The 53,262-nt window shown below is 33.4% G+C and overlaps 1 protein-coding gene across 1 annotated transcript; it reads left to right on the top strand.

Moving 5' to 3' along the window:
* The first annotated feature begins 16,647 nt into the window (after positions 1-16,647).
* Positions 16,648-53,027, top strand: LOC129218607 (uncharacterized). The gene is made up of 10 exons (XM_054852931.1): positions 16,648-16,835; positions 32,081-32,187; positions 36,645-36,731; positions 40,374-40,654; positions 41,826-41,892; positions 41,980-41,997; positions 43,629-43,667; positions 49,585-49,683; positions 50,097-50,132; positions 52,894-53,027. Exons 1-10 carry the CDS (start codon positions 16,813-16,815, stop codon positions 53,025-53,027), a joined length of 891 nt encoding a protein of 296 aa, XP_054708906.1. The 5' UTR covers positions 16,648-16,812.
* Positions 53,028-53,262: the final 235 nt, after the last annotated feature.

Here is a 53,262-nt window from a genome sequence, read left to right as displayed (position 1 = left end):
CCATTTAATACTTTTTTGAAAGAAATAAGGAAAACTAACATTATTTTGAGAAGCTCGAGAATACTACTAAGGGACGAATTAATTTCTGTTGTTGAAGGCGTTCTTAGACATGTTGAATGCGTTACTCAGAACAAACTGACCGCGTTTACGTTAACAGATACACGTGGAGCGCAACGTGGCAATGTTTTAGCTGCATTCGCAGTTTTATAAATCACCGCAAGGTAGAGTATTCGAACGCTGGAGTTCCGAATGTCATCGCTACTCCGGTGAACGACAGAAAACTGATCATTGAACCAAGTATCGATAGATTTTTAATTATAATGACTACATGTTTAGCTATGTGGCAAGCTGTGCGACTTTAATGAGCGGAGGTATTAATTAAACACGGTTAAAACCTAACTTTTTCTCCTAAGATTCTTTTTTCGGAATAATTTTTCTTCGTAATTTTCCCCATCATTCTGGCAAGTGTCCTGGGTTCGAACCTCGATGGTCGAAGACCCACCGTCGTCATTAAAGGGGACTGGGCCACTGGGCGACGTTAAATATGCTCGTGGTCTCAATGTCCTACAAGTGAAACGATACCTCTGGGAGTGCTAGCACCAGGTAGCTATTAGCTCCTGGACTAGTTCTAAATTCTCATTAACTGTTCGATCCGGTGATGGTGCTGCCATCTATCGGTATATAAAATAATGGAGGCAAGACACTTAGTATGCAGTCCTCGATATAAATACAGTTGTAGTCAGTTGTGACCAAGGAGGATAGAAGAAAGTGGAGACACTCAACGCAACAAAACCTGAAGCTAAAACCGTAACCGATTTTAACTGGCTACCCAAAACATTCGGCTTTGAAGGGCTTTATCAGTGCTATTTTACCTAGAATGCTGTGTTATAGTGCCTAGAAAGAGTAGTGCGCCGATCGACGGGGAAAAAGTGAGGTCAGATCTGAGGAAAATCCAGATGGCGCTGCGCTCGAGGAGTACGTTATGCTCCTCAACCAGACTTGTTTTAAATCAGCGATTGCATGCTGATTTCGCAGTTTAAAAGCCCCGTTTTTCGGATTGAACTTATTTCTGCACAAAAGACAAATTCTGTAATAAGTGCTAATTGTTACATGGGTGTTCATTTATTTTATGAAGCATATAAAATTACCTTATGATAATTTATCTTCAATGAAAGTAGTAGACTATAAGGGGCCATTCATTAAATACGTAAGGGTCCCGAGGGGGAGGGGGGTTGGAAAAGCCTCTACGTACCTTGGGGGGGGGGGTGTCAAACTCATTCTTACGTAATATTTTCCAAGTCGGTATTTCACATTAGAAATTGCGCGGTCAACAAGTGATTTGGCAGAGATTATGTTCCGTTTGCGTCTAGAAGGCAAAAAACGTATTAGGATAAGATGTTTTTTTATTTGTTTTACAAAGAATGAATAGTGTAAAATATAATAAAAGAGTCGCATTATGTATGGCATGTTTTATTTTTAATTAATGTTATATCAAAAAAAAAAAAAAAATGTCGAAAAAACATTCAGTTTAGATTCAAACTTTTCAGTAACCATTTCTTTACGCAAAAGGTTTAATTTAATAATGTGAATTTAATAAAGATTCCAGTGATGTAACGATTCCAAGATTTATTATTTTATCATTTTGAAAAACGAAATGGAATCTTACGTAAGAATAAGGGGGAAGGGGGTGAAAAATCTTAATATAAGTATCAAATTTTCTGTCAATTGTGTAAAATTTTGTTTTGAAAACATCCTTGTCTTTGTGTCTACTTCAATAATGATCTTTTTATCGTCAGTATTATTTTCCACATAATTTTCATTATATACAAAAACTACAATATTTGAAGATTTTTTAAATTTCATACAAACCCAATATTCGTTAGGCAAATTAATATGAAGAATTTAATTTATAATAGATTTATACGTGGTTATTTCAGTTTCATCTGCGGAAAGATCAAGTTTTATTTTTTTTTTCAAACAGGGAACATTTTTCTTAACTGCATAATTCCTGATGGACCTTTTCTTTGGTAATTTTTTAGTAAAGTATGTTGGCAGATGTGGGAAAATTGTCGGAATTGCCTCATCTTTTAAAAAAGTTTTTCCCCGAGGAATCAAAACTTCCTCACCATTTATAATATGCTTAGAATTCGTTTCAATAAAATGTTTTTCGAAATGCAGAGCACAAATTGAGCAATATTTATCAAAATCTTTTATCTAACCTGGGAATTAACGAGTTCCACTTTAGTTTTTCTTCATCTGCAGGAGCTTTAAAAAGCGTAACTTTTTCCTTGCATGTTTTGTACCCACTTTTGCACCCAGTACGAAGCAAGATGAAGCTTTATTTCTTCCAATGTTCAACTTTGATGCTTCCATTAAAAACCTTAAGCGCTGTTTCATGAAATATTCACGAAATAAAGGTAAAAGAGAGAAACGCGGAACTAAATTGTAACAAAATCCCGCGTATACTAATGTAAACACCGCGAAATTGAACGTACACCTCGACCGCACTGCCATCTAGCGGTTTTCATACAATTTGTCTTCAAGAATCGCGTCGAAAAAAGCGCCGGTCGGCACACTACTCTTTCTAGGCACTATAGCTGTGTTTAATAGTGAATATTTTCTGTTGATTTAACTAAAATGCCCGCTTGTGTTGCGTACGGGTGTACAAACAGACGGGGAAACAAGATTCCAGGGATATCTTTCGTGCCGTTGTAAAAGAATATTTAAATGTAAGGTTTAGGTATTGGGGAAAAAATATTGAAAAAAAGAAAGCAGTTCGCTCATACAATTATATTCAAAATTATTGCACTTGAAAGGGCATTAGTGGGTAACACAAAGGGTTAGACATTTTGCAGGCAAGAAGTCATTTATGCCAGGACAGTGGAAAAATGGCAAAAACAGAATTCGAGAAAGTTGAATTGAGTTCTGTTGACAAAGATATAGGAATAAAATTTTTTAGCTATCAATTTTATTATTTATTATATTTATTCATAATTTACAAAATTTGCGTTTAGTAACAAAAGTAATACTTTTAAACCTCCACACAACATGTTGCAATATAATGCAGTAAAATTTTTCCATGAGCCTATTTCTTTTAAACATAAAATTTCAGATAAGTAAATTTTTTTTAAAATTAGGTTTGGCACATTTCTGCCAAAGATACGGAAAAAAATTCTAAAAGTGTCCTGGCAAAACTCTTTTTTGCCTATATTTGCCAAAGTGGCAAAAATAAATTTGCTTCATTTATGGGGATTGGATATAACGTGTTTAATATCATAGTAATTTTAACTGCATTCTAATAATTTTCATGTTTTTGTGCCTAAAATATTAAATTGCATCAGTGGAACAGTAATCCATTGTTTTAGTGAAATGCTTTTCTTTTTTATTTTATGAATGCAGAAAGAAAGTGGAGAGTAAAAAGCAATAAAAATCAACTCACTGACTTTGGTATAAAATATTGAACTTTCCTAAATATTAAATAAGAAATTCTCATCTTTTAATTTTTAGCAGGGAAGTAGTGCAAATTTTGCAATGCCAACAGAGTAATAAAAATTATAAGAGGTCAACTATGATTATATAGTGTAAAATATAAATGTGATAAAAATGTATAATTCATACTATATGAAATTTTATTATTGATAGTTACTCCTAAAAATAGTCAAAGCTCATTCAAATTCAGTTGGATCCGATATATCAGGACATTTTTTTTTAAACATTGCATCGCAATATGCAAGTTTTAAATCATTATCTATTTCCCCTAGTTTACTTTACATTGTTTTAACTATACAAATTATATTAATGAAGAACCTAGTCTTGGTCTGCTTTAATTTAAGTTTCAATTGGATTATTCAAATTGTACACTTGTTGTACTTGTTTTCCCAGTTTTTGCCACTATCCTGGCAAAAATAACCCTTTGCGGGCAGGACGACCAACCTCATCAAAAATTTAAACTGTTATTCTTTTTCCAGACTTCATTTAGATTTTCAAGCTATTTAATTTTGACAGAAAATAGTCAAATAATATAGAAATTTTTTTTTTCTCTAAAGAAATAATACGTTTTTTTCTCCTGACTGGGGAAATTGATACCCAAGGAAAAGTAGTTGAGAACTGGTAATGTCTAGTCCTTTTAGACAATCATCCTTTGCATTTATTTTCTTGTCTCAAATACAAATTCAATTTTTATTTTAAAAAAAAAACAATCTTTGGAAGCATTCGTTTAAGCAAGTTTAATATTACATTTATTTTAAGCTAGATGTCAAAGAAAACTAAAACTAAAATTTAATTAATGCATGTTTAATATCTTTTATTAATTTTCTGAGGGCAAAATTAAAAAAAAAAACTACATAAGTTGTCTGTAAAAATTCCATTTTTTGTTCCCTTTTGAGTATTGGCAAAAAATCTATTTTTGCTGGAAAGGGAAAACCGAGGTTTTTTTTTCACCCGTGGCGAAATACTTGCCAACCCTGGCAACACAACTTGAATAACTCATTTCTTGTTCGAAATATCTCTACTAGAACCATAGAAAAAAGAGGATAGGACACATGTTTTTTTAAATGCAAGAAAACTATGAATTTGCTACATCATATTATGATATATAATGATGATTCATCCTATTTTAACTGTCACAATTAAAAAAAGGTTAATATTCCAGAAATACAGTGCGTAAAAATGTCTCATTTGTGCGAATGGCTTAAGCAATACATAAATTTTGAACTACAAGGCAGATTTTTTTTTTTTAAACTAAACTTTTTGAAGAGAGCTCTTGACAAAGAAAATGTAATAGAAAAATTATTTAAATTTTTGTCATACATTTGTGTTTTACTTTCAATGTGTCAATATTTGTTGCGTATAATAAAGACATTTTCTGTACTCGGTACATTTTGCAGTTCTTTCAAACAATGTACATTCTGTAGTTCTTTCAAACAATGTTCAAAATTTAATATTAAAGGCATCCATTTTTTAGTATAATTTATTTCTTATGTGTTTATACTCTAATTCTAACTAAGCACAGTTTTAGACATACGTTTTCATTAATTAAGTGCCTTTAAGCTTCTGAAATTGTGTGGTAATCGGGGGAAATAAGTAACTACTCTACATTCCAAAAATGCATTCACTAACAACAAAAATGAATAAAAATAAAAAAATAAAAAAAAATCTCAAAGAAATAGCTTTTTTCATTGTTGTATGTGATAAATAAAGCATTTTTTTTTTTTTTTTGCTCCGACAATAAAAATTATAAAAGTGCCGCACATTTATTTCTCTTTCTGAACGTTTTCCCTATTACTCTACATTGAATACCATTGCTTTCTTGGGTAGAGTTTCCCCTCCCCCTCTCCCTTACCCACTCTGTCCACGGCTTCAACTGCGCGCAGCAAGTTTACGGGCTGCGTCTTCCCTTTCTTCTATCCTCCTTGGTTGTGACTCTGAATAGGAATAGGAATTCTGGCAAGTGCCAAGAAGCCAAAGTGGAAGTGACTCGCAGAGCGAAGGTTTTTTCTTCTTCTTAAGGATACGTTAATCCTGCGTTCGTAATTTCTCTCCTTTTTCTGCTTAAAGCGTAAGTTATTGAATAGTTCGAGTTAATGGTTTGCGCGGAACGGAATCGTATGATTCTAGAGCTGCATCGCGCAAAAAATTAATACGTACGTACCGAGAACGTCAGTTAAATTCTTTCGCTAATCGAAGATAAAGGAAGTACAGCGATGAAGTTTACCAACCCACCGAACCGCCGTTGGTGGCGAGGCGGAAACCGGTGCCGTAGGTGGCTTATCTAGCCCCTTGGCTAGTATTCTATTAATTTTTAAGATGTGATTCATTGGACATGGGCTTAGCCAGGATTCCCATTAATGAGGGGGAGGGGGTTTAGAATTAAAGCCCCCCTCCCCTCTCAAAAAAACAAGGAAAAACATTAATGCTATTTATGTTTGGGGCGGGGGGGGGGGAGGGTTACAGGAAAAAACGCTGTTTTGAGCCTTCCCACCAGAAATTTTTTGAAATTTATGTCCTAAAAGTGTGTAATTGTAGAATTTTAGATTTTTTTTTTTTTTTTTTTGACATTGAGGATGAGCGTGGGGTTGAAAGGCTCTCTTCTAGGGATGGGTAACTGCCATTCTTTGCTCCCCTCAGGCTACGCCCTTGATTGGACATGCGAAGTTTGATTTAATTTATAGTAGTCGGAAGTAGCACGCTACAAGCTACAATTAAGAGACATCTGTATTTTTATTCGATTTCATCGGAGTAGTTAGCCGACATTTTAAAGCTCAATGAGACTGATTTAATGTATCGACAAATATTGTCTCACAAAGCATTTCTTCAGCACTTTTATTTCAATGTTTTTCTCCCTTTTATTCCTCCGGAGTTTCTCAGTAATCTGGAAAGCTGTTTTCAAACTACCTAAGACGGAAGTGTTGAGTAAGATTTATGTTCGATGTGAGTGGCATTACGATTTTTTGAAGCATCATTTTAAAACAATTTGTAAAAGATTCATCAATAGTAAATGCAATTATGGAATAACATCTTTTTTAAAGAGGAATGTCTTCCAAAGTAATAATTAAATGTTTTATATTTGTAACAGAAAATATTGCTTTGTTTACCAAAGCTAAAATACTGTCTGAAATACTTTAAAGGAAATTTAAGTATTTTTTTTATTTTTGACTAAAATGTTGTGAGCTTTTATTATTTTCTTGTAAATCTAATACAGTGAAATCCCGTTGTAACGAACTTCAAGGGACCAAAAATTGTGTTCGCTGTATCGGTATAATTTTGCTCTAACGGAATATGGAATTCAAGCAAATGTAAGCGAAATTAAATCGCTATACTGAACATTTATTTCATTGAAACGGATTCTTCGCTGTATTAGTATTTGTTGTCACGGGATTTTTCTGTAAAAAGAAGAAAAAATTGGTTTCGTGAAATTTTTTGAATTTCGACGGATTAGCACACTTTGTGGCGTACTGAGTGAGCATTTTGACAATTTTTAGAGAATGTCTGTCTGCCCGTCTGTGGGTGAACGGTTTTTTGTGATCTAACGAGCCAATCAAATGCTTCTCTATACATCAGGTCTTGATCCTCATATGAAGAGTTTACTTTCAAAACGGATTATATCCACTTTATTTGGAGAATTTTTTTTTCTTTTTCATTTTTAGAATCTCTAATATAAGCCCTGTCGACCCATGAATTTCTTTCTTCTCGAAGTGGTTTATATCTACTGCTAAAAAAATGCGTAAACATTGGTTTTACCACCTAAACGGTGTATATACATCCCCTATTTCTCGCCAGGTCTTTTACAGCAAATTGAAACCTATCCCTTATTTGCCGGTACCCACTCATTCACTTTCATATCAAAAGGGCTCATACCCGAATTTGAACTTGCCACTTCTAACTCAAAATTAGTTCACAAATAAAATAGCGGAGTGAAGCACTGGCTGGGCATTTCCAATTAAGCGTGATACCCGTCCGTATTAAGAGATCGCCGCACCTTGCGCCTTGTGCTAGGCTGGTTATCCGTTAGGCAAGCGCGACCTCAAATTGGAATTACTAAATTAATATTAAATAATTAATATTACTAAATAAATATTACTATTAAATTGTGATTAATTAATGATTAAATTGTTATTAATTGAAAAATTGTGATTAATTATGACAAAAACTGTGACCTATTAGTACCTACAATGTTATTTAAAGCGGCTTGGGTGGTATTATTGTTCATACTTAATCGGATCGAAAGCCCTTTTTTTTGAAATGTTCAATGAAAAAATAAAATAAGTAAATAAGTGGTAGTGATAAAGTAGAGTGATATATATATATATATATATATATATATATATATATATATATATATATATATATATATATATATATATATATATATATATATATATATATATATATATATATATATATATATATATATATATATATATAAATGTTGAATATTTTATTTTAATCTAATGATTTATTTCTGAAGAAAGGCGTGTTTTTTTGCAAAAGTTATGATATCCACTGTTGTACACCGAAAAGGAACACATCCAAAACAAAATTGGAAATTTAGGTCTGATAAAAGTGAGGAAAAATTACTAGACTTGTGCCAATAGTCACTTGTTATTCTACCAAAACAGCGTGAGAAATTTCAAATTCTAACAGTTAGTGTTAGTCAGTAAAGCGTTATTTTCGTTTTGCCAAAAAAGTATAAAACTGGATGCAATGCGTTTTGAAAGTAAACTCCTCATATATATAATAGAGCCGCAATATAAATATATAGGGGCTTTAATATATAATATCTAGTTCACTGATCAAATAACGCTGACGTCACCAACAATAAAACTCGCACCCATAGACTAATAATAAGAGTAGACCGAGCTATGGCAACCCTTTTGCTGCTCATAAACCAAACCATGTGACTGGTGGATATCCTAGCAACAGCAGGCGTTGATAGTAGCAGACGATCAACGCCAGCGCGAAATAAAATAAATAGAATTGATGGAACACGGAAGAATGATCTTTTATGGAGTCCGATTTGTAAATTTGTTATTCTAAGTTGTAAATATTTTGTTAATATAGTGAGTTTTTCGTTTAGATAGTATTGTGCATTTTCTTTAGTCAATTTCAATAACTCTCTAAGCAATAAAAGACGCAAGCGACCAAGAAGAATCAGCAAACGGTAAGATTTTTACCTACAGTTTCAATTTAAGATACCGATTAGTACATTTTTGCGTTAACGCAAAACGTTTACGCCATTTCGTTCACGCCAACGCTGACAGCTCCAAATGAAATAAAAGTTACCGAAAACTGATCAAAAACTATTACTAATGTCAAAATAATGCATAACTAAAAGAAAAACAGTTCAATCTCTGCACCTGGAAGTTTTTTTTAATGAAAACACATTGTCTTAAAATACATGTCGAGTGCCAAACTATAGATAATGCTGCCATCTAGCAACCATGCTGCCAAAGTCTTTGCCAAGCCCTTCCACTAGTCACATGATACATCTATGAACCAATTTTCTTTATCAGCAAGAATGAGAAAGCTCGGTCTACTCTTATTATTAGTCTATGCTCGCACCATAGCATGATAATTTGATAATATTTTCTGGCAAAGTTTGGCATTCAGGGAAGTGCTGTATTTTGACAAGGCTAAACTGGATCCGGTAACTTAACTGTTTTACTGGTAAAACTAATTTTAGGAGAATGAAAAAGTGAAAAAAAAAAAAGTCAAATTAACTCTATCTACTGGAGTTTACGGTTAGTCCACTGGAGTTAGGGTGAAAATTTCAACTATCAAAATATCACCAAACAGGCAAATTAATTGCTTCGTTCAAATGTAAAAGCAATTTTCACTCATCATACCTTGACGGGCGATTTTCTAGTTACTAAATAATGAAAATTGATATCTAAATAAAAATTTTAGTCTAATAGCAAATTTTGAGAAGCATCTTTTGTTACAAAAAATAAAAATAAAAGCATATTTTCAACATGAAATTTTTTTTAGTTTTATTTTTATTGCCTCATTTTTGTTTTCAGTCAATACAGTGTAGTTTTGATAAGTTTGACAGTGTTTACCTCTGCTTCGGGTAATAAAGATGGGTAATGGGCGTTGAGTCGAAATGAGTTACTTTCGTAGTGAAATTTCAAAAATATTCTAGCTCAAACATCTGCCAGTAACCTGTTTCCTTTAATCAACGAACTGGCTACAGATAGCAATATCATATCTGATCTTTGTCAAGCTGGACCTTTCCTGCAGTATCCTTAGACTAGGCCTTTCAAAAGACACTTATACATTGAAATTCCGTTACAACGAATACCAATACAACGAAATTTCCGTTTTAACGAAATACATTTTCAGTCCCTATATAATTGCCGTTACATTATTTGAATTCCATTACAACGAAATTCTCGTTACAACGAACAAAATTTGCGGTCACTTGAAGTTCGTTGTAACGGGATTTCACTGTATATGAGAAAGACAAGGATGAACCGAAATAAATACGACTCACGAAGAAACAAATGATATCAATCTTCTAAAGACAGTTGCGTCAAATATATTTTAGAAAGAACTAGAAAAAAAGGAAGATTAGAAAAGAGGAACGTGCTACCGTGATGCAAAGAAAATGAGATGAAAACGAAAAAGGCAAAACAAGAAAAAGTTCAGCAACGCAAGGAAAATACTGTGACGCAGAAACTTCAGACAGTTCTGAGTCAAATATGAATGAGATTCCATTCCGCAGTAAAGGTGATCTGAAGATGAGAGCCGCGAACAAAACATACACTACAAAAACCTTAAAAAAACATTTGAGAGAAAAGTAGTCCTTTATTACGAAGAAGAGTTTTTTTTCCTGACCTGATGTTTCTGAAACTAGATTGGGTATAAGAGCTCCAGTAGTAGGCCATTTAAGACATCGATTATTGTTTTCTGTTAACCTATAAATTTCAGCAATCAATTCAACAACAAAACCAATGTAGCGCTTTAGGTTATACCTTTCTGATAATAATTCACTAAATTGTTTCAGAAATAAAGACATTTTTATTTAAAAAACTAAACTTTTGTTAACACGAGAAAATGCTCCAGTAGTCGGCCACAGAAATCCAGTGCTCGGCCATGTATGAGCAGTAGTCGGCCGTTTCATTTTCATTACTCTTATGGGGTATGAGTGAATAAATGCAAACAAAATTTAATGCGAAACTTACAGAATAGCATTGTACTTACAAAATTAATTATTCCAATAACTACGAAAGAATTCGGCATTCTTGATGCCTTCGTAACATCTATGTTTATATTATTTTTCAATATGCAACCAGTTTGGATATGCATCACATGCAATAATTTCTTTATTATTTATCTTCTACATCACTTACTATGAAACCAATATCTTATACTGCGAAAACAGAAATTGAAGAATGGAAAAGACCCGGATTTCTTGTGAAAGGAATTTTGAAAACATGAGAACGTAACCCCCACCTCTCCGCCCCCTTCACAAAAAGTTTTAACCATGTATGCTAAGATAAAGACTGAATAAAAGAGTTGATAAAATTCATGATCGATAAAGAGTAAATTAATGATCAATACGATTGACACTTGACTGGCTCATGTTCATTAGAACGAAGCTTCAACATATGGAACATAAAATTAAAATTGTAGTTTTGGAAATAATTTCACCTCAAAACAAAGCAAGTAAAAATCCGTTCAAATCACTCAAAAGATTGGCAATCGTAGGCACATCTAAAACAAAATTTATCATAAAAAAAGGTATTTTTATTGTGAAAGAACTGGAGTAAGACGAATTATGTTGGCAGGTCAGTAATTTCAAAGTTTTTCTCGATGGGGGGGGGGGGGGGGAATGTATGAATTCAGTGCATTTGTTTTGGAAAAAAGCATCAAAATACAAGCAAAAATGCATATTTAAATTATGATTTGAAAATACGGAGGGTCAATTGCCCCCCCCCCCACACACACACATATTCTGCCCTGATGACTGCCCTGTATGTGGTTAAATTGAAATTGAGAAATGCTGGACGTCATGAAGATAATCTTACAGCTTTCAACAAGAATATTAATAAACAATAAATAAACTAAAATGGAGTGGGTAGCAACGTAATGCAACTCAGAAACCATGTTATTTTAAAACAATTTCGACATAATTTTAAACGACAGGTAAATTTTGATTTCCTTGTGAAAAAAACTCAATGAATTAAATATTTGGTTAGAAGCAGTAATAAGAAGTAAAACCAACATGTGGAATAATTAGTCTGAATAGAATACAGGTTTCTTGAACTTTCGGTGAAGCAAATAGTTTAGCAAAATGAGAAACAGAAAGAATAATCACATGTTTAACGCTCATTAAAACAATTTGAGCTAAGGTAACTATTGAAATATTACCTCTTAATTCCTTACAGTGGGAATGTTTATTTATTGCTGATTAAATAGTAATTGCATTCTGATCATTTGTTTTATCACTTTCATCAACGCATCGTGATTTGATTTTTTTTAAAAAAACGATAAATTACCATTTGGTAATGACAACGACGGACTGAATTTACAACTTGTTTTCAATCCTGTTTTTGAGAATTCTTCACTAAAACCAACATTAGAAGCAGTAAAATAATGAAATGACTCTATTTGTCAGAAAAAGTTAAGCCACAAAATTTAAACATTTTCTTTTGAAGAAATAAAGTTAGAAAAGAAATTTTTACTCAAAACACCTAAATTGCCGCTGTGTCAATACTTCATTTTGATTACTATTTTATGAGCTTTAGAAAATCCTTATTAAGTACGTAGTCGACTATTGGGTATATCAACCAAACAGTATAGAACCAGTGATCAATCTCCCATGGCCGACTATTGGAAATGCATAAGAATTCAGTACCCAGTAGTCGGCTACACCTGTAAAAATAACTACGTTCATTTTATTAATTGAAACGTTGTGTTATACAATCCATTAAAACATAAGTAAAAGAAAATTTACAGTAGAACGAAAAAAGGATGGTACTTAACATTTAAAGATGAGGTGTCTTCTTAACAAAAAATAAGCAGAATAGCAAACTAACGACCAAACGGCACGACCTTGAGGGTCACGGATTTGGACAAGATTCTATATATATGTTCATTCCCACTAGATATGAGTCCAGGTAAAGCGGTTTGACTGCATAGACCCTAGTTTGGTTGACACGAGGGTCCAAAGTTGCTAGTTTGGCTCCAGAAATGCAATGGCATTTCCATTGAAATTTCAGACTTCGGCACTATGTTCGATGTCCCTCTACATTTGTCATCTTTTGTTAGTACAACGAGTGGAAGGGAGAACACCTATTTATTTATGCGCATTATTTAAGTTAGTACTTGAAAAGTCGAAACGATCTTGTATTTTTGTTTTTGTATGTGCCATGTGCATTAATTAGAGCTTTTTCTCCTCTCCCAGTTTTTTCATATCATTGTGGAATATCTTTGATAACAGACGATAAATATCCAGTTAAAGTAAATGTTTTCCTTAGCAAACGATAAATACTTCTTACTAGCAGAGAATTATCATAAAACGAAAATAATTAGTTTCATTTGCAAAGGATAAATATCCTGTAACTATTATTTTGGCATTCAAGTTATTGAAATTAAAAGTAGTGTCCAATTTAAATTTGAGAACCACTTATTAAAAATTGGTATTCACCGTAATTAACTCAAAGATAAGTGCATGGAAATGTCTCATACTGAAGAACAATAGCAGAAAAAGGGGTAAAAATGGGAATTCTAAAGGAAACTCCATTGCATTTCTGGGTCCAAATTATCAATTTTGGACCCCCGTTGCAGCCGAACTAGGGCCTATGCAGTCAAACCGCTTTACCTGGGCTCATACCTAGTGGGAATTGACCTATATCTAGGATTTTGTCTAAATCCGTGACCCTCAAGGTCGTGCCGTTTGGTAGTAAGATGATGAGACTAGGACTTCTTATTACTGCTTCTAACCTAATATTTAATTCATTGGGTTTTCTTCACAAGGAAATCAAAATTTACTTCTTGTTAAAAAGTATGCCGAATTTGTTTGTTTTAAAATAACATGGTTTCAAAGTTGCATTACGTTGTTATCCACTCCATTTTAGTTTATTTATTGTTTATTAATATTCTTGTTCAAAGCTGTAAGATTATCTTCATGACATCCCCCATTTCTCAATTTCAATTTACCCTCATACAGGTCAGTCATCAGGGCAATAAGTGGGGGGAAGCAATTCACCCTCTGTATTTTCAAAACATAATTTAAATATGCATTTCTGCTTGTATTTTGATGCTTTTTTCCAAAAAAAAAAAAAAAAAAAAAAAAAATGCTCTGAATTCATACATTCCCCCCCCCCCCCCCCTCCCCGCTCCTCCGAGAAAAACTTTGAAAATACGGGCCTGCCAACATAATTCGTCATACTCCAGTTCGTTCACAATAAAAATACCTTTTTCTTATGATAAATTTCATTTTATATATGCCTACGATTGCCAATCTTTTGTGCGTTTTGAACGGATTTTTGCTTGCTTTGTTTTAAGAGGTGAAATTGTTTTCAAAACTACAATTTTAATTTGATGTTCCGCATGTTGAAGTTTCGTTCGAATGAATATGGACCAGTCAAGTGTCAATCGTATTGATCATTAATATCACTTTTTATCGATAATGAATTTTATCAATTCTTTTATTCAGTCTTAATCTTAGCATACACAGTTAAAACTTTTTGCGCGAGGGGCGGGATGGGGATCAGGGAGAATCTACGCTCTCATGTTCATAAAATTCCTTTCCCAAAAACCCGGGTCTTTTCCATTCTTTAATTTCTATTTTCACAGTATATGATACTACTTTAGTAAGTGATGTAAAAGATACATAATAAAAAAAATTATTGCATGCGATGCATATCCAGACTGGTTGCAAATGGAAAAAATAACATAAACAAAGATGTAGCGAAGACATCAGAAATGCAGAATTCTTTCTCAATTATTGGAATAATTAATTTTGTAAGTACAATGCTGTGCTCTAAGTTTCGAATTAAATTTTGTTTAAATTTATTCACTCAAACCCCATAAGAGTAATGAAAATGAAACGGCCGACTACTGTTCCTAATACACGGCCGAGCACTGGACTTCTAATGGCCGACTACTGGAGCATTTTCTCGTGATAACAATAGGTTAGTTTTTAAAGTAAAAATGTTTTTATATTTCTGAAACAATTTAGTGAATCATTATCAGAAAGGTATAGCCTAAAGCCTTACATTATTTTTGCTGTTTTATTAATTGCTGAAATTTATAGGTTAACAAAAAACATCAATCGCTGTCTTAGATGGCCGAACACTGGAGCTCTTACCCTATTTCATATAAATAAACTGGAATTGATTTAACAACGCTATGCATTGAGTTTCCACGCGGCATCTTACCCAAGTGTACCGCTTATCTTACCCCAAACGTATCGGTCATCTGGGGTAAGACGCCGAAATGCAAACGTTTGCAAAACGTTACTTAAAAAAATCATTAATATTTTTAAGTAAAAAATAGTTTTCAAAGCGAACATTATTTTTTACGAATCACAAAAGCAAATATACTGTTTAAAAAATAATTGATAATAAACTAATGTGATATTTTACACAAAATAAAGTTAAAAACTACCGCGCCTCCCCCAATGTGAAAATCTATATATATAAAAATGAATGTTTGTCTGTATGTCATCCATGAACTCAAAAACTACCCTGCAGATTTGGCTGAAACTTTCACCGTTTGTTATTTTTGGTACTGGGAATGTTTATAGACCAGTTCGAAAAAAATCCGATCGATAGTTCCTTTTTTATTCCAATTTAAGTCACAATCCATTGGATAAATACGAATAAAATTATCGGCTGCAGAAATTAATTCGCGTGAAAGATCTCATTGATAAGAAGTTAGCTGTTGACATTTTTCTTGAGTTTGAACAAATAAATTCTTTCTTTATTGTTTTATGGCTTTTCATGCAACGGTGGGATTTAAAACTTTTTCTATTTGATATTTTTAGCGATTGATTGATCTTGCAATGCGTGAGTACAAAGTTTGAGTATAGTCACGGCTTCACTTGATACCTGGGCCGATTATTATGAAAATTGCTATATATATGTATCTTTCCACGGAGAAGGTGCATAATATGCTTATTGAAGCCACTCGCCACCAGGTGGCACTGCAGAGTAGCAACTTCTGCCCCGTTCAACCGATTGTCATGAAAATCAGTATAATGATGTATTTTTTTGTTGGCGTAGCAACGCGCGTCGGGTACAGCTAGTTATGAATAAAAATAGAAAAGAAAGTTATGATTCCATTTCTATAACAATTTTTTTTATTAGTCATCTCCCCCCCCCCTTCCTACATATAGTGCATTTGTCATTGAACCTTCTCTTAAACGATCATCTGGATCTGATATAATTCCCATTGAAAAAAATCGTGCTTATGCCATTTGGGGGATCATAAATCCCAAGACCCTTTCCCTGAAAAACGTATAACTCCATCACAATACGAAACATTTTACGAATACAATGTTTTTTTTTATATATGTATATTTTGAAAACAGAAAAAGTAAAAAAATACCGAATCACAGGTAATGCTTAAAACTGAAATTAAGAAAAATTGCAGAAACACCTTTTAAATTCATTCAAAACAGAGATGAGTGAAAACATTAAAACGAATGAACGTTTGAGACATATTTTACACAGCACACTGTGGACAAATTCCTTTTTGTAAAAAAAAAAAAAGAGGAATTGTTTTGTACACTCTGAAACTGATTATCTTTTCCTGAGACAAAACGGAGGGTTTGTCACGATACTTTTAGTAGCGGACGCTACAGATATCGTTTTCGAATACAAGTAAACATCATAGAAATACTAACACAAATTGAAAACGCATCAGTCACGCACCATCCGTTATTCACATTTCAGTACCGCTGGAAAACTAAATTCACAGATTCCTTTACAGACAACAAAAGCTGTATCGTGTCGATGAAACTTTTGATGAGCGTTTAAATAAAGGTGTCGAACACGCAATGACGACGCTGATTCTGTTTCCATGGTAATCTGCTTGACAACAAACCGTTTCCACGTAACGAACCAATGTATTCTCTCCTCCTCAAGAAAAATCCCAGGAAGAAAATCATGTTTTCTCTTTCGAGAATGATTTCCTTCTGATTCCAAATATATACCGTTAATTGTTCGATGGATCATTCACCAGATGACTCTGCGAACGATCCCGCATGTGTTGCCAGAAGTCGAAAGAACTTTTCATCCCGTATTATAAGCCGATTGTCAAGGTAATGTTTCATCTCCGAGTTCAGAGATTGTTTGTGTTCTAATGAAAATCGTCTATTTCAACAGGTGAGCAGTTTCTATCGCACTTTTAGGGGCTGTCCATAAGTGATGTCACATTTTTTTTCGAACAAATTTGACCCCTCTCCCTGTGTCACACTTCAACTGACCCCCTCCCCTTGACACACGTCACGCTATTTTTCATAAGCATATTGTTCAAAACAATGTGTGATGTCCGACTTATTGTTACCCACTACCTCCCCATTGACAGAATTTCATGAACCTCCTCCACCTCAAAGCATGACATCATTTGCGGATGACCACTTAGCTAAACTATCAAGTTTTATCGTCATTCAGAATAAATTTAGCCACAATTACTCCGTCTTAAGCGACCCCACTCATAGTTTGATGGGTTGTTTGTTGGTACACGATGGAGGAAAAACTCGTAAAATATTGTATAATTGTCCAAAATTAATACCATATTATACACTGCATTAGCCGGCATGTCGCAAAAATCGGGAGTCATCAGGTTTTCAATAACCCTGGCCTGGTCATTTCGGCACGTCGGAAAAAACTTACTATTAAAAACATATTTAATTTAGCAATATAAAAACATATCTAACCTAAAACATATAGTTGGTCCTACATATTTAATAATAATTATGTAAATTAATGAACTCAATTTTGTTTAAGTGTTAAATTAACAATACTATTTTTTTGTGTGATTCTGCACTCTCAGAAATGGACTTTCAAATTCGACGAAATTTTCTTCGTTTCTGACGAAACCCCTTCCAGAGATATGCTCCGAGCGAACATTTCGTCAAATTGAGGAAACTGCTTTCGTCTCTGGTTTGCAGATGCGAATTTCGTCAAATGTAACGAAATATTTCTTCATTCTAGTTTCGTCAAATCGACAATCATTTTCGTAGTTTTGAGAGTATTAGTTTCGTCAAATTAATTTCGTCATATTTGAGCATGATAATTTCGTAATCTTTTGAGTTTATTTATTTCTTTTATTTTTTAAGCTGATTAGTTTTCTTTCTTTTTTTTTTTTTTTTTGAGAATACAGACGAACCATGTTAATTCGAACACGCTTAAAAAGAATTACTTCTAAAACGGACTTTTTTGTAATCCCTGTCCCATTGTTTATTGTTTTTCGGATAAGACGAATTCTGTTAAGAATAATCGATTTTAATGATCCATTAAAGTTCGTTTTAACGAGGTTCGACTGTATTTTATAAGATTTCGTCAAATTTTTACTTCAGAATCTTACCACCATAATTTCCCATTTTGATGCGCATAGTCACACTCACAGGCCCGTCATTTACGAGGGAGGGGGGGATCATTCATGAGGATTGACCTCCCCCCTTGATTTTTGAACATTTATGTCTTTACGTACGAAAGGCCGTGGTTTTAGTTGGTTTTCTATAAAATTTTTGAAGAGTATGCACCTTTTTCCACAATTGGAAAATTAATCGAAATGACTGGCCTGCACCCCCCCCCCCTCCGCCTAAAGCAAAAGGCAAGTATTTGTTGAAAAAAGAGCACATAAAAGATGTTAAAAAAAATTTTATTAATGTAAAACTACAAACAGACAATTTCTTTAAAATGTAAAAATAATTATTGCAAATTCAAGTTAAAGAACAATGTTAAATGATATCTGGGAATTAGGGCTGTACGATGCATCGATACATCGTAAAATACCGATGTACAGTACACCCTACATCATTACACCGGTTTAGAATAAAAACCTCTAAACCGATAGATCGGTGTGCTCCACAAGTTTGCTTACATCCAAGCTTTTTGTTTTTGTTTTTTTATCAAAAAAAAAAAAAAAAAAAAAAAAAAAAAAAACGGAAACCCGCATGTTAGTCCGACCCCATGAACTCCCCATGGTATCTAACTAAACCCCCATAAAGGGGGTTTTCCTGCTAAAATCTATTTTTTGTCGGATTTTTTCCAAATTTTGCACAGAGGTCCATTGATGCTCGGGAATGCACACACAATGGTTTTAGTCCCTCCATGGGGGAGGGGGGCAACGTCCATGCGGGTTTTCCTTACAAAAACCAAGTTTCTGTCGGATTTCTTCTAAATTTGGCACAGAGGTCGTTTGATACTCGGGAATTCAAAGGGTAGTTACGGTCCCTCTATTGTGGGGGGGGAGAGGGAACCCTATGAGGGGGGTGCTTCTTATAAAAACCACGTTTTTGTCGAAGCTTTTCCAAATTTTACAGACGTCTTTTAATGCTCGGGAATTCAAGCAGGATAATTTTCATTCTTCTATGGGAGGGGGGGCAACCCCCAATTGGGGTTATTCTTATAAAAACCAAGTTTTTTGGTGGGATCTTTTCCAAATTTTACACAGAGGTCTTTTGTTTTAGGGAATTCAAGCAGGGTAGTTTTCCTTCCTCTATGGGGGGGGGGGAGGCAACCTCCATTGGGGTTCTCCTTATAAAAAGCAAGATTTTGTGGTATCTTTTCTGAATTTGTCACAGAACTTCTTTGATGCTCAGGAATTCTCATCGAATAGTTTTCGTCCAGCTATTGGGGTCTTTTTTTTTTTTCAGAAACCAGTTTTTATAAGATCTTTTCCCAATTTGGCACAGAATTACATTGATGCTCGAGAATTCCCCCGTTTTAGTCCCGCTATGCATGGGGAATCCCCCGCGTGGGTTTTTGTCGGATCTATTCCAAGTTTGGTACATTTGTCCTTTGATGTTTGTGAATTCCCAAATTCGTGCCAAATTTGGGAAAATTCTGACAAAAGCTTGGATTTTTGCAAGGAAAACTCACCTAATCGGGCTCTTAAGTCTGTGGTTTGCCACCTATAGCGGGAAGAATAATTCAAACTGCTTCAACTACTCGCAATGTAAGTTTGGCGATGCATCACGATGTAAAACTTCCTACATCGTCCAGCCCTACTGGGGATATAGAAATGCTACTTCCTCAGCAGACATTGGGTTCTGGAAGAATAAGACATAGGTTACTTTTATGCAGAGTTACATCAATATTTGCTCATGAGAAAATTGCTGGGGATTTACTTCTTCATTGCATCGCATAAAAAAATTTAAAAAAAAAAGATTTTTATCAAACTAATACCATAAATTTTAAAGAAATAGTGCACTAAAATGGACAGCTTTAAGTTTGTATATCTTTGTTCGAAAATTAGATATAGAAAATGAAATTAGATAATCTTGAGAAAAAGCTTACCTTTTTCTTTTTTCAATCGATTATTTGTCTTATTAATTTTGCTTCTATGTAGAATGCTTGTTTGGCACAATTTACGTTTAATACAGGAAGTGCATTATTGCATGTGTCCATACTTCATACTTTGGAGTACTTTGATACATACTTCATACTTACCCGTCTGGAACTTCAAGGGAAATTAGGTACCTTTATATAACATAATCGATTAAAACCAGTGGTTGGAAGTAGCGCGCTACAAGTAGCGACGCTACTGTAGTAACTACATTTTTTATTAGTTTGTAGTGTAGCGCACTACTTTTTTAAAAAAGTAGTGTAGTGAGTAGTTAACTGCAAAAAAATAGTAGTTTGTAGCGATTTCTGGAAACTACTTTTAAATAAACTGAAAACAAAAACAAAGGTTCAAACGAATTTGATTGGCTCAAATTTTACACAAGTACATCAGCGGATGCAATGAGAAATAAGACTCATAAAAATACGAGCTGACCTCAGGCATTTCATTTTGACGCCATACATTCTATCTGTTTGACGCCATTAGTTTTTTTACCGTTGTAATTTTGATATTTCACCAATATTCATATTGCAAAAAGCACTTATTTTCGCGAAAATAAAGATATCGGTGATTTCGCGAGTTGAAAATTTGGTGAATTTTATATGAACTGACTGAAGATTAAAAAACAAAAATATTTTATCGAGTCGTAAATTTTTGACAGTATTCACCAAATAAAAAGAAGCTACTTAAGATGTTATAGAAAAGGATGAAATTGAACTGTTCTGGAGGACTTACAATAAGTACGAGCATTACAGTGTGTGAGAGTATGATAACGGACATTTTTCTTAATGTCTACTGATGAGCTAATTTATCAATATTTTTGTTCAATTCTCTTACGGTGTGTGTGTGTATCAGGATCCCCCCCCAAAAAAAAAAAAATCGAAAATTGATTTTTCAAGTCGCACACTCTCTTATATTTTATCCTTTTACATCCAAAAATAATCATATAATTTGAACAACGGCAGCAAGTGCCAATTATGTCTGAAAGTGTGAATCAGCACTTGTGTAATGCTAGGCCAAATTGAAATAAAATGTTTTTTTAGAAACTCAAAATTTCTGTTGATAAAACGTTGCTCCTATACCCACATATGCACCACAAAAACATTTATTCAAATTGAAAACCATTTAGATATACAACACGTGCCTAACATTTATAATTTTCTTCAAAAAATTAAGTTTGTGATACATATTTTCAGAAATGTAAGATTTTACGAAATTATCAAGCTGAAAAATATAAACAGTAAAGTAGAAAAGTAGGTAATTAGCGTTAAATAGAAATGTTTGTTTTCCTGCAATTTTTAAGTCTCCCACATAGTACTCAAAGATCTTTTTTTTCCAGGTTGAGTTAAATTTTTCATTTAAAATGTATTATTTTTTTATTATTCGTTTGTAATTGTTGATCTTTAAATGTGTTCGTTATTAATTTTTGAACTTGATATTCTATTTAAATTTATATGTAATTTTTTAAAAGATAACTGAAAAAAAAATCAATTTTTAAAATAAAATTATAAATTTTAGGTCAAGTGTAGCATATCTAAATGTTTTTAAATTTGAATAAATGTTCTTGTGGTACATGTGGGGTGTTGGGTACAGGGGCAACGTTTCCCAACAAAAATTTCGAGTTTCTAAAAAACGTTTTTTTTTTTTTGAGCAATCACGATTGCTTATTGCTTTTATTTGACTGTTTTTGGCGTGCTATCATTTTTCCCACCGGCGCGGCGCCACCCTCTGCCAGCACCACACGTCGCGGCGGCCGGCCTCACGATGCTGCTCCTCCTGCGAAAACCGTCTCCAGGTTGCGTCCATACCCTACACACACACACACGCATACATACACGCACCAACACACACGCACACACAAACACATACACACACATACACAAACACCACCATACACACACATATACAAACACATACTCAAACACACACACACAAACACATACACACACGCATGCATACAGATACCTACACATACACACAAATACACACAACTGCCCACACATTCATGCCTGCACACAGACATAAACACATATGCTTACACACACATACACATACCCCGCCCCCACGCACACAAACACTCATACACACAACTACCCACACACTCATGACTGCACACAGACACAAACACACATGCCTACACACATACACGTACCCCCCCCCCCCCCACACATACAAACACACACTCGTGATTGCGAAAATTATAATTTGAATTCAAAATGACAAAATTCAAATTTTTTTTTTTTTTTTTTGCCATTTGGTCTAGCATACAAGTACTGTTTTACACTTACAGGTACAAGTTGGCACGGGTTGCCCTTGTGCAAATTATATGAAACTTTTTTTCACGATTGTTTTGACACAAGAGGAAAAATACAAGAGTGTATGCGACTTGAAAAATTGACTTTCATTTTTTGAGGGACAACCTATTGTGTATGCTTTTTATTTGCTTATTTTTTGGAAAGTAGCGAAGTAGCGACTACATTTCAAAAGTAGTTTGTAGTTACTACATTTTGAAAAAAGTAGTTGTAGCTGTAGTTAACTACATTTGTAAGAAAGTAGTTGTAGTTGTAATTCGCTACAAAAAAAATGTAGTTTTTCCAACCACTGATTAAAACCTTACTGATTTACTAAGATATCTCCATAAGCATTAATGCAACCATGGCCAACGCTAAGACAGAATTGCAAGTAAGAGATTCAAAGATATGTAATGAAAATAGTCACTAGCGTATCGAGCAAAGTTTGCTAGTTTTTATCATATATTTTTTATTTTCCTTTCAATTTTTCAATCGAAATTTTACATAGACATTTTACTTTGTCTACAGCAAAAACCATTACTCTAACTTAAATTTGGACTTACTAGTAGTTCATCTATGAAATGCTTCTGAAGGGAATTCCCTTTTTTTTTTTTGCTGATAATTCCTTGACGCAGCAAATATGGCAATAAAATTAATGCTGCATTTATTTCAGCTGTAGAAACTATGTATAATGGAAAAATTCATAATTATCACAAATCAGGTAACACAAATTAACATAGAATTTAGAGTACTAAATGTGAAAACAAACAACAATGAACGCTTTATAATTGTTATTATTTTCAAACATGCTGCTAACTTACCTTTTTTATAAAATCAAGGTTACCTTCAATAACTTATTTTAAATTTGGGAAAAATTGAAAAAATATTGAAAATATTTAGCTGCAAAGTACAAAGATATAGTTCTTTATGGAAATTAATATTTTCTTTGTAACTTAAAATGCTTTGTATTAAATTAATACTTACTTCACTTCATGTTTTATTTTGCAAGTAAAACCATTCAAAAGAAAAAAGAAAGAAACAGACTCAACAAATAATGAAGTATTGATGCAACATAAACAGGAGACAGCTGCAGAAGGGAATGACATTACATAAACAACATGGGGTGCGATTTTAATAAGTCCGGTCAACGAGCCTAACAAAAAAAGGGGGGGGGGGCGGTATCATTTCCGAACCATAAGCGGATAGCCAGTTTGCATTTATTTTTTAATTGCATTAAGCTCTTTTTTTCCTCGATTTTTATGGTCTTGTTTAAAAGGTTGCTAAGCAATTATTAAAAAATATTTTTTATGAACACCTTTGTGAGATAAAGTTCATAATACTTTTTGATTATTAATTTCTTCAAAATCATATTTTATTTTGCTATTAAAATATTTCATGTAGTTTTGTTAAGAATTAACTATAGAAGATCTATTGTTTACCCATTCCAAAATATTAATCTTACCTAATGGGTGGCGTAATATTTCATTGAAAATGATAAATGTTACGTACACTTTTGGGAAAGAGCTACTGTATAAATTATTATTGCATTGAATAAAATATTACATGTAGAGTAGAAGATGAAAAAAATACCAGTACTTAAAGAGGGGTGGGGGGCGGTATATTTGTTTAAGAAAATAAAAATGCAGAGTAAAAAAAATTTGAATTATTAAACAAAAACACTTCGTTTACCAGAATTATATTAGTAAAATTCATGAAGAAGAATGAAAACACATAACCATGTAACATATTCAACGTTGAAATTAAAAGCTTCAAAGTTCTATGCTATTTATCAAGGCGCTGTATTTATTATCTGCGTTGCTGTAGCTACGGTGGAATTTTTTATGTAAGTTTAAATTCGTAAAAATGCTTTTGGTCATCTTTGTCAAATGTCTAACGAAATTAAGGAAGTACGTTTTCGGAAACAAATGTCATTAAACACACATTTTCATTTGCACACAATTTCATTTTTGACAGTGTGGCCAGAAAAATCTAATAGATTACAAATAATTTTATAAAAAATGGAATTATAACGGAGCAAACATTTCTAATCCTACTATTAAAATATTTTTCAATTACAAAAAGAATTCAATATAGTTATACTTTTCACTCCAGGGTCCCCCGTACCTATTATAATATAGCTACTCAATGCATAAAGATAAATTTACTTCTGGAAAAGAAAAATTAATTTGTAAAACAAATTATAAATGAACCACAATTACTATCTGAACCAATCGTTTTATTGGCATACAACTAAAGGATTAAAGATATAGGGAATGACTCGTTAATAGCAAACACGTGTGAATTTTATCTTGCTTCTTGTTTAAATATTTTGATTCTCGACTTAAAAAAAAAAAGAAAGAAAGAAAAAAGTCAGTCTTAAAATAAATCTTTTAAAAAATATTCCTTTGATTCACTTTCTAATCAATGAAACCTAATTTATCTTTAATACAAACATCAGGGCTTAATTTGTAATGGCAAAAGAAATACAGGAGCCCTATGGTCCTCACATCTTTTTTTTTTTTTTTTGCAGGTAAATGGGCTGGATTTGTCTAACATGCTAAGATTTACAAGAAATTGAAAAGAACTGCAGGAACTCAGCTCCCTTCCTAATTAAGCCCCTGACAAACATTCTCAGCATAAAGTGCTATTCGTCCTAAATTCCTTCAATCGAGTACGTCAAGTACTTACAATACTTCTTTCACGTGAAAGATCGCACTGCACGAAAAATTTCCAATTAGGTTGTTTCCGAAATTTTAAAAGTATTTTTTTTTTCTGAAAGAGCATGTTAAAAATCATGGGATTTGATCAAATTTTAAATAATTAATATTTTTTAATAATTAATTTAATCGGTGTGCAGATTGAAATTCATTTTTTACGCTTCTGCACATGACATCACAAGTGATGAAATACCATTCACTAATGCCATTAGCATACAGAGCAAATTATCATGTCCTGGCAACGCGGTTGACAGCAAAGCGTCAACATTTAGCGCGCCAGTAGAGTAGCGCGCCAATTACATCACTTGTGACGTCATAAAGACCACGTCCTATTTCCAAAATCAAACAGCTAAAAAAATTAAATTAAAAATAACTGTTGGGAAAATAAAAGATTTTTCTGGCTCCATGTTATTATTATTATTATTATTATTATTGCTTATTCCATCAATTTAAATGACTAAAAGTAGTACTTTTGATTGAAGGAAATAACCCCATTGATTCATCCAGAATTAGTTCCGAGTGAAGCTATGCTTGCGTTACTGTTGTAGAATATGGTGCATATCAACGAGTGCCGGATTTAGTAAACTCCGCTTTCTCCATTTTTTTCCCTACCGGGCTTTGTGTTGTGACTGGTACTGAGCTAGCAATTCAGCTTTACTTTTTTAAATTGGAAAGTAAACCCCAGTATACCCAGCATGCCGTAAAATTCGAATTTCCCGAAATTCTGGTCAGCCTCACTTCCTTAATATAATAAATTAATATATAATAAATTATTTACGGCATGCCGGCTGATGGGGGTTTAACAGTAATTATTAAATCCATTTAAAATGATACATTAGCCAGGTTCAAAATTGTCCTTCCGCTTAGGGTGTAAGTTAGAGCTGCGGCAGAGAGAGAAATGGGGTTCAAAATATTTTTTCTAATAAAAATAATGCAACTTTAAAGCACGTGTAAGGTGGACTTTTGTTTTTATACTCCTTATATATTTTCAAACTAGATTATATCTCTGTGACTGAAATATTAACTAGTGTCATCATCAATAACCTCAATGTAAAACAGCCATATTGTACCACTCAAGTCACACTGGTCAATAAATTAATAACGCTCCTATCGGGAAATATAATGATAAAGTTCGATGTGACCTCAGAGTCAAGGTATGCAATGGTTAAAGAAAACAAATGATATGTTGGAAAGGAAATATACAAAATAGATATGTTGGAAAGCAATAAGTTGCTTTCTTTCGAGCTTGAAGTAAAAATCTTCAATTAATATGACGAAGGAGCCAATGAGTCAAATACAAACTTCTCTCTTTATGCAATTCAATAAAGGAAAAAATGTTTTAGAGGGACTGTTGATAGAAATATCGTCAATAGTCTACGACGTCTCCGTCGTTCTTTTCTTTTACTTTAAATTTACCTGATTTTGTTGAAGTGAGGAGCAGATCCAGAGGAGACTCTCCTCCCCCCTCTTAAGCGACCAAAGATTTTCTGATGCTAGCTTTTCCTCCCCCCTACCAAATGCACATTAACCCCCTTTCCCCTAAGTAACGATCCCTTCCAAAATCAGAAGCTGGATCCGCCATTGGTTGAGGCTATAGCTTCAATAAATGAATACGTAACAGTCGAATTTAACGAAGTTGAAAGGATAAAAGAAACCATTTCGTTGCAGTGAAATTACGTAACACCAAAATTACTATGACTATCTCTGAACAGTATAAAATAAAGTCTCCAAAAAGCGTCTGTTTGTTTGACCGCGCAAAACTCGATAACTACCCGGTCGATTTCGCTGAAATTTTCAGTTTGTTTCTTTAAGTCCGGAAACGGTTTGCAGGCAGGTTCAAAAAAATTCGATAAATAGTTTTTTTTTACTCAAAGTTTAGCCCAATTTTCACATAAATTCCCGAATATGGGGGTGAAAAATTATTTACACATATATTAATATTATAGTATATCGTTGGAAAGGGTAGAATTTTCCGCGTTTTTCCAATTTGTTTCAATGCTCTAACCTGCTTACGGCGGGAGTTATTTGCTTTTTAGCTCGATTTTTTTAGGCTTAGCTAAAATTTAGGCAATACTTTCTTCATTAAATCTATCAATAAAAAGTGAAGGAATTGTCCCACAATTTTCTTTTGGCCACCATTCGAAAAAACGTTATTTTTTACTCCAGATGTATCTTGATCCAAGGTCGAAAAACTAAGTTTCTATCTCGAAAGGAAAATAAGTTACAAGCCTTTTTAAATCAAGTTCCAAAAATCTCATCTCCATTCAAGATGTTAACCATTTATTTTTGCGCTTCCACGGTTACGCTTCTTGGATCCATTATTCCTTTCTATTTTCTATCATTTTCATTTCTTAAACTTATTTTATTTTGTGTTTCCATGGTTACGCTTTTTAAATCATCTTTCTCATTTTAATTTCTTAAAAGTATTTAAATATCTGTCGTCATTGTTTAGAAGGGAAATTTTGCATGAGGGTTTTTCTTTTCTTTTATTTAAGCCTGCTTGTTGAATATACGTCACTTGACACAATTTTTATTTTCAAAGCAGACCAGGCAACGCAGCTAGTATTTATATAAGTTAGGAATCCTTGGAGACTTCGTTTTTACATAATTTTCGCTATAACGGTTTTCGTTAAAATTTAATTCGGCTGGGATATAGTTGATAGTATAGCAGAGAATGGAGTTCACAAAATGGATCCAAGGCTAATGAACAAAATAATGGCGTTTAATAGTTGAATTATAAGATTATTCACTTCTGTTCCCTTAATGACATTAACTAGAATTGAATCTATTAAGTCACTTTAAATTAAAGTATCCTTAGGGTTGGTAACCTCATCCTTCCAATCGATAAGATCAGTCAAAGGGTAATGTATTTCCTCAGCGCAGCAGAAATTTTCTTAAACTAAGATATATCAGACAAGATCAATAAAACTCTGCTTCAATATTTGTGCGTGGTTGTTAATATTTGAACTGTTTATGGTTCATAAAACTATTGGATAAGTAGGTGACCAGACGTCAGGATTTCGTCCGGACAGCACAGTTTTCAATCGCTCGTCCAGATTGATGATCGGATTTGAAGATGGTAATCCAAAAAATTTATTTTACATTGAACTGGTAAACAAAATCGCGATGGCCTGCGCGATCTTTCTTGAGCTAAGGTTGCCTGACGAAGTGCTATAAGAATAGACAGAAATGATCTATCATTAGGGCCGACAAGAGGATATGTCAGCCTAGTTGGAAACTTGGGGCCCGGCTCAGAATCGAAGTTGTATAAAGTTTATAAGTTTTATGTGGGGGAAGAAGGCCTGGGAACCAAAGTGACATGGGGACCGCCTTGCATTCGGTGGCCCTGCTGATCATTGCGATAACTGTATTGTTTTATGTTTTCTATATATTAAATGTAACCATGTCACAAAGGTAATCGCAAATGTAATTGTAACTATGGCACATTCCATGCATTTCGAAAGCAAGATTTAATCTTTGCCTTAAAAATTACTACTACCTTTTAATTTTTATTTGATTTTCAGTTCTAGTTCTTTTAATCAATAAATTTTATGTTATACTCCAGTGGTTCCCAAAATTTTTGAGCCCAACGTCCCCCTCCCCCCCATCTTGCTTCAACACTTACAAGTTGGCGCTATTGCACATAAATATTATTAAATATATAAATGAAGCAAAATTTTAAATGAAGCAAAATGTATATAAGTTACAGCAATTTTATCCAATCATTCCTAAACTTTAAAAAAACACAAACACACACATAATAGTACCTTTTTATGCTTCTTTCTCTCTTTCTTTTTCAAAACGAACTAATAGGTGTATGAAGGGAAATACTTAACTAAGATCACTGACATATGTTGAAAAACAGAAGTACACTTTTTTAATAAAATTATAATTATTTTTTAATTGGAATCTAGGGAATTTAAAACACTGACACTTACAATTAAAAAGAAATGAAAATTTGAAAATTTATAAACTTGGCGATGAATGCTGAACGACTTTCTTATAGTTCAACCGAGGTCTGAGTAGCAAGCTCTGAACTCGAATTTATTTCGTTCTCATCTTGTGATTCCTTCTCTGAACTCTGAACAACCGGTTGAATATATCATATTTGTTTTCAATTTCGATAATTGCTGGGTTTTTATTATCATTATTTTTTCTCTTAAATATTCGTCATTCCTCTGTCGCCCCACAAGAATCTGAAGAATTTGTCGCCCCTTATGAAGCCAAATCACCCTCCCCCCATGACCCCCCTCTAGAGCCGCCACTGTCCCTGATTGGGAACCACTGTTATATTTGGTTTCCTGATAAGATTAGGTCTATTGTAATCGAACCTATATTCGTTTTATAAAAAAGTACCGAAACTTCCTGATTGAGTGCTTATTGGCACTGCAATTATTTATCTTAATATCATAGTACTACAGTCGAACTCGCTTATAGCGTACACGAAAGGACCGCAAAAATTGTTCGTTATATCCGAGTGCTCGTACAATAGAGGTTTGCACAAAAAATCATGTAAAGTCACACAAAATTTCCTTTGTTTACTTTTTCATTTCTGTACAGTACCAACGGAGGTGCTTAATTTACTTTGACCTGTCGTATTGTCTTTTGCTTGTGTATTGTTTTTCGCGTAACGCTAATGGCCCAAGAAACATCGTTATTTGCACCCACGGATTCGTAAAAGGTTAGAAGCTTCTTTGCACATCAAAAGCCATCAAGTTTGTAAAGAGTCACATTCGTTGCATCGTCCCTTTCTTTCGTTTTCTTCCCATCTGTATCAGCTTGAGTTTGAAGTAGAGCAGCGTTTCTTAAATTGTGTTCCTCGCAGGGCCAGATTTGAAAGTGTGGAGGCCCCGGGGCAAACGAAGGAGTGGAGGCCCCTAATCAGGGTTCGAAAAGATCATCATATTTTCGAAAATATCCGATACTTTGATATACATCCGAATATTTTGATATATATCTATATATCCGATATTTTCGATTTAAAAATTTCCATTCAAGTTATTTCGTCAAATAATTTCAAAATTCTTTAGCTAGAGAAGTGAGAAGTTGTAAGGATGACCTGCAAAGTTAGCCATTTTTTTTTTTTTTACTTACTTTATTTCTCTTTAACTCATAGGTACAAATTACAAATTAAATGAGTAAAATAAATATATATTGCCACTGAAATGCTCGATCAAATAAAAAATTGATAGTAAATGGATACTTGCAATCAGGGCTTTCTGATATATCAATAATAATATTATTATTCTGCAAGCATTCTTTGTAGAAATACAAAAAAAAAAACATTTCTGGGAGAAAAAACGTAAAATTTGCTGATTCGTGAAAGTTAGGATAGTTTGTGAAAATTTTATTGCGGGGGCCTCTTTGTTGTGGAGGCCCCGGGGCAGTAGCCCCGCCTGCCCTCCCCTGAATCCGGCCCTCGTTCCTCGGAACCCCAGGGTTCCACGAAGTTCTCTCAGGGATTCCACGAGACTTGCATGTTTTCTTGTCACTACTTTCAAATTTCTTATTTAAAAATCGAAAGCGTTTTCAAAATTAAAAATACATTTACTTTTACTTTCGTATACTAATTTGATCGTTGTTACCCATCAGGGTTTGTCACTATAGGGATAATTTTATTTGTTGCCTAAAATAATGCCAATTTTAGGCTATCAAAAATTGCCTGAAATTGTGCCTGCAAGATTTCAACTTCACAATTTTTCCAAGATCAATCCCAAAACACCTCCTTCTCACTTAATGTCTCCAAAGATACGCTAAAATTGCGTTTTAAAAACTTCTATTTCGAAACATTTCTGGGAGAAACTTCTGATCCCCTAATATCACCAAAGATATTTTAAAATTGTTTTCAATATTGAAAAAGTTTTGGACGTGCACACCAAAAATTATGATTTTTGTCCTTAATTTCATATATTCTGCTCTTGACACCAGCTACTCTCCCTGTACCTCTGACAGCATTTAAGAGGACAATTTCAACATTTAACGAGACCAATTTAAAGAGCAGTACTGGTCAATGGCGTCTAAATGTTCTAACCCTGTCTGACGACACTGTAATGTATAAATCCATAACTTATAAATAACTAAAAAAATGTTGAAATATATACTAAAGACATTTTTATTTTTGAGGTTTAAAAACTTTTTCTGTGTAAATTTAACTTAATTATTAATACTCTTGCTTGCAGTTAAAAAACATGAGTATTTCTTTTCTTAATTAAAAATGTTTTTAATCAAAAACTCATTCATAAATTCTGAGGTTAATTGTCCCTTTTAAAAAATACAAATAGAAGTGTATGTATTGGTATTTTACAATAACAAATAATAACTACTAGTTATCAATAATTAGCATGATAGTTACTGAAATATATTTAATTAGCTATTTAATGACAAATACAAATAGTTAATGTGATAGTTTGAGGTTTGAACCTGGGCCCCTTTAGAAACAGAATCCTGGCTACGCCACTGCAAACTGGTGACGAAAAATCAGGGGTTCCACGAAAAAGTGAGCATTAAAAAAAGATTCCACCAATAAAAAAAATTAAGAAACGCTGAAGTAGAGTATCCTCCAAAGCGAATACATTGGCATCAATAATCATACATAATTTTCAAATGCTTCTAAACAAAATAGTTTGAAAAATGTACTATCATCACTTGTTCTCAGGATTTATGACTCATCTATAACTTTATATTAGGTATACTTCGAAATATGAAAAGATGTTTTAAAAAAAAGGAAAAGCTGAGCAGGAAGTTAATAGAACATTTATGAACCCCAAAAAATATTGCTCGCTTTAAGCGGAGTCTGCTCGTTAAAAGCGAATTTTGCTCGCATAGATTTAGAATTGTACCAATCAAATATTTCTGACTTCCGTGTTAATTCCGGGTTCTCATTAAATCAGGGCTCGTTATAAACGAGTTAGACTCTACAATGAAATGTAAGTAAAGAATGAACTTCAGCTCTTTTCTGTAAGAAACGTGGGAAGTTCGGACTTTAAAAAAGTGAATGATTTACGAAATTTGAAGTGGAAAGTAATTTGTCTCTTTTATTAATGTTTTTAGAATAATGAAGCATGCCCTAAAGACTAAGACAGAGAGAGTTAATAAATCTCTGCTATGTGCCTTATACCTATGGAATATTTGGAATCAAAGCAACTGCATCATTACTGGTAAGGAAATTTCTATCTGTACTTTTGTTTTTGACCGGTTTCAAAAAAGGAGGTTATGATTTCGTCTTGCGGCTTTTTTATGTATGTTTTCGTGTTATTCCAAGACTACTGGACCGATTTGAAAAATTCTTTTTTTTTTTGTTTGGAAGGGTATACTTCCCAGATGTTCCCATGGTAATTTGGTCTGGATCTGATCAGGGGTCTCGGAGAAATCCAAGAAACTTTGATTTCACACGTTGTGGATACGTAATCCAGCTTACGTCAGCGAGCGGAATACATCACAGGTCACGTTGTTTTCCCGTGACCGGTGTCTTTTCACAGCAAAGGTTTTATCTTCGTCTCGAACGATAAGTCTCGTCTGCAACTCGGCAAATGTTTGCAGAGTCGGAGTCAGTCATTTTTTCTCCGTGTATAAATTTTTGCCAAATCTACGAAGTCAGAGTCGAAGTCGGGAAGTTGGAGTCCGTCTAATTTTCGGGCACAGAAGTCGGAGTCAAATGCCCCAAAATTCTCGGAGTCGGGAGTAAGTCGTCGAGAGCTATTTCCAACAAAATTTGTTTGAAGTAAATCCGCCTTTAAGTTCGAATCTATATTGAATTTCAGTTTCCCCGTAGGTGATAATGTTAAGAGATTTGAACCGTTCAAAACTGAACGGAAAATCGTTCAAATCAAAAAGATATTTTCGATACATGTTCTTCATCAAAAGCTTTTTCCTGCAAAGTTTGTTTGAAGCCACTTCGCCTGTAAGTTCAAGATTTATTTTTGCCTTGAATTTCCCCGTAGGCACTAATGTTAAGTTTTTTTTGAACTACTCAAAATTAAACGAAAAAATGTTCAAATCAAAAAATGAAATATAGGAACGAGGTGTCCTCGCCAAAATCTTTCGAACAAAAAAAAATTTGTTCAAATCGGACTATTCACTCCAAAGTAATGGGGGAGGGGGGGGGGGCAGACCGACAGAAATTTTCCCCCATCTCAATAATCTACTTTCCAGTTTTTAATTTTTCGATAGTTATTTAATTATTTTATTTATTTTTGACTTTTTTTTGCGTTATTTTTAAGATGCATTAAGCCTTCTTTCATGCTTTTTTTATATTCTTTCTTTGACTTTTACTGGGAAAGTAGGTTAAAAAGCAAAATAGTATACATCTTTTCTTTCCTTGATATCACTAGTTTCATTCTTAGATAATTTGATTTTTTGGAGTTCTTCATGGAATTTATCATTACTGTGGTGTCACTGTTTTTTTTTATAATGCACTGTTCCAAATTGAATTTCACTCCTCTAAAACATGCCATGGAGTGTTTAAAGGTCTTAAAAATTCGTAGCTATATCTCTGTTTACTAAAATAGAAATCACGAAGAATGTTCATCTCCTTTTGTTTGGTCGATACTTAGGGTAACTTAGGGATGTAGGATGTTCTTTCGGTATGTTTCAAGAGGTCTTAATTTGTTTAACATTTTTAAAGAAATTCTTCAAGTTTCCTTCTTTGTTAGATTACATCTCTCACAGCTTCTAGTTACTATGATCATTATAATTAAGCATATTTAAGAGCTAGTTCTTAGATTGATTTTTTTTTTTTTTTTTTTTTTTTTTTTTTTGAACTGATTAGTTTTTTTTTTTTTTTTTTACTGATTATGATAAAGTAAATATTTAATTTGTTACACATTATAAACTTTTTTTTTGTCAATAATAGCAAAGAGGAACTTTAATTTTATTATTCTAAAGTATAAGAGAGAGAGAGAGAAAGCTTGATTAAAATTTGGGGTTATGACAAGGGAAATGGGATATTTCATTAAAAAGTGTATTATGAAACACAAAATATTTGAACCTTATTTTCCAAAAAAAAAAAAAATCAGTATTTTCTAAGATTTTTAAACTTATTTGGTGATTTTTTACTTCCTTTTACAAAAAAGGAAGTATTGTATTCGCAAAAAAGTTTTCATTCAAAAATCGGCCTTAATTTCCATTTTTCTCACCCCCGAATGAATGTTGAGTTTTTTTTTCGACCCGACCACACGTGAATATATGCCTAGGAACCTAGAGACACCCGAAATATCCATTTTGACGACCCCCGAGTTAATTACAACGAATTTTCTCGTGACGTCCGTATGTACGTATGTATGTGCGTATGTGTGTGTGTACACTGTTATAACCAGAGGTTCCAGACGAGTGAATATATTCCCCTTAAGGTGAAAGCATGGTGCCCAAGGGTGCCATACTAGCCAGGAAGTAGAGCAGGGGTGCGAAAACAGCAGACAATCGTAGACAGGGGTGCCAAAACAGCAAGCAATCGCAAAATGACTTGCTGGCGCATGTGCTTCCGGCATACATTCACCATTCAACCACTTCAATATGGCGGACGAATGATAGGTTGCATATATGTGTGGCTTCTATGTCTTTCACATTGAATGAAGTACACTATTGGATTAAATCTCAACTTTTCTAGGATAATTCTTTAAAATAACAAGTAAGTACAGCGTTTGATCACTTTGTAGCTTTTAGGGCTTTCAAACATAGTTAAAAGTATGTTTAATGCTTTTCAGTTACCGTTAGTCCGTTACGATGCCGTAGTACCGTTAAGTGTTGATTTTCAGTTTCCCGTTACTGTCGTGAAATTTCCATCATTCAAAACGCTACTAAATATATATATATCATTATTTTCTTGAGTACTCAATAAGCAACATTTAATCACCAAAATAATAACAGGAATAAGATTATCCATAATCAACAAGTGAGAATATAAATAAAAATGATTCTTTGCTTCGTAGATACTACACAACAGCGAGCGCAAAAAATAAAAAAGAAATCTCTCTCCGTCTAGCTTTTTCTTTTGCTTTTTCGTTCAATGTTCGAATCATTTCCTGTTAGCGGTTAATATTTCGATAGCTTTAGGAATTTCTTTAAATTTTTAAACTGTCGAAAAATTTCATGCGCATTTTATTTTATTGTTATTTTGATTGAAATTTTGAATTTGAGAAACGATTTTGTTTTTCCGTAACTTTAATATCCCAGAATATTTTTGGCACTTCATGTAAATAATTCATAAGTACCTCTACACTTTACTTTCGGTGCGGTTATTTCTCACAAATGTTCATTAACTTTACTATGATTATTCAAATAATTACTCGTCTTTAACTTTAAATATATTTGTGACAACTCTTTGATACCAAATAAAGTCTGTAGATATTTATTGTTTTATTCATTTTTAATATTACTTTGTAAAAAAAAAAAAACTCATCAGTACGCAGAATTTTTTCACAAGTTTTTTACCGCCCCGAGAGTTATAATAATTATTATTATTTATTTTATTTATTTTTAAGAAAAGGATAAAAATTTCACGCAATGTTTTTCATTTGCTTTTACCGACCCGTGGGTCAAAAGAGGTTGAGAAACACTGATGTAGAGAACGATCAGATGAATTAAAGCAATGAGCACTTCTTAACTATGTTGAAAACTCTGAAACATGATCAAATGCTGTAATTACAAGTTTTAATCATTTCCAGTACTGAATTCATGCAATGTGAAACGTGTGCAAAACGTAGACTATCATGAATCAAAACAAAACTATTAAAAAAAAAAGCACAACTGTATTCAAAAACGCACACAATACGGAGGAGGGGGGAGGAGGATCTACAGTAAAGGGGCCATTTCTCTCTCCGAAGGTTCATTCCTTTCACCCTGGCTGCCTATTTTTTAAAAGGTGCCTGTTTTTCACCCTAGTTAGAGGTGCAATTTCGGCTCCGTATAGGTGCCGCTGGTGAACAAGCGTTTCACCCCTGAAAGGTGCCGAATGCAATCTGTAGTTTTAACAGTGTATGTGTGTATGTATCTCGCATAACTGAAAAACGGTATGTAATAGAAAGTTGAAATTTGGTACGTAGACTAGTGGGGCCTAGTTTTGCACCTCCCCTTTTCGTTGCATTCGGATGTTCTTAAGGGGGTCTTTTGTCCTTTTTTGGGGGCATTGTTAATTTCGATGTAAACTCAAGTGGTGTTATAATTTGACGGACGCTTCGCGATATATCGCCAGTCTTTTGGTCGCCGAGTTTTGTCACCAACTTGGCGACAAATTTGGCGATTTTTTTTAATTTTAAATTTGGTTTCAATTTGGCCACTGTTGGTGATATTTAGAGAGTAGGCAATTGAATCACATTAAAATTGCCAATCATGGGGAAATGACAATAAATTGGAGTAAAAGGAAGTCATGTGATGCACACATCAGCTCGTTTTAAACCGAATTTTGAACTTTTAAATAAACACGAAGAATTGCACCGATAAACATGAAGGGTAAACATAAAATACTATTATGCAATATAAAATACTAGCTAGATGAGCTACATTTTATATCGCAAAAGCTGAAAAAAATACTAGCTATGAAGCTTTTTTTATTATTATTATTATTTCTTCTACCTTTATAATGTATTTTTATTTTTACTCAAGTGATCATTTCTTCCAGTTTCGGCTCAGTGTGAAAATGGCTTCGAAATGTCTTGTTTGTGGACACACAGCGAGAAATCTGCATTGAGATTCACCTCTAAATTTGGTAAGTTTAAATTAAAGCAGATGTTGTATGAATTGGAAGGAAAAAAGGAAGTATTTTACTCAGGGCCGTATACAAGGGGGGGGGGGTCTTAAGGTTCAACCCCACCTCTGTATAGTTCGGTTTGATATTTAAATGTTCGTTTATAGTAAAAAATTTCCAAAAAAAAAAAAAACGTTCCAAAATTCAAATGTCTTTCATATGTATATTAATTGCATAAAACGCTTTCATAATAGATAACTCAACGACTTGGACATTAGCACAAATAGCGCAAAGCTCCGCACGAAAGTTTTTAAACCCTCCCCGAAATTATTTTCTGGTTACGGCCCTAATTTTAATTAGTTCGCAACTGAATGAGTTATCAGCTTTGTTTTATACCAGTATAGACATTTTAAATTCTGTAACATTTGAAGTCTAGTATGAAGGCCCATTATTTCCAAGGAACTCATTTTAACTGTATTGCAGAGTGCGTCATTAGCTGCTTTTTATACCGGCAACAGACAGTAGACATTTTAAATTCCGTAACATTCCAAGTTTAGTATGAAGGCGCTAAATTCTCAAGGAACACTGATTGCACTTTAATACAACTGAGCTGTATATGAATAAAGTCGATACAACGAAACAGAACACTATTTAAATTTAAATTTTAAGTAATGTAGGAGTATCAGATAGTGATGTCGTTTTTATTCAACGAAATAAATTTTTAACAAGTTTTTATTTTTAACGAATGGTGTAATTGTCCTCGATTTCAACAACCTTTTGGCATTCAGTGTGCAAATTTTCAAACCAGATCGATAAAAATCAAGTGGTTTTAGATCAAAATATCTGGAGGTGGCATTTTGGATATTTGTCAGTTTTTGACGTGGTTTTGTCACACAGCAATCAGAATAAAGAAAAATCAGAGGGTGCATTGAAGGAAGAGAAGATTTCAGCGATGTCAACCTATAAGGCGTGACTCTGAAACATGATAACACTGCAAAGCTTCAGACACTTTTGAAATTTTTTGAACACGTGTAATTGTTCCCCTTTTTAAAACAATTTGAAGCACACTTTTTGAAACAGTTTTCAAAACGCTTATGAGAACACTTTCCAGAATCGGGGAAAAGTGACTATCAGAAAAAGTGCCAATGTGATCAAGAAAATTTTCGATTTTTAAAGACACTCCGAAATTAAAGTTAATAGTGTAGTTTAACTGCACATCAGTAACAGATTTTTTTTTTTTTTTTTTGAAAATTAAGGGCAAAGAAAGTAAACATTTAACCCCCTTTTGGGGAAGAGGGGCTTGTATTTGACTGTTACGGATATGATGCGAATGTTACAGATCTAACAAATATTGCAAATGTTTTTGCTTAAGGGGCATGACACATTACCTGTATAATTTCTATGAGTAATAGTAAAACCCCTCTAATGCGGACATTAACGGGACAATTTTTTTGTCCGCAAGAGAAGGATTAAAAATTGTCCGCATAAGAGGCTTGTCCGTATTTGAGGGCTGTCCGTTAGGAGGGGTTTTACTATAACATAAATATGTAGTAAATATATGTAATTTTTCATAAATTTAAATTTATATTGATAGCCATTGAATAATACTATCATAACATCTCACGTTGAAAATTTCAATTTAAAAATATTTTTATAATCTGAAATTATCAATAATAGATTGAGGTAGAAATAACACTTAAGTTAATAGTTTTTAAAATAAAAATTTTTAAAAATCTCAAAAGAAGCTTAAAAAACAAAACTAATTCAAGACAGTCAGAGTTTGGAAGGGAAGGGGGGTGGGGGTGGGGAGGTGGATTTTCACAAGTTAATAGATTTACTTTTTAAAACAAAATTATAGTTTTTGAGGGTAGTAGTTACGAACGGAAGTCTGAATATTTTTGAAAAAGAAAAGAAGGTGAAAAAACGGAGATAATTTGTTAGAGGTTTAACAAATGGTTCATACTTATGTTGCTACCGACATTATTATTACCGACATGACGTATTTTCCGAATTTTTGATCGCTTAACATTGCTAATTAAAGATTCGAAAATAAAGACGCATTATTATTTTTATGGCAGAATTTTTTTTTTCAATCATGCAAAAATAGTTAAAGAAATTAATTTATTTTGCGTTTTAATTAGCGCTACCGACATGATCCTTCATTTGGTAGAAACAGAAAAGTAAAGATTGGAAAATTCTTACCTGTAATTCTATATAACTGAAGAGAAAACTTTCGATTGGAGCTTTTCATCACAAAAAAGGCTCCACCCCGAGCCTTTGTAAAAAACATTGGAGCCAAATAAATGTTGTTTACTAGAAATAACCATCCCGAAAGTTTGCGCTACAGACATGATATGAAAACTTGGGACAAGCAGAAATTGCTTTTTTATCGATGTAAATTCTTTTTTTTTTTCTAAAACACAAGAGTCAATTCTCATAGATAAACATTAAATACGTTACTTCATTTTGTATTTGTTTCTGCTGCGATGTTTTATAATGCACAGGATTTTTTTTTTTTTTTTTTTTTTTTTTTCAAATTTGCGATTCGAACGTGGGACAGTTTCCGACATGATTTTGGAGCAACAAAAAAAGTTTCAGCGTCATATATTAAAGTGAAACCTCAAAATTTTGTCATGGATTGCAAGTGCGATGAAGTTAACTACATGAAAAAAAAAATCTTTTTTTTTTTGAAAGTGCTTGAGAAATACATATGGGACTTAAATTAGCACTTTTCCTGATATTCACCCTTTAATACTTTGGGGCGATTTGAGAACATTTTACGAGCACTGATTCACGTCCTCGCATTTAGAGCACTTTGAAGCACACATTTTAGAGCATTTTTAAATCGTATATGGTACACTTATCTTTTTACAAATATGTTGTACATATTTTACTAGTTTCTGCTGGCGTAGCAGACGTCAGCTGCAGGACAGCCTATTACCCAGTCTATGGGTATCAGCCAGGAATGGCAGATGGCCGTACTTTATAAAAGCGGCGTCGTTCAGCAGAGAGGTTCATTGTAACAAAATACACAATCTATTGTAGTTGGAGCAAACCCAACCTGGCAGCATTGTGAAGGCTACGCAGATCTAAACACAGCATTGCAACGTTGTCAGGTTAGATTTGCTCCAACTATAGTTTCACATTGAGGGATTCTAAAAGAAATCGAAGATTTAAATGAGGTTACATAAATGTGTCTTTAATCTGTTTAAATATGTTCGCATTTTTAAATTTAACAAATATCTTGAGCTGGACACATTTGGAACAGATTCGGAGCGCATTTCAGTGTAGTACTTTCTTTTCAAAAGAGAATATTCGGTGCTCTTTTCGTGCTCAATTCGTCATTTTCGAGTCATTTTTTACTAGAGCATTTTTTCTTAATTAAAACGTTCCAAACGTGTTTATAATTGGTGTTGAATTTGCAGTGACAACATTGCCCAAGATGAACTCTACGGAAAATATAATGAATATTGCGGCGGGTTGCCTCATTTACCACACTCTCTCAACATCGTGCCATCTGACTTCCCTTTATTCCGATCCCTCCGTGACAAGGAACTTTAATAATTTTCTGATGTCCAAAAATTTGTTTTAAAGGAACTCCGAAGTTAGTTTTGTAATGCAAAGTTTTGACTTACGTTCTCAAAGTTATTTAGTTTCTCCTAGAATCTGGTGAGCGTTACATCGAGCTGACCAACTGTGATCACCCGGACTGTGGCTTAGCAGTGATTCAGAGTCCATGGCTGAGGGCCAGGGCAAAGGAACAGTGGACAACCCTCCACTACAAAGTATACGGTTATTCCTCTGTGTACCTCAGGCTATACATGATGACAGAAGGATCGGCTCAGCAACTCCTCTTTTCCAAAGCGGGAAATTACGCTTACGAGTTTCCGAAGACCTGGTCCTCAAAGCCCATCAGGATTCCAGCTTCTCAATCCAGGCACAGAGTAAGTAGGAGGGCGATTTTCTTCTCAAGGTCCGATCAGGAGCAAAATGAAAACTTTTATCTGGATTATTTGAATATATTAACCAGTTCACCGCTCTACACTCTGTGCACGGAATGCATCGACACAAAGTAAATAAAAAGGTTTTTAGAAGGTTTGCCGCTATGTCACTTTTGGGGATTTTCTTTTTAATGTAAAACAAAGTTAACCAAAATGGTTTGCATTCATCGTTCGTTTGGCATCAAATGGGTCTTGTTTAAGCTAAGCACGTGATTGAGTTCATCAAATGGCGCGCTTCTTTATTTACATCCAGCCTATTTTTCCCGTGAATAAAGTGTTTTCGAGACATTTGTCGTTGCTTGTTGCGTGGAACCAAATTTCCCCACCCTTGTCGTAGAAGGCAGCCGCCTGGTCTTAACTGTCATTTCTCTGAACTGGTCTGAGGCAAGTTTTTGCCCTCCGAATCAGATTATTTTCATGTGAGCAAAAATTCGGAGGCAAAAAAAAATTCATTTTTCTTATTAACAGTATATATCCAACAAAACGCCCTTAAGTAACGTTTATGAGAAAATTTGAAAAACAAAAACACAACAGTAGGGGGGGGGGGGGAATAGTTTTTAAGACATTTGAAGAAACGCGTTTTGGGTTTCATGCTAACAGTAAGAAATGTTGAATTTTGAAGTATTTTTCGTGCTTCATTTTTAGCGGAAACCAAATAAGTAAGCTTGTATAATTAAGCTAAAGAACAATAGTGACAAATGACAAATCTGCAAAAAAAAAAAAAAAAAAAAAAGAGAGAGAGAGAGAAACATTTGCAGATACTGCGCTTTACCTTCCCATGGCAGAATAATGACGATAAAAAGGAGAAAAAAAATCAATACGAACGATTTTTCGTCTGCCAAAATAGATAAATAAAAATAAAAAAATAATCAGTAAGATATATCAGTAAGACGAAAAGATTTGTCATCAGTAAAAAATAAATGAAAAATAAATAAATAAATAAATACACGACTCACATAATGCAACGGATCACGTGACTCACTGCGTTCCAACTAAAAGTACAATGGAAAGAAAAACGCCAAGCCACGACAAAGTAAACCAAAAAGTAATATTGATTGCTCAATTATACAAGTTTTTGCTTCAATTTTTACAAATACATTCTTTTAATTTTCAGATGCTTCTAAAAGCTTATACTCCTTACAAAGAAGCTCTTGTTGCCGTACGAGATATAAATTTGGATGGTAAGCAAATAAATGATTTTTTTTTAGACATTTAATTTTATAAATAATAAAAACTTAATGATTTAGTTTTTTTTCTTTTCCTTTCAGGTAGCGTCATTTTCGGAAGTAAGCGCAAATTTTATAATTAACTATTACAACAAATACATATTGATTTTCAGAGTACGTATATGCAAACATTTTTGAAGGCGTATTTAGGAATTGTATGCGATATTATTAGATTTTAGTATTCTTGTCAGTACTGTCTGATACTTAAGTGTAAGATGTCTGTCTCTACTGGAAGAAATTTTTATACATAATGTTTGTACAATCTCCCATTACCTAAAATATATACTATAAACGTATTCAAAAAGGAATGATAAGCATGCAAAAATTGTTATTTCATGAAAGAAACAAAACGGAGGAGGTAAAGTTTTTAACTTAAAAATAGTTATTGATGAAATAGGGTATTGTGAACAATGCGCGGCAAATTATGTACGCACATAATTTAACATTTTAAAGTTACTTTTCTACACACTGTTACCAAACCATTGTCACCATCCATATCAACTGTACTATAATTAAAATATATGTTTTATAAGAAAGTAGGTGTCATTGCAAATTTCAATACTTTTCAACAGCCCTAATTGTGATGCAATTCAGACAAAATATTTTGCTCAAACTGTTGCTGCTCGATCGTGCTGCTTTGTTTGATGTGCTACTCAAATTGCAATTGGATCTGTGCATGACGGAAGCAGAACTGCTATACTATGAATAGAGACGCATTAAAATTTTGTCTACAGCGAGATTATACAATGTGCCATCGGGAATCGAAGGTATAAAATTCAAAGAATCGATGTCTGTCATACTCTGCCAGTGCTCGCAGAGTCGGACTGGTTTTTAGGGAAAGGAATTGAAGTCGAATGCTCTAAAATTCCTGGAGCCGAAGTCGGTCATTTTCACTCCGATTCCGCAGCTCTGGTTGAAAGATAGAATTTTAGCAAATTAGGCAGAAGTTTACCTTTTTGTTTTAATGAAGTGGCAGAAATAGCGTGTTCTCTTGTGTTGAATTTTGAAAGATATTTAGATTTTTTTTTAAATCCTTGGAAGTCCTTGGCAGACTTAAATTTGTTAGGTAAAATTTTGACATAAACATTAAGGTTACGTTGAGTGAATGAATTACCAATGCTTTAATGCACAAAAAATGCAAAAATGTTGGTAATTCATTCATTTAATTTTCAAGCACAAAGGTATTTATTCGGTATGAGCTTATGTGTTCAACCAAAAAACGGCCATGTGACTGGTCTGACCTAATCACACAGACCATAATATACTCCTTACATCACGCTAAGGTCGTAGTGAGATCAAAAAGTTATCCTCTTGATTGCTCAAAACAGTAAAAGATACTTTTATTTTATTTTATTTATTTTATTTAATTTATTTATCTATTTATTTTTTTTTATTATTATTATTTTATTTATTTATTTTTTTTTTTTTTTGATTTTATCAGTATTTTTCAGAGACTTTTGCGGTTGATAAAAACATAAAAATTCCTAACATATATTGGACAAATTGAATTCTTTTTCAGAAGTATTTTTGAATAACTGCTTCCATTTAGACCATTTTCCATATGACAGTTTAAGACTTAAAATTAAGTCAGTTTGAATAATTTTACATAATTTGAGCTTGTAATGGCAAAAATAATTTGAAGGTCATATGGTTTTTTTGTTTTAATATGTTCGGTTATTTATATCATTTAGGTACAACCACTGCGTTTTACGATACAGATGACACCAAAAGTAAGTTTATTGAGAAGAAAAACATTTTTTTTACTTCTGTCCAAACATCTTTTTCTTCTTCTTCATCTTCATTAAAATATTTTTTTTCTTCACTGCTATCAAGCACTACTTCTTCACTTTTATCCGAGCCAATAATTGTGTTCTTTTCACATTGCTTAGCTGTAAATAGTGCTTTCTTACAACAATAGTGTCTCCAAAGTGAAACCAATCTCGGAAATTGGCAAAAACAACCGCATTCAAATACACTAACTGACCCCTACGAAGCATTCGCGCTCGACAGAAGGAATTCGAAAACCCGTTTTTTTTTGAAGTAAATTTTTGAATAATAGCGAACATGTGACTTGTGTGTGCGTTTGTTTTTTGCTAATAGCGGTGGAAAAATATAAAAGGGTATCTTAGTTTTGAAGTTTAATGAACTATTAAGGAAGTTACGGCGTACCCACAGAAACACCTTTAAGAAACAATAAAGTTTTCTTTTTTTCTCGCATTTCAATGAAACAACACAATTGCTGTTTTGAATCCTTCCCCTAATGAGTTCAGGTCAGAGGCGACGATTGGGGATTATAAGTGCGGGGACCAGAATCTCTGGTTGATTTAGGGGGGAGAGACATCGGAAACTCCTCTCCAAAAAATTTCGAAGCTGAAGTATCAAAAGAAACGTCTGAGGTGATTTATAGGTAACTTCCTGAAAATAATCACGAAACTAGTGTCTTAAAAAAGCAAATTTAGGACATCTTTAGCAAACTGGAGGGCAAGGCGTTCAGGGGTTCTCTCCCGAAAATTTTGCAGAGCTGAATCGTTTTAAAATCGCTATTTTGGGATTCTTTGAATAATTCAGGAATATTTTGGAACTAATAAAGCTCTAAAACATCAATTTTAGACTTCCTTCGGTGATTTCAAAGGAAAATGCGGAAGACTACTTCCGAATTTGTTTCTTAATTGGAGGTTTTAAAACGCATCTTTATCGGTGTTAGGGAAAAGCGGGTTCGCTTCCTAAAAACAATTCTGAAGTTAGAATCTAAAAATAACACCAAGTTTAGGCCCTCTTTGAAGATACAAGAAGGACGGGTATTCCACCGGGGTCCAATTTACGGGTTCTCCACCAAAAATTTTTCGAAACCGACATCTAAAAAATGCAGTTTTAAGCTATCGTTGGGTGATCTCCAGATTTTTTTTTCAAATTAAAATCTTAAAAGCGTTCAGGTTATCTTTAATGATGAAAAAAGTGCGGAGGCGGACGACCCCCCCCCCCCCCGAATCGCCACCACTGGTTCAGGTTCAATCATGGAAATTTGTATCAGAATTCTGGTGAAGAAATTATGTCTTTAAAACGATACTTTTCGGTCCATAATGAATGGGCCGGAAAGTATCATGATGACTTAACTGTGTACTGATATGATAGATATATATGACGTCTTAAGCGTTAACTAGTGCTTTCTTACAACGATAGTGTCTCCGAAGTGAAACTAATCTTAAACACTGTTGAAAACCTAGCGCATTTAAACACAATGCTTAGCTGTAAATCGTGCTTTCTTACAACGATCGTGTTTCCGAAGGGAAACTAAATAATACGGTGGTTCGAAAAAATCGATTTCTTTATTTCGGAACCACGTTACCTCTCAAAAGCTGTAGTTTGGTATTCTCAATTGCGGTAAAATAATAATTTAAAAAAAATCTAAGTGGATATCTTCAGTTCGCGCATGCGGCTGAAAATTTGAAAAAACATGTTAAAAAGTGAATTTTTCTGAAAATAATAAAGTTATTTTTTTTATATTTTTATAATGCAACAGCCATAAATTGTCAGTGTATAGCGTAGTTTGAACATAAAAAAAATATTTAATAGCTTTTACATAAGATCTTTCGTTTGCGCATATGCCTTAAATTGAGCAAAAATCTGTTGCCCAACCTAAGGCGTATGTGGAAACTAAAGATCTTATGCAAAAGCTATAAATATATTTTTCAGGATCAAACTACGATAAACTGACGATTTATGGCTGTTGCAGAATGGAAAAAAAATGCAAAATAAACTACTTTTATTATTTTCTGAAAATTTAAATTCTTAACATATTTTTTTCAAACTTTCAGCCTCATGCGCGAACTGAAGATGTCGACTTAGATTTTTTTTAAAATTATTTTTCTCCAATTGAGGATACTAAACTACATTTTTTGAGAGGTAGTGCGATTCCGAAATCAAGAAATCGATATTTTCGGAAGCATCCTACTAAACAACCTATTGCATTTAAACGCATTGCTTAACTGTAAATAGTGCTTTCTTACACCGACAGTGTCTCCGAAGTAAAACTAATAATGGAATTACCTACCCTACCGCATTTGAATGCATTGCTTAGCTGTAAATAGTGCTTTCTTACACTAACAGTGTTTCCGCAGGGAAACTAAATAACTAACTGCATTTAAACGCATTGCTTAACTGTAAATAGTGCTTTCTTACACCGACAGTGTCTCCGAAGTGAAACTAATAATGGAATTACCTACCCTACCGCATTTGAATGCATTGCTTAGCTGTAAATAGTGCTTTCTTACACTAACAGTGTTTCCGCAGGGAAACTAAATAACTAACTGCATTTAAACGCATTGCTTAACTGTAAATAGTGCTTTCTTACACCGACAGTGTCTCCGAAATGAAACTAATCTTGGAAATACCTACCCTACCGCATTTGAATGCATTGCTTAGCTGTAAATAGTGCTTTCTTACACTAACAGTGTTTCCGCAGGGAAACTAAACAACTAACTGCATTTAAACGCATTGCTTAACTGTAAATAGTGCTTTCTTACACCGACAGTGTCTCCGAAGTGAAACTAATAATGGAATTACCTACCCTACCGCATTTGAATGCACTGCTTAGCTGTAAATAGTGCTTTCTTACACTAACAGTGTTTCCGCAGGGAAACTAAACAACTAACTGCATTTAAACGCATTGCTTAACTGTAAATAGTGCTTTCTTACACCGACAGTGTCTCCGAAATGAAACTAATCTTGGAAATAATCTGCGGCATTTAAACGCGTTGCTTTACTGCGAATAGTGCTTTTTTACACCAACAGTGTCTTCGAAGTGAAACTAATCTTTGAAACTTGTGGATCAACTATTATAAAATGGTTATTGGTACAACATTTTGAATCAAATTTAGATCAGTGCATTCACGGAAAAGTTACAAAAGCTTATTACGTACATAAATAATAAACTTTAAAAAATATGCCGGAACCGTTATCTGTAGAAGTATCACTGATTAAAAAGTTGACTTTTCTGTCTTTTAACCGCACGGTTTTTGGTTTCTTGTTGACTTTTCGAAAACAGATGCAACATTTTCACTTTCAGCACTTATTTTATCCTTGACATTCTTCTTTGCTTTGCCCAACTTTTAATTCCTGTCAAATTTATGGTTATAGCACTTCATACATTTCATTTCATTGAACTTATTTTTTCATAAAGCAGTATATCCTTTTGTTTTGTATATAATTAATCCTTGAAATATTCATTTATATGTTTTCTTTCTTTCTTTATCATAAAATATTTGTGTTTGATTTCTTTAAAAAAAAAAAAAAAAACTAGTATCATCTAATGCTGTACGTTCTGGGGAAAAATATCAAATACAGGTACTCGGTACTGCCGATAAAAATATGGCTAATGCCGTCTTTTTTCTGATATCTTAAGAAATCAATTTACCACAAATTTAAACACTAGTTATAATCATAAACTGATTCAATTTTAATACTTTTAAATTCAAATTGGAATCAAAGTTTAAGGTTATGGTGATTAACTCAAGCTCTAATTCTAATCTAACCATGCAGCTCCAACTTGGAATTCCAGTTTCTTCAACGATTGTGGGACAATCGTGTAAATGCTTTATGGCAATTATCTATAAAGATATTGTCGAAATCGGCTCAGTACCACGCTAATCATATTGTTAGGCTTTTACGTTCATGGTAATTTTAAATTGAACCGATTATTTCAGGAAGGGCATAAGTTCAACTAATGCAACTTTCAGGAATCAATAAAAAGTGATTATTTCATTCAGAAGGGAACTAAGTTCTACGAAAATTTCTATGACTAATCTAGCCACAAGTAGTATCATTGCCTCACCTTAAATTACACTTCATTTCGTCACTGAAATTACCTAATTTTTTTTTTTTTTTTTTTTAATTTGGACTTATGTTCTTACTGCAATAAATATCCTGAAAGACTATTTTAGAGTAATGAAAACGTAAATCAAGTGAAACAGATTTGTTTCAAACTGATTTACGATAGTAAAAAATAATGTAACAAAGTGACAAAAATAATTAGTGAAGTTCATATTCATAAATTCATTATCTTAAGAACACACATACATCGTGTATTTTCCCCTTTCTCTCTTCTTGTTAGGTGAAATAATAAAGCCTGGTTTTATATATATATATATATATATATATACAAAACTAACAAACTGATATAAAAAGCAAAAGTTTTACGTGTGTATAAAACTATATTCATAATCATCCAATACATCCTTCATGGAAATATTTTTTTTTCTATCCTTCTCTTGTCTAGTTTTGTGTACCATGTTCGATGTACAGATTAGAATGACTATGTTCATAATTGCACTGAATAATCAGCTTGATATTTGTTATTTCTCCCAACAATATGAAAAATTTCCCTTTATACTCAATATTGGCAAAGGTAGTTCAGCCGACAACCGTTACTTAGCAAAATGCCCTTGAAAACCGTTTGTAAAATAGCTAGCCAGAAAACGGTCCTTTGATGTTCTATCGAATATTTAAACATCATGAATGTTGATCATTGAAAACAATTGTCGTCAAGTAGAATGTTTTTTTCCAAAATCTCCATTTGAGATATAAGTGCTCTTAAAAAATGAAGGGCACCTGTTTTAGCAGTTACAAATTTCATTGTTTACAACAGATTTGACGGTGAATATTCATGTAATTTCAGGATTTCACTTATAAGAGATTGGCTTTCACATGGTTATGATCTGTCATATCTGTTTGACATTCTTTTTACTGTCCCAAAATCCCGGTCGCAAAGGACAAACAAATGTCTTTTCAGAGGAAAGTCATCGGCAATCTTGTTAAATTTCTTGTGTTATTTCTACAAAAAGTCTCCTGCAGTGTTCTTCTTATTTTGACCAACGTATATCTCACTGAAAGCATACAGTTTTTTTGCAGTTAATAGAGTGTTGTTAATAAAATCTCTGAGAAATTAGCGAATTTTTCATTTCGATTCTGTGGTTTTGAATCCCCCCCCCCAACCCCCCCGAAATGACAAAACTACCATTACCGAAATTATGCTAGATCGAAGGAGTTATTTGTTTTTACTTCATTACGCCAAAAAATCTAGTTCTTCTATGATCTTGCCATTGCGTCTTACTATTTCTTCTTCGCGTTTAGTGCAGAAAGGGCATAAGTCCGGGATTTATGCCCTTTCTGTACTAAACGAAAAATGTGACCCCAAAATAAAGTGCTTTCTTATACAAGGATTGACTTCCCTGCTACACCAGTCGATGTCTCTACATGCAAATATGGAAAAACCACAGCTAACTCAATTTTGAAAAAAAATGTGACCTATGCTCTTTCAGCAATAATCAATTTAATTGTGCTTTTGAGTAGGAAAGTTTGACCAGTGAATGAATACAACCAAGTGAACGAATGGTTCGTGATTATTTTCAAAGACAAGAACTAATATTAAACTTAAAGTTAAAAGAAAAAAACGACTCTAATTACCGACTTCTTATTAAGATGGATTTCGTGGGTCAGAACGCTAATAAAAAAAAATTTTCTAGATAACAATAGAAACCACTGTAGAAGAAAGATAATCACAACTCCTAAAATTTGCTAGTCGCAAACGCAGAATAAAGTGAGAAAACTTAAAACCTTTTTTAAAGCCTTTATTTGTTGACATAATCCTAGGTATTCCAGATGAGTACAGCTTTGGAAGTGAAGAAATTGAGAAAGATAAACAAGATTTTGAGTATGATGAAGATGATGATGAACCAGATGATAAACCAGGTATAATTACAATTCTACCATTTTTTTAACAATGCCTTACATTTGCATGCTTTATATTAATGTCAAGAAAAAAAACGTATATATCAGTTTTACTTTAAATATAAAGTTGGAATATTTAATATGATTCCAGTTTTTTTTTTTTTTTTTTTAATTTTTTTTATTTAATCACTCATTTTAGAGAAACTGGTGAATCTCACTAGCTTATAACTTTATGAAGTTGACAACGATTACTGAAATTTAGATTTAGATTTTTTCAAAGCATTTAAATATAATTTTATGAATCACAAGTGATATGATTTGACGAAGTGATTTAGAGATCTTTTTTTAAAGATCTGACATTTTTCTGGATAGTTATTTTTAAATCCATTTGCTCTAAAAACTACCTAAATTCGTTATTTTTCGTTCCTTTACAGAAAAGCTATCATTAGAAGCTATTGACTTTGTTACAGGTAAGAAAAGTTACTGTAAGAATTGTGTTTTCTTTAAATTTTGACTTTTAAAACTAATTTCGCAAAATCGAAAGTTAACTATAAAAGCAAAAATGTTGGGAAATTCATCTAGAAATAAACGAAATTACTTTACCGTATTAATAAATCTCTCTCAATTGGTTTAAATAAAAAGTATTTCAGTAGCTTTTCAACTTAAAACAAATTATGTGTAAGGGGAAAAACTATTAGTTCACATTAAAACGGTATCAAATTCATAATTTCCTAAAACGAAATTGTTGTTGGTGTAAAGAATTACAATTTCGGATGTATTGCTACTTCTCATAAATAAATTTAGCGACAAAAGATTGTATGTAAAAAGGATTTTTAAAATATAAGTAGGAATTTCTTATATTAAGCCTGTACAGGACCCGAAATTTAGCGTTCGGAAATCCGGCATGTTCCAAAAACTCGGAAATTGAGTAAAAACTTTTCTCCCCCCCCCCCCCCCAAGTTAAAAAATAAATAAAAAATCTCCAACCCTTAGGTTTGAAAAATAAAATACTTTAAAAGAGAAGTTTCTTTTATCTTATATGTGATAACAATCATTCTTTGCAGCATATAAAAATTTAGAATACTCAGAGAGAAATTGGGAACGTTTTACCGCATTTTTAGAAGGGAAAGTTTTAAAGGGTTAAAAACACATTTGAACACATTTGAGAAATTATCGGACTACTGTCCGTTCTCAAAAGCTAAAACTCAGGATCGATTCTATTCTTAAAAAGGGCGATAGGTTGTGGATGGGCACTTTCCGCTCGCACTTGCAATTTTCTTCGACGATACTTCAGAAGAACTTCTAAACACGTTATTTTTCATTTCTAATTTGCATCATTTTATTCCGGGTTTCCACCCCTATTTTGATAAAATCAGAGCAGAGCTGAAGCATGCGCAAATTCGCGGGAGGTTTCGGCGAAGAAAAACAGACAGTATATACAATAGTTAAACTTGTGTATGAAAAGGTTTCATTTTCGAGATCGCGATCGTTCTACTGTACGATTTTTCTCGGAATTCCAATCACTGAAAAGTCCCTTTTTTGTGAGCGGGGGGGGGGGGGGAGGATTTCGTTGTTTTGATAAAAATTCGAGAGATATTTATTTTATTAGGGAGTTCAGGAGAAGATATCAAAATTGGGAGTCTCCCGAAGGAATTTTGAGGGTTGGCAGCTATGAAAGAAAATCAGCCCGATTCTCACAGCTCAAACCAAATTTCGCTTTCGTTTCGTTGTTCTCGGTCACAGTTGTGACACGTGATCAATTTGACACCTTGATTGATGAATCAGATGAAATTTTAGTCAAGTGAATGATCAAAAACGACATCGAAAGAACTTCGAAGGTCGACTGGTACGACAATGGCCCTAAATGATTATTCACTTTTTGCGGAATTAGTTTCAGATGCAATAGCTGATTCGATTTACTACAGTAGGGGAGAGAGTATAAATATATATATATATATATATATATATATTATATATATATATATATATATATATTTAAATTCAGACAGTGTGAAACTAAAATATTGTCCCAAGGTGCAACATCCTATTGTACCTTGGGACACATCGTGTATTAGCGTTGTACACTCTTCATGATTCAGAAAACTGCCATATACTTAAACCAATTTTGCACGGAAAAAAAAATCATGGTAATTAAATTTTGAATAATGAATCATAAATAATAAATTATTGTTTAACATTAAATGTGTTTAAAAAGCTACATCAGATTAGAACATTTTTCCATGTTCCGAAATGTATTTTAATTATTAAGAATCATGCATATGCACTTTGGGACGTGTCCTAAGGTACCTACAATACGTTTGACTGTCCTGAGGTACAATCACCTGGTGGTTTAAGAAAAACCTAAACGGTGGTCATTCTAGATGTACTATCGCTTTTTTCTTAAAACCAAAATATTTAAAGCTCTTCTCTTTTGTAACAAAATAAAATTCAGAGAAAATGAAATAAAAATACAGAAAATATTTACTTTGGAGCCATGAAATTTTCTTTCTCTCACAAAATCATCAATTTAACTCTTTTTGATGCTGATTGTTACAATGGCTCTAGTTGGTGGTGAAGGTTACTATTAGAGATTACAAAAAACATGGCTGCTTAAAATAGATTCTCAGAAATCAGCAGTATCCCAAGGTATTTTCCGTTTTTCACAAGAAGATACTTGACTCCTCCTTCGTCACGTGGTATCCGATGATTCTATTTTCGGCAGAAGGTATATTCGGATCATAGCATTTTGTTGTAAAAGCAGCAGTTTTTAAAATGTAAGAACAACTAAAATAACAACAGACAGGTGAAGCAAGTAAAGGACACTAACACCTTTTTGCACATTAAAATGCACGCTCAAGTTCAAGTTGTCTCATTAAGAAGCGCGTGAATATGTTTACCGATCACCCCCCCGCGTAAAATGGAACTCTGCGTTCGAGGAGGCGTGGCGAAGTGCCTTCTCGTAAAAAATGGATAATCTCCCCTACGCTAGGCGGGATAGTGGATTCAAGTTAAGTTTTCTGAAACTATGAAGAAGCTCGCCCCCCCCCCCCCCCAAAAAAAAACTCTTCAAATATGCATACAAAAACCATTTTTTAAATAATAATGTTTCAGTTTTAAAATGTGCTGTCAGCCAAAAATTTTCGGAAATGTTGGATTACAAACACCTTATATTTCATTTGTTTGTGAAAAGTATTTCAATTGTTTCTAACATAATATTTTTTTTTCTTTTAGAAGAAGACTTGATACTTGGGTGCACAATAGGTAAGCGAGCTTTGTGTATTTTCATGCACAGTCTTTCCTTGATTACAAGAATTTATGGAACAAAAATTAATATGGCATGTGCTTCTTGTTTCGATACATTGTAAATACGTTCACAAAGTTGGTCAAATTTAAATCGTCATCCCTCAAGCTTGTGGACTCCATTGCAGAAGCTTTGTCTTCTAAGTCTGAGGTCGTGAGTTCGATTCCCGCCTTTGCCTTGGGTGTTATTTCCTTCTCTTGTATTGTAAATGTTTCCTCGGAAGAGAAGGCGATTTGTCCGCAGTTCTCTACGAATTGTTAAATCGAAGAGCATGGACATTCAATGCAATCAAATGCAGA

The sequence above is a fragment of the Uloborus diversus genome, chromosome 1, assembly GCF_026930045.1.
Source record: "Uloborus diversus isolate 005 chromosome 1, Udiv.v.3.1, whole genome shotgun sequence".
Classification (NCBI taxonomy): domain Eukaryota; kingdom Metazoa; phylum Arthropoda; class Arachnida; order Araneae; family Uloboridae; genus Uloborus; species Uloborus diversus.
Note: the sequence above shows the minus strand (reverse complement) of the source record. Positions and strands in the feature narration are given on the sequence as shown.

Excerpts from the sequence above, each read along its gene's own strand:
- LOC129218607 (XM_054852931.1), top strand. The coding sequence starts at position 16,813 with ATGAAAATCGTCTATTTCAACAG. Across the intron at positions 36,732-40,373 it reads GAGATTCACCTCTAAATTTG|AATCTGGTGAGCGTTACATC; the intron begins GTAAGTTTAAAT and ends AGTTTCTCCTAG. Across the intron at positions 49,684-50,096 it reads TGAACCAGATGATAAACCAG|AAAAGCTATCATTAGAAGCT; the intron begins GTATAATTACAA and ends GTTCCTTTACAG.